Raw genomic sequence first — 72,089 nt, forward strand, 5'->3', positions numbered from 1 at the left:
CTGGCAGGAGAAAATAAACACACACACACACCCCCAAAATTTACAAGCTCAGGAGCTCCTGAAAACATCAGCTAACAATTCTTGGCATTTTCATTCAGTTAACAAAGTCTTACAATAGTAATGGGAACATACCTGAGGCTGACCGGAGAGAAAGATTGTGCGTATCTTAAGAAGTGTGATATTCAGATTCTGGAGATAATTCTCCACATCACGCATGGCATCTTTTACAGCTATAATCTTTTGAATAGTATTTGAAGGAGGTTGATCACGAATTGTAACTCTTCCAAAAGATCTACCCAGACGACCTTGCTCCTTCAGCCCTTTTACTGTTAGCATCCCAGCCGCCAAAACCATTAACAACATGGGAAATACATATGACAGCATATTTCTGAGAGGAGAAACCAACAGTTAGCTAAGATTTTAACTATACAAAAATGATAATACTATTGACAAGTCCAATCCAGTTCCAAGATTATCCTCAGTCATAGATATTATAAAATAACAACCTAGTCCACCTCATGCAGTGTCAGATCAGAAAATAATTGAGTGACTACGGCAAGAAATGCTAGCATAAAAAATGGAGTTTCGTAGCAAAAAATGGTATAGAAAGAGATCCCTAACACACATGCTTCCATAAACCATTAAAGAGCTTTTCAATTGCACACTATAATAACATAACAATTGTTGAAGCAATAGAATCAAGCAGGAATTAAATCACTCAAACAAAATTAAGTAACCAGGCTGAACATCAAAAGCTAAATGATCACTTAGACAAGAAAAAATTTGACAAAAATAAAAGGATATAAAAACTTGAAACAGAAATGTTATGATTTCAAGTAATCAAAGAATTCAAAATAAAAAATTTATCAAGTGAAAAAAAAATTTCACCATAAGTTTATCCCTACAAACGATAAACGATGACAACCGAAAAAACACATTTGGACTTTTGTCAATGTTCAAGATGTCAATAAGAAATGAGATCAAGTTAACAAGTCTTGCAACCAGCATATCTACCTGAAAATAATAGTATACGCAAACACAAGAAAGGAGACAGTCAGAGGTGGCTCCTCCCAGCGTTTCAGCTTTTCAAAATTCTTGACAGTTATACTCAAAGGAAGTAGAAGTTCCTGCAACAAGGAAATATACCAACCTTTTCAACAACCAATGACATGTAAGATTCACAATGAAGACTACTGCAACTAAAACATAATTGAACAGTATATCCGTGTAGCAGAAAGGTGTTGAAAAAGATATTTACAATTGAGTTCAATGTCGCAATCCATCATTTCCTCCAATTATTCTAGCACAAACATCATTTAAGCTGAATGTTCATTAAAAAAAAACTACATAGATTTGTCAGATTTTCTTCTCTGATTGTTATTTGGGCTTTCTAAGAAACCTTAAAATGGCCGCAAATAAGAACAGATCAATTTGTTAGAAGAGAAAAATATCATGTTTTTGTTGAGATGATAAATACTTTATTCTAATACAGAAAAAGAAATATTAGTTGCCTACTGAACATGACAAGGAGACATTGTGAAATTACCTATGATAAGAAATATCATGCATTGTCTACTGAAAAAGAAATATTTTTTCCCCCTCTTTTGATAAGAAAATATCATTTTATTACAAAGGAACTTTACAAGAGAAACCAAACCAGAGGCCCACTTACAAATCAAAGCCTCTAAAAGCAATTGAATCTTTCTTTACAATATAGCTCTAACCATACGAAAACTAAAAAAGTCATTTCACAGCTGTCAATGAAATTTTGTTGAAACTGATGTTCATAAGGATGTAAGAAATCAACTATTAATCATTAAGTCCTAGGATCTAGAAGTCTTTCATATACTCCAGCTGAACTTTGATCATTGACAATAGCATGGACATAACTTTGAGTTGAAATTTGGTCACTGAGAGAGCAAAAAGAAATTCACAAGTGAAAATAGCAGCTCAAGAAATGCCTATCATTAAATGAATTTCCAGAACATCAACTTCAGTGGAAATTCAGCAAACCAAAAGGAATCAATTTATAAGATTGATCTGAGTAGTTATAACCCAATGAATAGAAGGGCTACTCATCATATAAGGAGAAAGAGAATTTTTTTGTTCTCTCCAAAGAAAAGTAATAATTCAAGAAAGAAAGGGCAGAATTAGCCAAACCTTGAAAAGGTCAATGTTACTGGGTATCCCTTTAACCACTGCAGCATCAATTGTAGCTTGTGTTTTTTCAACTGCCTGGGACTTCTCTTTGCATGTTGCTGCTGCCCTTTCTACAAGAGTCAGACCACCTACAACAAGAGTTTTACTTAATATTACTCCATCTTTTGTTGAAGAGTTCTTCCAGAATACGATGGAAGCGCTGGAAGCCCAAGATGGAGACCTCATCCACTTTTGCAAGTAAACACTTCCATCTATGTCAAACCTGTGATTACTACTTTCATATATCTGATCTGTATGTTTGGCTCCTTCAACAGATGGTTCCACTGTCTCCGTAAATTTAGTAACCAAAGGTCCGCCCCAGTAACTTACAGCTAAAGTTTGGCAAACAACATCACCATAGGGTGCATTTTGCAAATAGGAGAACGGAACAAGTTTGATAGGATCATCCAACAACTTGCGCATAAATTGAAGGGCCTGTAGTCTAGCAATACTGTTGATGGCACTTATTACAGCCCTTTCCTTCCCTTTATGAGCACTATACACATGAAATATTGATGGATCACTCTCCCTAGGCCCGTACTCTCTTATAAATTTGTGTGAAGCAATAACTTCACTAATGAATGCTTGCCACACATCTCGTCTTAATTCACCTCCCAAGTCAACAAATTCTAGAAGCCATGTTTCCGACCTGGATTATCAAGAGTGAAAAAAGTGTAAAACAAACTGCACGTAAATGGAAAATCATAAGTGCCTCAAAACAAATAATCAAGTAACATTAGCAGCTGATAAAGCAGCCATTTTGATTTATGAATTCCAATTACAGAAAAAATTCACAGGTAAGAAAACTTTGTAAAGAAACATGACTGGATCCTACTGACATGAGCTTGCAGGTCCAATCAACAGGGAACTCATCTTGCCACTATATTATTGAAAAATTTAAATTCAACATGCACTCTGAATCAGCAAAGCATTAATTCCAGCTAGCAAGTATCAGCGACACACACAGCCCTAAGGTCATTATTTCTGTGATAATGAAGAAAAACGAAGGAATGACAGGCTTTTTGATCTAATTTCTTATCGACCTCTGTTTTGATTGGCAATGCCTGTCACTGTACAAGCAAGATGCCTGTAATTGTACAAGCACTGCTGCTCCTCAATCACAACTGAAAGAACTGAAGCAACCAACAATAATGAACAAGCATGAAATGAAGATACTCAGTCCTCATAGATGCAAGGCAAGCACATTTCTAAAAGATAAACAGAAGCTATTCTGCATTGATTTTTATTACTTGCATAACATATGCAATCAGTTGTTCACAAACCCTTCTCCAAATAAGCAACCTCAAAGGAAAAGTCTGAAGAAGCTTACTCACTCGAGGCCAGACGAAACAGAGACAGCAGAGTCAAAAAGATCAGAGCCCAAAGGTCCAACTTTTGCTTTCTCCACCCTTAAACCATATCTTGTAAGATCAAACCTCATAGCATCTTTAGGCCCGAGAAGGCCAACTGCCTACAACATAGTTGAGATGAGATAAATGATCAGGATGAAAATACTTCGAACATGATATATAAAGTGCCATAAAACTCTATTACACATTCATAAGCCTGACTGACATTTTACTTAACTATAATTGGTTTTCAAAATATTTCAAAAAGGAAAGGGCTTATGACCAGGTCCAAATCTTTCCCAACTTTACAATCACAAAAACAAGCACTATACCTGTGACGGGCACGGTAGCATTTACTAGAGGTCAAATCTTAAAAATCAACAAATAGACAAGTTGTACAAAAGCACTAAAACAATCTTATTTCACTACTCTATAATAACGCTATCAAGTAAGACAGTTTGTTGATGCAACTCATAAGAAGGTTTAATATTTCACTGATTGAAATTCGCAAGTCAGAAAATGCAACTAGCGTCCTACCAGATTTCATCATTTATAACAAAACAAAAGAAGGGTATTAATAGATATTAAATGTATACAAGAACATACATGCCAAGTTGGTATTGTGCTGCAACAGAATTTATGAATTTTATTTAGAACATTGATCTTTATCACAGGATTTTGGCCTCAAGGAGTCTGTTATAAGCTTATAGTACATTTCAAATTTAAATTATTAAAGTTACATACAATAATTGGGCAATGCAACTCGGTTTTATAGTAACAACAGTCAACCAGTTAAAGGTTGAAAACACATTTTTGGCATGAAAGCTATGATGCTTCACATATATATTGTTTAACGGAAATGCTTTGTACGGAAAAATTTCACGCCTTACAAACATATGCTATGCAATCCAGCAACCTATCAAAGATAAAAAGCACATTATTATGATAGGAATTGAGCAATGTTTTGAACTTAAGTCATTCTAGTCCTGGAAAAAATATCAGGTGTATAAAATCAAAGGAATACTTTTTCTTTTAAGAGTGTAGACTAAACATTTATTTGTGCCATCTAAACAGTAAACTTTCTGCAGAAAAAAGATTAAACACTATGTTATTTTCCTTAATAAATAAGATTATCCTCACATTTGTTGTGAAAATCTTTGGAATTGAGAGGGGAAAAATGGTCAATTGGTTGTTATTATGTACTCCCAGTTTCTTCGTGGAACAAGAGAAAGACTCCTAAGCTCCAACATTACTCAATAGCCAAGTAAACAATAGGAATACCTCGAAGTAGAGTGCTGTATCAGTTAAAGTCACTTTTCCAGGCCAGGCCATGTTGTTCTCCCATTTTATAACTGGCCTCTTCCTGCTGGAAGCGATACATAAGATTCTCTCCGTAGAAAACTGAGGATACTCACGAATCTGGTATGAATTCCGCCCTCCATGTACTCTACATGAAAACCAGCAGGAAATCAGCTACGAAGAATATAAAAGATTATTGAACATATCAAATAAAATGCATATTAACAAACAGCCGACAACAATCTTAAACCACTTGAGATAGCATTCTTAGCTATCGTTCTCATCTTGTCCCATACTATCAACCTAAATGCTTGCAGTCTTGTTCTAGTGTTGCAGTCTTGTTCTAGATAGCTTGGGCTGCAATTGGCAGTCCATCAATCGCCCTTTTACATTCAATTTTTTGTTTAACTGAAATGGATTATGGGAGACTAACTGAAGAAGACTCTTATTATTAGTAGAGTTTTCATAGTATAATAGTCTACGTGCCAAATAGCAAAAATGCACAAAGTCATATCCACAAACTCCAACCACAGTTTGTAGGATGCATTTTGACAAGCAATACAAACAGAACCAAGCCCAAAAGCTAACCAAACAAGATCAGTCAGTAACCTAGAAAACATCAAACACATACGGCATACAAGATTGCATGCAACGAGAAATACATCACTTTTGGAAGGTATCAATGTTTATAGCAAATATGTGAGAGTCGACCAACCATAACATATTCCAAGAATTTTAATTAAAACTCAAAGTTCCCTTATTTCATGAAAACTGCCTGATTGAGTCCCTCTACATTGCGAAACACAAAACGGAGAACATCACACACTAGAAAAAATGCCTGACATCACAATGAATTAGAGCCAACGAGGAAATTACAGAACAAGCAAAATAGAGATGATCATGTAATAAGCATCTTCGAGCATTCAAAAGACAGATAACAAAGTCAGTAGTATCTTTGCAGATAAGGAAAAAGATTATAGTCAAACAGTTGAACCGAGATTTTGAGGTCATAAATGGTTGGACCAAAATGTTAAGGAGAAAATTCAGATCAGATCCAACACCATATAAAAATTAAGTAAATAAAAGTTCTAAAGGAAGTTTGTGGGCTATTGGAAAAAAAAAATTGCTTAAAAAGTTGAGAATGATTGATGTCAGATTGCATTCAATTCTTCTTAAGTTACATATAGAGAAGGTTAAGACAAAATATCATGCAAAAAATGTAATAGACACTTCACTCATAACAGATTACACTACTTTTGTGAATTTAAGTCAATAAAAAAGAAGGAAATTATTTACAATTGAGACCACAAGAGCATTGCATCTCAAATAATAGTTTATCTTTCTTCTATTGACAGTAGTATCAGTACATAACATTAAATTGACTATTTGACTTCATATGAAAACTTTGAAAAGCAAACATATAAATGATATCATGAGGTGTCAAGGAGCTTACTTGAGAAGTTCATCAATATAGGTTAACCACAAGCTTAAAGAGATGCCCTGTTCATCGCCAGCAAGAGCCTCGAAAAGATTATGCACTGTTGCTCGATCAGCCAGACCAGAAATAGCTGGAGTTATACGAACAAAAGCCTCTTTTCCTACAAGCTTGCCCTGGTAACAACCAGAAATAGAAATAACACTTTTAACTGATAAATAGAGCAGCAACTGATAATAACTTTTAACTGATACATAGAGTTGCAACTGATAATAACAAGATAAAGCAACAAATCAAACGGATGATATTGTTAATGATTATACGGGAACTAACAATTGCTGACATGATGCATGACATTATCAAAAGTGAACCAACTCAAATTACATATTCGGTTCAAAGTCACTATTCTTCTTATTGTTGTTACTATAATTAACAATTTTCAGTGCTCAAGCCATTGGGCTTTGGTTTCATAGAAATTTCAGGATGCTTCTTGTTTCCTCATTCATGAAAAGTAGGGATGCTGTTTTGTGTCAAGTGTCTCTGGATTCTATGTTCCAGTGAGAAGGCGAAGAGTATGTGTTGTTCAACTCATCAAAGCTGTTCACTTTCATTACGAACTTCTTTTGATTGTTTCATTAACAAATTGTTGTATTTTTTTATAATCATCACCAACAGCAACAACAAGAATAATAACTATAAAGGATCTGAAAAAACAAACCTGAAAGAAAGCTTTGTCCGGAAAATTCTCTCTGTATTCATTTTCACCAGAGTAAGGATTCTGCCATGCCAGCATTGTGATAAATATTAATCTCTGGAAAGCAGGTTCCTGCATACATATCATCCCAAGAAAATGTCAGTACCACCCACCACTTCCAGCTATTGAAGCAAAAGTTTAAAGTGAACAAATATATTAGCGGATTTTCTTAAGCTTTATGAAGTACATAGCATATCTCGTGTAGGACATAAGAAGAAGCTGTGCCCTTAAAATTTTTATTTAACAATGAAAATTTCCATCGAAAAGGGTGAACCTAACTAAAATGGTTCAAGGATAAAAGAAATCTTTAACATAAAAGTCACGTCTACGAAGTCCACAAACCTTCAAGCATGGATGGATGTCTGAGTTATCCCTCGACAAAAACCTAAAACAGCAATATTCTACCAAATTACGGGCATCATTGTATACAGGTTCAGGAACGAGGGCTTTAAATATCTTCTGCACCTTCTGTCCAGTCAAGCCATTCATCCTGCATATCTTAATTCCAAAATTCATATCATATTTCCAGTGTTCGTCACACAGGCGGAGAAAACTCAGCCAAAATGAAATTGTTTCTCACTATCAGTCACAATGATGCTATCAAATGAAAGTTCAACATTCAAGCTAAGATATTAAAAACGTGCATGCGCACACTTTCACAAAACATACAACTACAAATGTAGATTTGTAATGCACATGGATCCAAACTGTGATAGATGGAATAATTGTTCCAAAATCTCAAGAAAAGTATTGGAGGATGCATATTTATCAAATATCCACGTTTCTTCAAAAGTCAGCAGACATGATGCCTTCTAAGAAAATTAAACCATAACTTTAGAACTACAATTCCAAAGAAATGAAAACTTGCTTCCCCTCTCTGATTCCAAACAGAACATAACTTCAACCCCAAGAATGTAGAATGTAACATCTTCTACAGTAGATCATTAATATATGCGGCCCATTACATCAATTGATATAATGAAAAACTTAATGGCTTAAAAATTTTTCAACTCTGAAGTTTATTTATCTCCTTTGCTAACTGTTGCAAGATATTAATTCAAACCAGAGGAAATTGTACCAAAAATAGAGTTATTAGAATTGATCTAGTTTCCTAGAATAGCTGCGTGTATAGTTGTCAATTAGCTAGGATAGTTTCCTAAATTAGTTCATTGTAAAGCTATATATTTGTACTATTGTATTCTGATCAAATCTACAGAAATACAAGTTATTCACCTATATGGTATCAGAGCAGGAATTCCTTTAATTCCTGGAAACCCTATTGCCGTTCTGCCCTTTGTCTTACCTGCAGAAAACCTAGCCGTTCTCCTACTTTCTTTTCTACCCTAAAATCAGTCCTACCTCTTCATCATGTCCGACGTTGTTTCCGAGTCTACAAACACCCTTGAACAGGCCCAGAATGCTTCTACAAGCCTGCCAACACCTGCTGCTGCGCCGCCTAAAACCCAGGATTCGACCACAGAATCTCACTCCATTCAGATCACTACCATTAAACTGAATGGAGAAAATTTCCTGCGTTGGTCTCAATCTGTGCGCATGTATATCCGTGGTCGGGGCAAGATCGGGTATTTGACTGGAGAGACAAAGGAGCCTGCGGCTGATGATACAACCTATCCAACATGGGATGCTGAGAACTCGATGGTAATGACTTGGTTGGTGAACTCTATGGAGGAGGACATAAGCTCCAACTATATGTGTTATCACACAGCCAAGGAGCTTTGGGACAACATTAACCAAATGTATTCTAACTTGGGAAATCAATCTCAAGTATATGAGTTAACTCTGAAACTTGAAGAAATCCGCCAAGGTGAGGATACTGTCACTAAATATTTTAATTCCTTGAAACAACTTTGGCAAGATTTAAACCTATTTAATGATTATGAGTGGAAATCTTCTGAAGATTAAACACTTTAAGAAAACAGTGGAGGATAACCGTATTTTCAAATTTCTCATTGGTCTTAACATGGAGTTTGATGAAGTTAGAGGCAGGATTATTGGAGGTAGCCGCTTCCCTCTATTGGAGAAGTGTTTTCTGAGGTACGCCGTGAGGAGAGCTAGCGTCTTGTCATGCTTGGCAAAAGGAATCTTGGTAACACTATTGAAAACCCGGCCCTCGCAGCTAGTATTAATGCTGGCTGAACTGCTACAAAGAAACCTGATGAAAAGTCTCGCGTTTGGTGTGATCACTGCAATAAGCAACGGCATACACGAGAGACTTGCTGGAAGATCCACGGAAAACCAGCAAATTGGAAGGGTTCTCATGAAGGCAGATTCACTCATACTCCTGCTGCACATGAGGCCAAGTCTGTCCCCTTTAACAAAGAGCAGATGGATCACCTTCTGAACCTGCTGAAATCTAACTCAGGATTGTTAAGTACACCTAATGCTGCCATTGCTCAAGCAGGTAGTAAATTAAATGCTCTCTCTTGTCATTTACCTGTTTCTTATACTCCTTGGATAATAGATTCAGGAGCCTCTGATCACATGACAAGTTTTTCTCATTTATTTCATACTTACACCCCTTGTTCTGGTCATAAAAAAGTCCGTATAGCAGATGGTTCATATTCCCCTATAGCTGGCAACGGTTTGATAAATCTATCTAAAACCATCTCTCTTGAAAATATTCTCCGTGTTCCTAAACTTAATTGTAATCTGCTATCAATTAGTAAATTATCTACAGACTCTAATTGTCGTGTTATTTTTTCCAAATCCCAGTGCCAAATTGATAGATGGTCTCTACTATTTTGAAGATGAAGAATCTAAGAATAAAGAAGCTCAAGGCTTTAGTAGTATCAGTTCTACTCAGGTTAAGGATCAAATTATGCTTTGGCAGTATAGGCTAGGGCATCCTAGTTTTCCTTATCTCAAAAAATTATTTCCTAGTTTATTTAACGGTTTGAATCGTTCTAAATTCCATTGTGAAAACTGCATTTTATCAAAAAGTCATAGAACTATCGATCCTTCAAGGCCTTATCAAGCCTCGAAGCCTTTTTATTTAATCCATAGTGATATTTGGGATCCTTAAAAAATTAATACTTCTTCAGGTAAAAAATGGTTTGTGACTTTTATTGATGATCATACTCGCCTATGCTGGCTTTATTTAATGAAGGAAAAATCTGAGGTTCATAACTTATTTGAAATATTTTACTTGATGATTGAAAACCACTTTCAAGCTAAAATCGGAATTATTCATACTGATAATGGAACTGAATATTTTAAGCAAAATCTTAGAACATTTTTGCAGAAAAAGGTATTCACCATCAAACTACTTGTGCTGATACACCTCAGCAAAATGGTATTGCTAAACGTAAAAATAAACATTTACTTGAAGTTTCTCGTGCTATTATGTTTTCTATGAATGTTCCTCAACATCTTTGGGGTGAAGCGGTTTTAACTGCGTCCTATCTAATTAACAGGATGCCCACCCGTGTTCTAAACTACATTACACCACTTGAATGTTTTAAAAAATATTTTCCTGAATCACGAATTCAATCTAATCTTCCTCTGAAAATTTTTGGATGTACAGTTTATGTTCATATACCTAATAAAAACCAGTCTAAACTTGATCCAAGGGCTGAAGAATGCATTTTTATTGGTTATGCACCAAATAAGAAAGATACAAGTGTTTTAATCCAAAAACTAGGAAAATTGTTGTTTCTATGGATATCACTTTTCTGAAAAATCAACCTTTTTTCCAAAAAATCTCTTCAGGGGGACAATATAGGAGAAGAACGAAATTTTTGGGACGTTATTTCCAATCCCCTGCCTAAAACCGTAGATTGCATTACTAAACCTATACCTCAAAATGAGTTTTTTAATAAAAAGGAAATTGCTATTCCTAATGCTGCTTTTGAAACTGGTGATACCAAGACTATTTTGCCAAACACCGCTGAGACCGCGATAGGGGGAGAAATACTACCTTTTGTTCTCAAGGAACAAGATAGAGAGCTTCTTACTTATTCAAGGAGGAACCATACAAGGAGTAAGAGACCTACTAGAAAGAAATATCTATCCTATGGTAAACTCTCGAAAAAATACAGGTACTCTAGAAACTTCCTCACATAATCTTGTTGTTCCTAATCCTGATGAAATATCTGAACCTACTGTCAATCCTATGCCTGATGTCAATTCTAATGATCATGATATTCCAATAGCAATCAGAAAAGGAAAACGCTCTTGTACTTCTCATTCTATGTCCAAATATCTACCCTATGGTAAACTCTCGAAAAAATACAATGCCTTTATATCTAAAATCTCTAACCTGCGTGTGCCAAGAAACATTCAAGAAGCATTTAATTATCCTGATTGGAAATCAGCAGTGATGGAAGAGATTAATACTCTGAGGAAAAGTGGGACATGGGAAGTTGTTGACCAACCCAGGGATAAAAAAACAATTGGATGCAAATGGGTGTTTACAATGAAGTGCAAGGCGGATGGAAGTATAGAGAGATTTAAAGCCAGACTTGTGGCTAAGGGGTTTACTCAAACACATGGGGTTGATTACCAAGAAACCTTTGCCCCTGTCGCCAAAATAAATTCCATTCGGGTACTATTATCCTTAGAAGCAAACTATAACTGGCCATTACACCAGTTAGATATCAAGAATACCTTTTTGAACGGGAATTTAGAAGAAGAAGTGTTTATGAGTCCACCACCAGGATTTGAGAAGGTGTTCCGTCAAAACAAGGTTTGCAGACTTAAAAAATCCCTATATGGCCTTAAACAATCTCCAAGGGCATGGTTTGAACGTTTTGGAAGGGCTGTGAAGAGTTATGGCTACAAGCAAAGCCAAGCTGATCATACAATGTTTTACAAACACTCAGAGAGTGGTAAGATATTAATACTAATTGTCTACGTGGATGATATAATTCTAACAGGTGATAATCCTAAAGAGTTGGCAGATCTTAAGGAGAAAATGGCACGAGATTTTGAGATCAAGGACTTAGGTGTGCTAAAATACTTCCTTGGTATGGAAATTACAAGATCAAAGGAAGGTATCTTTGTAAACCAAAGAAAATACATTCTTGATCTTCTCAAAGAGACAGGTTTTTTGGGTTGTAAGGCTGTTGAGACTCCCATTGAAGTCAACTTAAAACTTAATCCTACTAAAGCTGAAGATGTGATTGATAGAGAGAAATTTTACAAGAACACTTTGATGCAGCCTATAGGATACTAAGATATCTAAAGGGAACCCCTGGAAAGGGTCTTATGTTCTGGAAACGGGACAACCTTCAAATTGAAGTCTATACAGATGCAGATTGGGCTGGTAGCTCAACTGACAGGCGATCAACTTCAGGCTACTGCACCTTTATTGGAGGAAATCTCGTTACATGGCGGAGCAGAAAACAAAGCGTTGTGGTTCGGAGTAGTGCTGAGGCAGAGTTTAGGTCTCTCGCACATGGAATTTGCGAGGCAATATGGATAAAGAGACTATTTGCAGATTTAAAGATTCCAATGTCTCTTCCCATAAAGATTTAATGTGATGACAAAGCTGCCATCTCAATTGCCCACAATCTAGTTCTACATGATAGAACTAAGCATATTGAGGTTGATAAGCATTTCATCAAGGAGAAAATTAAAAGTGGGGTAATCTGTGTTCCCTATGTACCAACCGCACAACAGATAGCAGACATACTCACCAAAGGACTACACAAGGGACATTTCGAACTACTAGTCAGCAAGCTAGCTATGGAAGACATCTACAAGCCAGCTTGAGGGGGAGTGTTGCAAGTTATTAATTCAAACCAGAGGAAATTGTACCACAAATAGAGTTATTAGAATTGATCTAGTTTCCTAGAATAGCTGCGTGTATAGTTGTCAATTAGCTAGGATAGTTTCCTAAATTAGTTCATTGTAAAGCTATATATTTGTACTATTGTATTCTGATCAAATATACAGAAATACAAGTTATTCACCTATACTAACCAACAAGTTTAGTATAAAGAATGATGATTGTACTAGGTCCTTACATGGAATTTCATTATACGGGAAGAAATGACTACCCTAGACCACTACTTGTTGTATAGGTTCTATTTCTTTGAAACTTTTTGTAAAGGAAATTTGTTACAGAATTCTATAATTTCTTAAGTCGTTACAACTATCATTAATTAATAAGAATCTCAGACAAATAACGCAAGTTCATAAATCCAATTCAAACCAAGTAGTTGCACCTGCTGAATTGCTCAATTGATACAATAGCTGCTAAAGAGAGATTCCCATTTGGCGTTCTGCCATCAATGGTCTGTTCTGCCATAAATATGTCCTCCATATCCTGAGCATCAAATGCATGTTCAGGAACACGCTTTCCACTTTGACCTGTTTTCACCAGTGTCTCACTGAAAAAATTTTGGGTCTTTGATAGCCATGAGTACAATCTTTCTTGCACGGCATCTGTTGAAACAAATGAACATTAGAACCACATGCCCCACAAACAAAATACAACAAAAGGGTACTCCATAACCTTCTCAGAATCAAAAAGTTTTTTTCACTTAATATGTATCTAATGAACTCCATCAGAAATATAAACATAGGGTGTGTTTGGCAGTGCTTTTTTGGAAAGTGCTTTCCAATTAACACTTAAAAAAGCTCCTTCTTTTCAAGAAAGTCCCTACTATATGTCTCTTCCCCAACACAGTTCAAGTGCTTTTATGACCTCAGAAGTGTTTTTCAGATTAGAGCCCATGAAATGCTTCTTCAAAAGTACTTCAATTGCTTTTTCATCTCCAAAAGCACTTTTTCCTACTCGAACCAAAACACAACAAATGACAGACAGAAGCGTTTTCAACTACTCAAAAGAAAGTACTCTATGAGACTACTAGTCACTTCAAACGAAAAAAAAAAAAAAACACCCTTACATCTTCTTCGCAGCAAAACAAAATACCAGACGGTAATTAAAAAGCTCAAAAGCAAAAATTAACGTTTACAAAAGCAAAAAAAAAAAAAAAAAGCACTCACGTGTATCAATATCTTTGAGCTTCCATCTATCTCCAAGAGACTGACCCACAACTTTAAACCTTAACCCCTGCTCTGAACAAGAATTCCTCGGAAAATATGCAAACCTACACAACTCTTTATGCCTCAAAACCACAGAATTGGACACAGCTGGTGATGGTTTCAATTGGGTAACTGAAAGTCTTGATACCATCTCCAGTGATTCTGTTCTGTTTTTGCTTCTCAAGATTCAAAGTCGAAGAAGCACATTATTATTCAAATTTAAAGAAGGAAAGTTGATATACGCAAGCAAAAGTGGGACAGAGCAAAAGCGCTGTACAAGCCACAACCCACGAGGAACACGCCATCGTGGTGCTGTGCTGAGTCAGCAAAGATAACATTATTGAGTCGCCAATGAAGCACATTTTAAAATGTTACTCGAATAAGAGTGTTTAAGTAGTTTAGAATTGAGGTGAGCTACAGTTATTGTGTAAAAAAATTATTATTATAACATAAAAATTAATAATATATAATAAATATAAATTTTAAATAATAATTTTAATGAAATTATTAAAGATATAATAAATTTTTTATTATACAAGTGAAAAATTATATTAATATAACTTTTAAATTACAATAGATAGTGTTTATCGAACACTTTAGTACTGTAATTTTTAAGTTACAGCTAACAATCTACAAGTGACTTTTTTATTTGTTTGTTTGTGTTTGGTTGCTTTAGAGAAAATCTAAAATAGTTGCCCAAAAACGCGCTAAGATGGTATTACATTGGACTGGAATAAATTATAAAAAAAATTAGTACATAATCATGTTTAGTGTGATATAATTGTATTAAAACAGTTAAATTTAATCATTATTAAAGAAAATTAAATGTTGTCGACTTAAAAGTCAGAATTCACAGTAGTAAAAATTTTGGGTTGTGGAAACAAATCGAATCTTTCTATCACATGTAAAAGGAAATCTTGTGAATTTATGTCTAATGGGTAGGTTCATGGATCAATCAAATGAATTTCATTTTGTTACGATATAATCCTGCTTTGTGCAAAAAATATGCTAAACATGCACAATAGGGTGAAATTTAAATAAAAACGGTGGGATCAAAGTTTTAAAATGCAAAGAAGTTTCATTTCAAAAATTATAAGAACACAGTAGATGTTTTAACCAATTTCTGAAAATTTCGCTTTGTTGGCCCCGTTGTAAATTATTTTGTTATTGAGTTAAATGTTTTTAGGGTATGAGCAAGGTGTATTTAAATCATATTTAAAAAAAAAGTATTTTCAGAACTAGTTTTTATAAACTTTTGAAAGACTCGCTTCTTTTTTGCTCCTGTGATAGTGAAATGGGGGCATGCACAAAAATGTCGACCCAACATTTTTTTTTTAATTTTAAAGATCTTATGATAGATTAGGGGTGTTCGCAGATCGAATTTTTTTTAATTGGACATCAATTCATATCCGATTTATAATTTTGTGGATTATAAATTTTTAATCTAATATAATCCACGGATTGGTGAAATTCAATATAAATCCAATCTATACGTCTGTGGATCGTATGCGGATTTGACATAATCTATATTCAATCCACTATTTTGCAGATAAATTTGCAAACTAAAAATTTTTAATCATGTCTTATTCACGAACTAACTAAATAAAAAAATTAATATAAAAATAATTTTACTACTGATCAAGTTCAAAATTAAATAAGATTTAAATAAATTAATTGTTTAAATAAAGCTAAAAAATACATTCAAAATTTTAAAATATAAAACATAAAAAAAATCTCGTTTGTTTAGATCAGTACATGAAAATTAACTGTTTGGAAAGTTATATTGTTTATTTAATTATTTTTATTTTATATTTTTTTTGGATAAGACATGATATAGTGTTAATGTAACTATATTTTAACTTATTTATTTATTAATAAGTATAATATCATATTTATAAGTTTAATTTTTTTATTAAATAAATATTTTTTATTTTTTTACAAATTCATAAATTTTTACGAATTCACAGAAGTAAATACATATTTAATCCACCGACTGTAAATTTTTAAATTTTCGATTCAATCTAATTCATTAATATACGAATCAAATATTTATAAATCAATTTTTTATGAATCAGATGAATTAAAGAGATCGGATTAAATTTTGAACACCACACCATAGATACTCCTTGCGTGCGGGAAGCACAATGCACTCAGTTCAATTTTCTATCCAAAAAAGAATTTCTTAAAATAATAATAAAAAGACGTACATCGCACTGACCACTGTATGTGGAAAATTGTAAAAGTCAAATTTAAAACCGTTCAAATCCTGATCGCCCAACCCATACAATAATACAAATTAGTGGTAAACGTGCATTGGGCTGTGCATTAGTAGGGTTGAATGAATAGCGTCAAAAGAGAAGGGGTAATATTGGAATTGTACAGCTACCCCCAAACGGCACACAAGCACAACACGTGTACATCAAACCGATCGACCATTATTATCGGTTATTACAACAAACTGAATCTCTCCCGCTTCAAAGAGCTTACCAATTAATCATAATAATAATAATAAATGGCATTATCTTCATCATCATCAACTCTTTGTCTACACTCTGCTACTGTCGTCACTGGCTCTCAATTTTCAACCCCACAATTACTCTTCCCTTCTAGGGTTTCTTTCTCTTACTTCCCCACTAAGCTTAACAACAATTACCAAAACAACCGCAACCTCTCAAGCACTGAATATTATCATTCTTCGGCTTCTCAAAAATGGAGAGCCAGTGTTTCTTTCTTTCCTGCGTTCTTGAACAAAGGGAAAGACGCTAAGGTTCTCAAAGAAGAGCTCCTCGAGGCCATTGCCCCTCTTGATCGTGGCGCCGAGGCCACTCCTGAAGACCAGCAGAGAGTCGAACAGGTTACTATTTGCTTTACTGTGTCGTTTTCGATCAGAAAATATATGCAATGATGCTTTACTTTACAGTTTACTTACGCTATGGCTTTCATGATAATCACCTTTATCCAGTGGTGGAACTGGCGAAAATACAAACTAAAGTAGGCTGTAACATCATATCAGTAAAATTAAGGAGTCAATTGCGGGGTCCATTCCGAATAAATCATAAATAAAGCAGTTTAAAACAAAATTATGTAAATATTGGGGGGCCAAATGTAAAGACCTCCAAGACGTAGGTAATTTCAAGTTAGACCCTTATTTTTCCTCTAATTGCTTTTCAGCCTGGGGGCGGTACCTGCCTCTGCCTCTTCCTCTATCCCTGGTGAAGAAATAATTAGTTGTGGAAAGTCAGTTAAGTGTTTGATAAATTATTATCTGAAAATTGACTTTGAAAAGAGATTATATTTGTTTGGAGAACGTTGTGAAAGTATATAATGACTGAAATAAAATTCTAATATACACTATTTACATTTACAATTAAATAGTTTGTACAATAATATATTTTGGTATCAATTGCATGATTTTATTTTGTCTTATAAAATTGATGCCATGCAGCTATATATTTTTTTATTAGGGTACCTTTAGTGCCTAAGGATTGAACCAATTACCCCGTTAGTCCCTATATTTTAAAAAATTATCGAAAATATTCCCGTTTTATATTCGTTTTCAATTGAGATCTATTTAATTATTTTCCATTTTTAATTTGTTAGATGCTACATTTGTTTTTATTTTAATTTATATCAGTTAGAAATACTATTTTACCCTTGCAAACTTGGATTATGCGGCTATAAGAGTAACGATAGAAATATTTTAAGTAACAGTTAGAAATAAAGGAAATAAGTGAGTAATAGTCCAAAACTTAACAGTTAGAAATAAAGGAAATAAGTGAGTAATAGTCCAAAACTTAGGACTAAAGGAGAATTTACTGATTAATCAAATTTCAGTTTGGTAATGCTGTCATTTTTAAAATAAATATTGTCAGTCGTACTGGAAAAAAATAATAATAATCAACTACAGAGAGGAGTTCAATTAAAACAATTTATAAAATCTATAGTTTTAAAAATTATTGTATGTTCCATTTGGGGGAAAAAATTGTTGCGATTTGTAAAAGCGATTATAACTGTTTGGTGAATTTCAATATCAAACTGTTGTGACAGTAAATAAGGAGTAAAATAGACATAAAAAGATGTACTATTTGCAGTAATATTAGATAGTTTATGGAAGACTATGGAAAATTCATGAAACTAGTAAAACAGCTCATTGTCCAGCTGATAATTTGTTGTGAAAGACCGGTAATTTTGCCTAATACGACCTTGAAAATACTTAATAATATCTAAATAGAAATTTAGTTTTTTTTTTAAAAAAAAAAACACTTTTAGGCTTTAGCCATCCCAAACTGGCCCTAACTTGAATTCGTCTTTGGTCAAGATGAAAAGTAATTTGACACCGAGACTTATTGGCTTATTTTCCCTTGAGCACAGTTTGGCCGTTAATAGGAAATGAAAGGTTGCAAGTCAGTTTTAGCTCCTTTTCTTCGTTTGGTTACTGAATTAGCAGGATCTGGAGAATGAAAATCATTGTCGTTAGTGATGTTTAATTAAAATTGTCATTGGATAGTAATATGCCATTGTATCATCAGACATGGTGCAGGGAAATTTCTTGTTTTTATGCATTCTTTTCCGCTGATTCTTGATATTTATTTTTGAATAGATAGCACGGAAACTTGAAGGAGTGAATCCAACAAAGGAGCCACTCAAGTCTGACTTGCTAAATGGAAAGTGGGAGCTTATATACACAACTTCACAATCAATTTTGCAGACCCAGGTAAGCCAAACCTTTTTTTTTCATTTTGTTTACCAGTGGAAAGTATGATTTATCATCCCCCTTATATTTAGTGTAGAAGTGGCTTCATTTAGTCTTGAGGAGATAGCCTAGTTGTTTATATTTGGTCACCTTTAGGAGAGGGTAGAGAGATTCAGCAAAACGGTTCAGTTTCACTTGTGTTTGTGCTTGGGTTGTTCGTTAATACGAGGAATAGTTAGAATATCTTTCCTTTGCTTCTACAATTGAGTGACCCAAAAAGTAATGTTGTTACAGAGGCCCAGATTTTTAAGATCGGTTAGAAACTACCAAGCAATCAATGTGGACACACTGAGGGCACAAAATTTGGAATCTGGGCCTTTCTTCAACCAGGTATTCTTTTTCAAATGCATAACTGGCTTGTTGACTTCTATTTAAACTTTTTTCTTTGGTTATTTCTTCAATTGCACTATTTACTGCAGGAAGAACTAATGCTGTGTTTGAACCTGATCATTGCCTTTTAATGTTTGTTTTGATTTTAAGCCTCTACGATCTCTTTCCTCTGTCTCTAATTTTTTTGGACTTTTTAATTATCATCAGAATTGTTTGCATTTTTAACTATTTTGACAAGGTTTAGTTCTTATGGCCCAATGCAAATAAAAATTTTTGCACCAATTCTCAAAATATTGAAGATCAACTGCATATGACTTCTGATTTCCAAGCTTGAGGAAACATTATTTAATAGTCACACTGCAATGTCAGGATAGAAGCATCTACAATCCTTTAACCATTTTACTAATAGGCATGTGAATACTTCTTTGTTGCCATTATCTAATAGATTTAGGAAAGCAAGGAGTGAGAAAGTGATATATTGCATAAAATGATTTTGTATAAATCGACAGTAAATTGTCTGCTTAGGCATAAGTTTGACCTTTACATGTCTTATAGTGCCTTTGTTATCTTTTCAAATTCATTTTAACAAAAGATGATGACAAAATTTGAAATCAGGTCAGTTGCTGATCCAGCTATGCATTGGCTCCATCCCTGAGTCTTGGCTGGGAGCTATGTTTCAAGCTCCACCAGTTCCCTCTGTTAAACTAGCTTTGGACTTTTTAGTTTTTATCTTGTACAATCATCCTGTTTGCTCCCAGCCATTGTTTAGTTAAAAAAGCAAATAAAATACACTTACAAATAGTTTTTTGATTCGTAGAACCGTGCTCAATCTTCACACTGTACTTGGTTTTAGCCGAAATTATAAGTAATTGCATGTTATGTCTCTGTGACAACAATTAAAATGCATGCATCTTCTATTTGCTGTAGAGTAATGATAGACATCTCAAGTTTTAATCCCAAATTTCATCTCAAATGATGCAGCATGTGCTGTGTCATTTATAAAGTGGTTGGAAATTCTTTATGAGATGCAAGTGAATTAGTTGTATTATTTTACCACCCTATTCATGAATGGCACTTTATTTGGGATAGATTTTTGGGATTGAGATTTGTAGCTGTTGAAAGGTTGACCAAATCAAATTGATTTGGTTTTCCTTATATATTTAGGTGTATATTTGGTGTAAATATAGAGTTATTGCTTCCTAGAAATCAGTGTGTAATATTCTGCTTTAATTTTTTCTTTCCTTTCTTAGTCTCTTGTATCCCTATATAAAGACTGTGTACAGTCTCATGAATATATGAAATAGAGAATTATTCCATAAACTTTTTCTCTACCTATTTTCACATGGTATCAGAGCTAGGCTCCCTTTCTTTCTGATCTCTTCCCTACCATGTCTGACCAATCTTCTGAAACCACAGTCACCTCAAAAAGACTAGAACCAAAAATTTCCCATTCTGAATCTCATTCTGTCCAGATTACAACTATCCGGCTGAATAAAGGAAATTTTCAAAGATGGTCTCAGTCGGTTAGAATGTATATTAGGGGAAGAGGGAAGATTGGTTATCTTACCGGAGATGTTAAGGCTCCTGAAATATCTGATCCCTCTTATGGTGTTTGGGATGCCGAAAACTCCATGATTATGGCATGGTTAGTCAACTCCATGGATGAAGACATTGGTGCAAATTATATGTGCTACTCTACTGCAAAAGAACTCTGGGATAATGTGAGTCAGATGTACTCTGACTATGGAAATCAGTCCCAGATCTATGAGTTGCAGCTTGCTCTTGGAGATATCCGTCAAGGAGATTATAGTATAACAAAATACTTCAATACTCTAAAGAGATTGTGGCAAGATCTGGACTTATTCAACGACTACGAGTGGGAGAGCATGGAAGATTTTAAGCACCACAAACAAACTGTCAATAATGAGCGAATCTTCAAGTTCCTGGCTGGGCTCAATGTTGAATTTGATGAGGTAAGAGGAAGAATTATTGGGAGAAAGCCACTTCCTACTCTTGAGGATGTTTTCTCTGAAGTAAGGAGAGAAGAAAGTCGTCGAGGTGTTATGTTGGGAAAAAAGAACTCCGTTGTCTCTGTGGAAAAATCTGCCCTTGTTACAGCAGATGCTAATGCTACCCGCTCCATCACTCAACAGCAACAAAAACCTCGAGTATGGTGTGATTACTGTAATAAACCACGCCATACTCGGGAGGCTTGCTGGAAACTCCACGGAAAGCCTGCAGACTGGAAAAACAGCAAGCATAGCCGTGCGTCTGCCAATGAAGTGGAGAATCTAGAAAAAAATCTCAGCAAGGAGCAAATTGCCCATCTCATAAAGCTGCTGACTTCTAATCCTCCACCTAGTACTCCTAGTGGTTCACTAGCCCAAACAGGTAGTATTATTAATGCTCTATTTAGCCACCCAACTACTGCACCATGGATTATTGATTCGGGTGCTTCTGATCATATGACTAGCATTTCTAGTTTATTTGATTCCTATTATCCTTGCCCTGGTAACAAAAAGGTAAGAGTTGCTGATGGAAGCTTATCTTCCATAGCTGGAAAAGGATCAATAAATATCTCTGGAACCATTGAGCTTAAAAATGTGCTACATGTCCCTAAACTTTCTTGCAATCTGTTATCTGTCAGTAAATTAACCAAAGATTCTAATTGTTGTGCTGTCTTTTTTGACTCCCATTGTGAATTTCAGGATAGGGACTTGGGGACGATGATTGGCAGTGCTAGTTTGCGAGAAGTTCTTTACTATTTTGATGACTACTTATCAAGGAATAAACACGCTCAAGGTTTGAGCAGTAGTATTAGTTCAAACTCTGCTAGGGATCAAATAATGCTTTGGCACCTTAGACTAGGACACCCTAGCTTTCCTTATTTGAAATATTTGTTTCCAGATTTATTTAAAAATGTTGATTGTACTACTTTTCAGTGTGAAAGTTGTTTTTTATCTAAAAGTCATCGAGTTTCATATAAAGCACTTACTTATCGTGCCTCAAAACCTTTTTATTTAATTCATAGTGATGTTTGGGGACCCTCAAAAATCAACACTTTAACTGGAAAAAAATGGTTTGTAACATTCATAGATGATCATACTCGACTTTATTGGGTTTATTTAATGAGAGAAAAATCTGAAGTTGAGGGGTTATTCAAAGATTTTTATAACATGGTTGAAAATCAATTTCAAACAAAAATAAGTCTACTCCATACAGATAATGGTACTGAATATTTTAATAATTATCTAGAGGTGTTTTGTAAGGAAAAGGGTATAATTCACACATCCACTTGTCGTGATACTCCACAACAAAATGGAATTGCGGAACGAAAAAACCGCCATTTACTTGAAGTTAGTCGGGCTATCATGCTCTCTATGCATGTTCCTAAATATTTGTGGGGTGATGCTGTTTTAACAGCATGTTATTTGATTAATAGGATGCCTACCCGTGTTTTAAAGTATCAATCACCTTTAGAATACTTCACACTTATATATCCTTCTAGTAGGATGACCTCCAATATTCAGTTAAGAGTCTTTGGGTGCACTGTATTTGTTCATGTTCCTAACCATCTTAGATCTAAATTGGATCCTAGATCTGAAAAATGTGTTTTCTTGGGCTATGCACCTAATAAAAAAGGTTACAAATGTTTCAATCCTCAAACAAAGAAATTCCATGTCAGTATGGATGTTATATTTCTCGAAAATCAACCTTTTTTTGGCCAAAATTCTCTTCAGGGGGAGAAAGAAAATAGTGAAGATCATTTTTGGCATACTTCTACACCTATGCCTAATATGTTTTTACCTGATCTGGGCACACCAACTCAAACTCAAAAAACTGATATTTCTAATAATGAAAACCTAGGAAACCTTGAACTACAGGAACCAAGTGTTAATGTACCAGAGACAGGGGGAGAAATACTAAAAGATAAAATTCCACCACCAGAGCTTCGTGTTTATACTCGAAAGTATCATCACAGCAGTAAAGACCCTCTCATAAACTCGATACAGCCTCAATCGTTGCCTCCAAGCACTGATTCCTCAGAAAATTCAGGTAACATTTCTTCTCCTAAACATTCCAGCACTTTTTTTCCTGATCTTTACTTACCCATAGCACATAGGAAAGGAACCCGAACCTGCACTAAGCACCCCATTGCTAGATATGTTTCCTATGAAAAGTTGTCCAATAAACAAAGAGCCTTTACCACAAAAATCTCTCAAATACCAATTCCTAAAACCATAAAAGAAGCCCTAGACCACCCAGATTGGAAGTTAGCAGTTTTAGAGGATATGAATGCTCTAAAGAAGAATGGTACGTGGGAGATTGTGGATTTACCAAAAGAAAAGAAAACTGTGGGTTGTAAGTGGGTGTTTACACTTAAATGTAATGTTGATGGGTGTGTTGAGAGATATAAGGCAAGGCTTGTAGCAAAAGGGTTCACTTAAACCTATGGAATTGATTATCAAGAAACTTTTGCCCCTATTGCAAAAATAAATTCCATCCGGGTCCTTATCTCATTGGCTGTACATTCTGATTGGAATCTATACCAGTTAGATGTTAAAAATGCTTTTCTGAATGGGGAGCTAGAAGAAGTCTTTATGGATTTACCACCAGGTTTTGAGGGAAATCATGGCAGCAGTAAAGTGTGTAAACTACATAAGTCTTTGTATGGGCTCAACAGTCTCCTAGAGCATGGTTTGAACGCTTTGGTAATGTTATAAAGGGACACGGCTACTCCCAAAGTCAGGCAGATCATACAATGTTTTACAAACATTCTATTGAAGGGAAATTAGCCGTGTTAATTGTATATGTAGATGATATAATTTTGACTGGTGATGACTTAGTTGAGATTTGCAGATTAAAGAAAGTGCTTGCACGTGACTTTGAAATCAAAGACTTAGGCAACCTGAAGTATTTTTTGGGCATGGAGTTTGCTAGATCAAAAGATGGGATTGTTGTGTCTCAACGCAAGTATGTTCTTGATTTACTTGAAGAGACAGGTCTACTCGGATGTAAAGCAGCCGAGACACCCATAGATCCTAATATGAAATTACAGCCAGCTAAAATTGAAGATGTGACCAACATAGATCGGTACCAGCGCCTTGTAGGTAGATTAATCTACCTTTCACATACACGCCCGGACATAGCCTTTGCAGTGAGCTTAGTCAGCCAGTTTATGCATGCTCCAGGACCAGAACACTTTGAAACTGTATATAGAATCCTTAGATACTTAAAAGGATCTCCAGGTAAAGGTCTTTTGTTTAGAAAAAACGGGCACCTACAAGTAGAAGTCTACACTGATGCTGACTGGGCTGGTAGTGTAACCGATAGAAGATCCACTTCTGGTTACTGCACCTTTGTTGGAGGAAATTTGGTCACTTGGCGCAGCAAGAAACAAACTGTGGTAGCAAGAAGTAGTGCAGAGGCAGAATATAGAGCAGTAGCTCTAGGAATTTGTGAGGTTTTTTGGATTAAAAAAATTCTTGAAGAACTAAAGGCAAGTAATTCTCTACCTATGAAAGTATATTGTGACAACAAATCTGCCATTGCAATAGCACATAATCCAGTACTCCACGACCGAACTAAACATGTTGAAGTGGACAAACACTTCATAAAAGAAAAACTGGATAGTGGTTTGGTCTGCATGCCCTACATTCCTACAAATGAGCAGATTGCTGATATACTCACCAAGGGACTACCTAAGAAACATTTTGAGAAATTGGTTTGCAAGCTGGCCATGAAAGACATTTTTAGACCAGCTTGAGGGGGAGTGTTGAAAGGTTGACCAAATCAAATTGATTTGGTTTTCGTTATATATTTAGGTGTATATTTGGTGTAAATATAGAGTTATTGCTTCCTAGAAATCAGTGTGTAATATTCTGCTTTAATTTTTTCTTTCCTTTCTTAGTCTCTTGTATCCCTATATAAAGACTGTGTACAGTCTCATGAATATATGAAATAGAGAATTATTCCATAAACTTTTTCTCTACCTATTTTCACAGTAGCACTACTCTTTGTTGTATGATATAGCGATATTTATACTTTGTAGGTTACAGCAGATTTGACACCTCTGAATTCAAGGAAGGTGGCTGTACAATTTGACTATTTCAAAATTGGAGGTCTGGTAGGTTTTGTACTCCCATTAGTGATATTCTGCTTCTTGTTCTTTTTTGTTAAATGAGATTGTAAACACACAGTTGATCTGACCCAACATACATTCCCTCCTCTATCTTTCCTTTTCTTTGTTATTTTTAAGTAATCTGTTTCTACTCAATAGGTTCACTCCCATCATGTATTTTGTTTTATTTTATTTTCTATGCTAACCCAATTTTTCACTCTAGTCTGGATAACTGAATTGTTATACTAGTAAAAGAAAACTGGAGATAGTACTGGAGTCCTGTAGTTCTTTTAAACCAGTGTTCAGACATAAATTTAGGTGCTAGATTGTATTTTTGTATGTTATTTGTACGTAGTAATTAATTTATTCAGACCATTGAAGTGAAAGGCCATGACCCCACTACTTAGATACTAGTTGGACCCCGCTTTTATTAGATCACTGTTGAAACTAAAACTATCTGTCAACCATTACAAGCAATCAATACATAACCTTTGGGGTCATTTGAACTGTTTTTATCTTCTGTAGTATGTTTGAAACAGCACAAAAAGAATGAAATGAATCACAATAAAAATTGAAATTAATATATTTCTTCTAGAGACTGATGTGTTGCCGGTGTCAAATGGCCTAGGAAAATACTACTTTAATATTTTCCCTCTTTTCTTCTACATGTAATTGGCTTCCATAACTAAAATTTTATTAGACTATAAACAACGAACACTATAAACATTATGAACTCAATGATACCTGCTTTTTGACAGTTATTCATAGTTGGTCCAAACATTTCACTAGTTATGCTATCATGTCTGCAGATACCTGTTAAAGCTCCCAATACGGCTCGTGGTGAATTGGAAACTACATATTTGGATGAAGATTTGCGGTGAGTTGACAGGCTATGAACCATAAAGTTTACTTTAATGTTTATTTTTTCACAAATTACATTTTCTTTTATGCTTGATAGGGTACAACTTGAAGTTTCATGTCAATTCTATAACTGTGCTAAAATCTCTTGATACCCCTTGATTTCAAAATCCATTAGAAATCTTCCCTTAGATATTGATTTTTGAATATCATCGTTAACCTTTCTTGAAATTGTCAATCCCTGGTTTGACAAATTTATCAGAAACCTCCTTCTTAACTGGGAGGTTTGCTGTAATTAGGCTACCTTAAGGATGTGGATGAAATTTACATAAATATTTTTCATTATATGTTTACAAATTTTCAATTTATTCATTTTCCATGACTTCTGGAGACCACCTAATTTATATTTGAGAAGAATGGATAATTAAGTGGTGTTTTCGATTCTTTAATATAAAAGAAGATACTCTCCCACCTTACAACAAACTTAAAGAAAAAGACCAAAAAAAAAAAATATTCTGATTGTTAGTGAAATTAGATGACTGATCTCTTCTTGAAATTGAATTTGAGCTCCATGGATTGTATTCTGCATGACATTTCTTCTGACATGTTTGGTCCTATTCTATAATTTATATTCAAACAGTTGACTGGCTGCCACATATTATTTATTATTTTTGTTTTTTTCAAATTGGCTCATAATCTTTTTTTCCCCTTTTTTCCCATGGTTCCAACAATCTTCTCTGTAGTTTCCATTATTGAGACTCCTCTTGCTTACTGAAGTGAGGTGAAGTTGAAAAGATAAAGAAAGTAGAAGGAGTTGTAAGAATTTGGCCTAACTCTATAATTATGACATGGAATTGATTTTCTACATTTAAACACTAGGAATAGACAAATCCTTACATGCTGGCCCTATCATGTACTGGATTTTGAATTAGGAGATAGACAACATGGAAGCAAAATGGGGCTCAGTTATGCTGTGTCAAGTTCTATAGCCAAAAGATAGTGGATCAATTGTAGAAAATTAGTGGAACAAAAATCTTTTAAAAGCAAGAAGACCGTGTTGAATCTACAATTTAGCTTAGTGGCCAATAAGTTAACATTGGTTTATTTATGGAAGAGCAATAGCATATGGAGATAGGTAGGCTTAAGACAGGATGGTTAGATAGCTTCTAAAGTTACTGGTGGAGCTGGTGTAATTAGTGAATGGGTCATCTCAAGGTGTTTTCGGGTGCATAAGGTTTCTTAGGACTTTCAAGATCTGTTAGGAGGCTAGGTCAGCCTGTAAGAGGTATTGGCAATTCAATTTTAGTTGGCAGGTGACTTCGTGGCCTATTCAGGTTGCTTTGGCATCTTAGCCATTAAGGCGCCAAGTTAATTTCTCCTTAGGTGGTAATATTTGATTACTAATATGTTATACCCCAGAATTTTCCATTGCTGAAACCTCAAGTTTACAGTAGTGTACATAATATATCATAAGTTGGGGGATAAGAATGAAAACTTGGGGTCTCTGCAACAAAAATTTTGAAAGCTTGAAAGTTTTCAATGAAAGTCAGCACTAGATTATTTTCTCCCACTTAACTCTTCGTTGGAAAATTCCAAATTTTCGAAGTTTTTTTGTTGTTGATCCTCTAAGTTTTCGTTCATATTCCTCAACTTATGATATAATATGTGCATTACTGAAATCTTAAGGTTCCAGCAATAGAAAACTTAGGGTGTAACATAAACTAGATATGTTCAACTGGGAGAAGTGTTGTATCAATCAACGTTGTATACACACACACACACACCTTGAAAGAATTTTCTGTGAAGAAAGAGTGTTTATATATTTCAATGACTTCGGTGTAGATTATTGCACTGGAATGCATTATTCTTGTCCAATTGAGGCACATATTAAGTGAAGCTTGTATCGTGGTTCTTTTATTAGTTCCTTTTCCAGATAAGCTTAAGAACACGTGGAAAATTCTAATTCAATGTGGAGAAAATATCTTCTGAGTGTTTGTTAGCTGTCATTTGCATTTTTTGGGCACAAAAGGAAATTGCTTTACATTATTCTTATTTAGTTGAGATGACCCATATGGTAGTATATGTAAATTCACAGATTAGAATGAATAATTTCTGTGTTTTATTGATGAGAATTACTCCTCTTTAAATAGATTACAGGAGAATAAATCAAATCCCACAAAATCAGAGCTATAACAGCTAGAAATCTAATTCTAAGGAAACAAATCAGTAAACCTATTTAAGGAAATAAATCTTGCCAAATAACATAGATCCTAATATATACAATTCTAATTATGTATAATTCTGATTTCATCCACACTCCCCCTCAAGCTTGGCTATAGATGTTGATGAGACCAAGCTTGCCTTCAAGAAAGTTATGAGTCTGTTCTGAGAGTCCTTTTGTGAGGATATCAGCCAGTTGGTGAGATGTAGGCACATATTCAAGCTTGATAATGTTTCCATCAAGCTTTTCTTTAATAAAATGTCGATCAACCTCCACGTGTTTAGTCCTATCATGATGAACAGGATTGTGAGCTATACTAATTGCTGACTTATTATCACAATAGAGCAGCATAGGTTCTTCAAATCCAATCTTTAATTCCTTCAGCACCCTTCTTATCCAGATAAGCTCACACACTCCATGTGCCATAGCTCTAAACTCGGCTTCTGCACTACTTCTAGCAACCACTGACTGTTTTTTGCTACGCCAAGTCACCAGATTTCCCCATAGCAGCGTGCAATAACCAGATGTTGATTTACGATCATTAATTGATCCAGCCCAATCAGCATCTGTGAATGCTTTCACCTTTCGATCATTAGTCTTTGCAAAAAACAAGCCTTTTCCGGGTGTTTGCTTCAAGTATCTCAGGATTCTATATACTGCATTCAAATGACCTTGACATGGTGCGTGCATATGTTGACTTACTAAACTCACTGCAAAGGCAATATCCGGTCGTGTATGTGAGAGATAGATAAGCTTTCCAACTAGGCGTTGATACTGTCCTTTATCGACCAGCCCTCTTTCAAGCATTTTTCCTTTGTTGCCAAGTTCAACTGGAGTCTTACTCGGCTTGCATCCCAGCATGCCAGTTTCTTCCAACAAATCTAAAGTATATTTTCTTTGAGAGACAGAGATCCCCTTCTTACTCCTTGCAACTTCCATTCCAAGAAAGTATCTTAACGCTCCAAGGTCTTTAACTTCAAATTCCTTTGCCATCATTTGCTTGACTCTTTCCACTTCTTTGTTATCATTTCCAGTGACAATGATATCATCAACATACACTATAAGAATAGTAATTTTTTCATTTTCAGCATGCTTAACAAACAACGTGTGATCAGCTTGTCCCTGGACATAGCCAAATTCCTTGATAACTTTGGAGAATCTGTCGAACCAAGCCCGTGGAGACTGCTTCAGACCATAGAGGGACTTGTTGAGTTTACAAACAGTGTGACTCCCTAGGTTTTCTTCAAATCCTGGAGGTTGACACATAAAAACTTCCTCTGCAAGCTCACCATTTAGAAAGGCATTTTTTATATCAAGTTGATGTAGAGGCCAATCAGAGTTTACAGCCAAAGATAGAAGAATTCTGATAGTGTTGAGTTTGGCAACAGGAGCAAAGGTCTCAGTGTAGTCAATCCCGTACGTTTGAGTAAAGCCCTTGGCCACTAGACGCGCTTTGTGTCTTTCAATTGAACCATCAGCCTTATACTTGACAGTGAATACCCATTTACAACCCACTGTATTTTTTTCTTGTGGCAACTCTACCAGGCTCCATGTATTGTTCTGTCTAAGGGCGTGCATTTCTTCAAGAACAGCAGCTTTCCACTCGGGAATAGATAGGGCCTCTTCAATGGATCTAGGAATCAAAACACTAGACAAACTCGAGGTGAAAGCATGGAGTGAAGGAGACAGATTTGAGTAAGATATGAATTTAGAAATGGGGTGATGAGTGCAAGATCTAACACCTTTTCTTAATGCTATTGGCATATCTAGATCAGGAATAGGACTGAATTTACCTGACTCGTTTGGTGAATGAGACTCTACCATCGGTTCATCCTCGTGACTGTGAGTAGGATTCATGATTTCTTTATTTGCTTGAGACTTTTTCTTTCTAGAGTAGACTTGCAATTCTGGTTGTTTAGATATTGAAAGTGTTGAATCTCCTCTTGTTTCCAATACTGGTGAAATTGGATCAATTACAGGAGGACTGATTTTAGTTGACTCAGGAATAGAGACGGCTGTATCCAACTTAACATCAAGTAAGGGCAGGTCATGGATATCCCAAGAACAGCAAGCTTCATCCCATTTCTCCCCCTGAAGCGAAGTTGGAGAAAAATATGGTGTATTTTCAAAGAATGTGACATCACAAGAAATATATGTTTTTTTAGTTTTTGGACAGTAACACCTATATCCTTTTTGGGTTGGAGAATAACCAATGAAAACAGTTTTGATGGCTCGAGGGTCAAGTTTACTTCTATTATGGTCATGAATATGGACAAATGTTGTGCAACCAAAAATTCTTAATGGAAGTGTATTAGACTTAGAGACATGTGGGTAGGTTTTTGAAAGAACAGATAAAGGGGTTTCAAAATTGATAGGACGACTTGGCATACGATTTATGAGGTAGGTAGCAGTGAGGATAGCATCCCCCCACAAGTACTTTGGGATATGCATGGTAAACATGAGTGCCCGAGCTACCTCTAACAAATGACGATTTTTTCTTTCCGATACTCCATTTTGTTGTGGAGTATCAACACAAGAGCTTTGATGTTGAATTCCATTTTCTAACAAATAATCACCAAGAATGGAATTGAAATATTCTTTTCCATTGTCAGTTCTTAGAACACGAATTTGGCTTTGAAATTGAGTTTGAATCATTTTGTGAAAAACTTTGAATATGTGACTGGCTTCAGATTTGTTATGTAGGAGATAAACCCATGTAACCCGTGTGTGATCGTCTATAAATGTAAGAAACCATATTTTCCCATGGCAAGTTGTAATTTTTGAAGGTCCCCATATGTCACTGTGGATCAAAGAGAATGGAGTGGAAGGAATGTAAACCTTTGGAGAAAAGGACATGCGAGTATGTTTAGCTAATTGGCAAATTTCACACTCAAAAGAAACAGTATTTTTATTAGCAAACAAAGACGGAAATAGACGTTTTAGATATAAAAAACTAGGATGGCCAAACCTATGATGCCATAACATTATTTCATTAGTACTAGAAATAGATGTAGAAGCAACACCAAACAAAAAAATTTGTTGACTCTTTGGGTGATCATCATTAAAGTAATAAAGACCATCATGAATCCTAGCACTGCCAATCGTCTTCCCCGATGATAGGTCCTGAAATTGACAAGAAGAAGACAAGAAATTAGCAACGCAATGATTGTCACGTGTGATTTTGCTAACAGAGATTAGGTTGCATTTTAGGGCAGGGACATGGAAGACAGATTTGAGGATTAAATTTGGAGATAGTTTTATGTCACCAATTCCAACTACTAGTGTAAAAGATCCATTAGCAATTTTAACCGTGATATGTTTAGAACAAGGGACATAAGAGTGAAAACAATTAGAGCTACCTGTCATATGATCAGAGGCCCCGGAATCAATTATCCAAGGGTCTGTAGATTGAATCATTGATTGGGAATTTAGGACAGAGTAGAGTTTACCAGATTTGGCAACAGAACATGATCCACTGGTGGAGTTTGCATAGTTGGGTGGATGGGTCTGAGAGGCATTGACAGAAGATAAATTGAGAAGTTTGCATAGTTGGTCAATTTGTTCCTTGCTGAACGGAATAGATGCACCAGAGTGGTCTTGATTGGATTGGGTATGGTGTGCACGTCCGTCATTTTTTTTTCGAGGCTGCCAATTTGCTGGTTTCCCATGAATCTCCCAACACTTGTCCCGAGTATGTCCAGGTCGATTACAATGATCACACCATGGTCGCTTGTTCGAACGATGATCAGGATGCTGCTGTCCATTTGAGTGAGTTTTAGTAGTCATTAAGGCTGATACTTCTGGTGCGGATGGAGGTACAGATTTGTCATCCGAGAGCATCACCTTTCGCCTAGCTTCCTCACGTCGTACTTCTGCGAAGGCTTCGTCAGTAGAAGGGAAAGGCTTTTGAGCCATCACTCGGCCCCGTACCTCATCTAGATTTCTATTAAGACCAGCAAGGAAATCAAATACTCTTTCTTTTTCAAGGTTATGCTTTTGCTTGACACTGCACTCAGCACAAAATGAGTCATCTTCAAAAAACAGATCTAATTCTTGCCAAAGATCTTGGAGGTCAGAAAAATATTGGGTGACAGAGTTGGAACCCTGTTTCATCTCCTTCAATTTTGAACGAATCTCAAAAATCTGAGAAGCATTCCCAAGATCAGAGTACATCCGTCGAGCTGCATCCCACACATCTTTGGCTGTCTTGAACCAGAGATAACGACGACTAATTTGTGGTTCCATTGAATTGATGAGCCATGCAAGAACAATAGAATTTTCAGACAGCCATGTCTTGTACAATGGGTCAGTTGTCTTGGGAGCAGGGAGTTCACCAGTGATGTAGCCCAGTTTACCACGCCCACAAATCACAATCTTGACTGACTGTGCCCATTGTAGGTAGTTTCTACCATTTAATTTGTGGGCTGTAATATGAAGAGATGCATCGCTTCCGGAAAGAGAAGCAATTGGGATGGAACTAGGCTCAGCCATAGATTGGCTAGATGTTGAAGATCCGGTATTGTCACCAGATGAGATGTCGACTTCTTTTCCAGCCATAAGAGACAATTAGTCCTTAGGCTCTGATACCATGTAAATTCACAGATTAGAATGAATAATTTCTGTGTTTTATTGATGAGAATTACTCCTCTTTAAATAGATTACAGGAGAATAAATCAAATCCCACAAAATCAGAGCTATAACAGCTAGAAATCTAATTCTAAGGAAACAAATCAGTAAACCTATTTAAGGAAATAAATCTTGCCAAATAACATAGATCCTAATATATACAATTCTAATTATGTATAATTCTGATTTCATCCACAGTATAAGGCAAATTTTTATGGTTTAATAATCTTAGGGCGGTGCTAGTGATAATTAGTTTACTTAGTAAAACCTCTTGGGACTGGGAAGAGGATTTATTTCTTCTAGAAATGAAAGATTATTATTTATTAGTATTTTTAAGAAGCATTAGAACTAGTTGATGTTATATTGTTCTAAGAATATCAAGCATCCTGACAGAAATGGTTCATGGCCAGCTACCATTCACTTTGTTACACACTTGCACCATCTTTTTTTGAATATTTAATTTTTATGGTATGGTTAAAATATAATTATTTTTATACTAAATTATAATGATAATTAACAACAATATGATAAAAAAGGAATTAATTAATTTAAAAATTATTATTATTATTGATGAAAAATACAAAAATAATGATGAAATTTAATAGCTATTTTTTTAAAGAAAATTTTTACAAATGAATGTAAATTTCTTCATTTTCTTTATGCATTATTTACTCTTTTTTTTCATTCTCTTTCTAATTATTAACTTTTGTCGCTAAAAATACACATTTTAAAACGAAATTTAAATTTTGTTACAGAAGATCTAAAATTTTGGTGTCTTCAAACGAATATTTTGAGCTAGGGGTGGGCAAACGGTTCGGTTTTTACTAAACCGAACCGAAAAACCAATCGGTTCGGTTTGATTTAATTGAAAATATAAAAACCAATTTGTAAAATTCGTTCATTTCAATTTGCAAATCCCTAACACAGCAACTCATCACCGATATCTCTCTCACCTCTCTCCCACGCCTCTCTCCCTCGCCTCTCTGCCTCGCGTTTCTCCCTCTCCACATGGCACCGAACTTCAGCTTAGCCCCTCTCGGTTTCTTCCTCGTGTGCGTGTCTCTCCCTTGCGTCAGCTCAGCCCCTCTCTTCCTGCGTGCACGGCCTCCTAGCATAGCCCCTCAGCAACTGCACCGCCCTTCCCTTCAAGGACGGTGACACCATCGTTTGCCCCTCACACGCGGTCATCTTTGGTGCTGCAGTCTGTTTATTCATATATAGTTTATTAATATTATGTGTGTAGAGTATACTTGAAACTTGGTAGTTAATGGAAGTGTAAATTGCAAAGTTCAGTTCAAATTATATGCAAAGTATAAAATCTAATAATATTAAGGTAAAACTGTAAAATCAAAAAAATGAAAATTTTGAACCGAATCGAAATATTTTGGTTCGGTTCTTAAATTCGGTTCGAGTTTGGTTCTTAAATTCAGTTCGAGTTTGGTTCATCATCTTGAGAACCGATTGGTTTCGGTTTGGTTCGGTTCGGGACTTGAACCGAACTGAATTGACTATTGCCCACCCCTATTTTCAACGACAAGTTTATAATTTTGTTGCTAAAACTACTCATCTAGCAACAAAATTTAATTTTTATCGTAAAAAGTCTAAAATTTTGACATTATTTTAAATCATTAAACGCATATTTTCAACAAATAACTTATAGTTTTGTTGCTAAAAATACACGTTTAGCGACAGAATAGGTCTACAATTTTGCTACAAATAACTTATATTTGAATGAATATTTTTGGCGACGGATTTATAATTAATGATGGAAATGAGGCAGGTCGGGCTTAGGCTTGACTATAACTCAAAGAAAGAGCTTGAGTCTGAAGAAAGCTCAGTCGTTTGAATTTTGAGTTGGGCTTGATCTGACCTGAATGAGGTCAAGTCCAAGCATGACTATAATTTTTTAAAAAAATTTATTTTGATATTTAAATAAATTAATTTAATTATATTATTTGCCTAAAACAATGATTTATATAATAGGTATGGCAAATGCCCATTCAACAAAGGTATTACCCATATGTCGTTATGCACATATTATTTCGCCATGTCATTGTCAATATGGTGAACGCTTCACCATTTCTACAATTTCCAATCTCAATTTTTCTTTTTTCTATTTACTTTTTCTACTGAAACAATTATTATCATTTCGAAGCTATGCATTGCACCAATAATTTAAGTTTTAACCAACCATGAATTTGAAAACCAGAAAAACATCATCAATCTAAGCCGCAAGCAATCCTCTGACCAACCATCACTCTTCTTTGCCACTCTTATTTAGCCTTTATTTTCCTAGAGTTGACTCCTTCATCGTTTCTCCTCAACCTTACATATCAAGTTGGTTGGCAGTGGCATAGCATGAAGCGGTGACGAAAGTCTCTTGCGCGCGGCTGGTTGGTTGGCCGTGGCGCGGCAAGAAGCAGTGATGGAAGCCTCTCTCGTGCGCAATTGGTTGGTTGGCCTCTCTCATGTGCGGTTGGTTAGGTGGTGATGGCACAATGCCATGGCAGTGTTGCGTGACGCCATTAGTTCATGCCGCCAGTTGTTGCATTCAGTGAAGGTTGGTGAATGGTGACTGTGTTGCCAAGTTGGTGTTTGCGGCTTGGAGAAGGGGCTTCTCTTAGTTTTCTTTCAAAGCTAATAATTTATTAGGGTTTTTTTTTAGAGTATAAGAAGTGTCACGTGTGTGAATGTGTGATGTGCATGTCACTATCTTTTTTTTTAGTGTTAGAGTCAAGTTGGGTCAGGTTAGGTAGGGTCCAAACCCTGACCTGAATTTAATTCGGCCGTAATTTTTTAAGCTCGAGAGCGGTCCATGACCTTTAAGTTGGGGTTAAAGCCAAAATATTTCAGGCCAGATCAATCGGGCCAAAAATTGGGTCGTATTGTTTGCCACCCCTACGTGTATATATATATAGCGACGAATGGTTTCATCGCTAGAGAGAGACCAATGGCGACATAAGTTATTGACAAAAATATTACTTCTAGATAGTTGGTCGCTAATGGCGTGAATTCTGGTAATGGCAAAACCATTTCAATCATAGTGTCTTAAAAAACCAATGGCTTTTCCTCAATTGGAACAGGCTGCACAATATCAATCGCATCATTAGTTGCAACATAAACCTCGTCCATTAGCATCTCAAACGTGTCTTCTTTCTCAAGAATAAGTGAACTCATTGGTACATTCTTTGGGCACTATTGTAGGGACTTGCAATTTCTCGAGTGAATCTATGATTTCATCAAGTCTTTTAATTATAACATCGAAGTCTTTGGTATTGCGAGTCAGATTGTGTGGCTAAATAAACTACATGTTGTAAAGTGTAGATATTGTATATAAGCATTTTATTTTTAATAGGAAAACTTAGCCCTTTCAAAAATCTTGTAACTGTATGCACTTTAGGGTCGTAATAATATTTATGTCCCATAGAATTGTTTAAGCTTAGAAATGTAATCAGAAATTGATCTTGTACCTTGTTGCACCAAGCAATAATTAAGAGGAATAAAATAAGAGGGATAAAATTGAATTTCAAAATGTGCTTCATATGATTCTATGATCAAATTTTGCATTTCCTTTGGTCAAGTCTAAACTTTGTAACTATTCCCACCAAATTGAACCACTTATTCCTTGTTTAGGAGCAACATAGGACACTTGATTTTCTTCAAGAATCCATCCATCTATAAACCATTGCTCAATTGTGTCCAACTAGTCAAGAAATTTCTTAGGATGCCAGTATGTAGAAAGGAGCGACACATCATAAATGGGACAGTACTTAATTTTCTCAAAATGGCAAAAATGTAAATATCCTTAACTCTTGAGTTTGGGGATTATTGACGGTTGGTGGTCAAAATTGGAGCGGTGAGGTCCAAATTTGGTAGATATAGTGGTGAGGAAGTCAATAGTGGCAGCAGCAGAAAATTGGCTTCCATTGGTGGCAGCTTGTAGTGTTTTGGTGTGGTGGTTTTGGTTGATACCGACAAAATTTTAAACTAAACTTTTATTATTATCTAATAAAAGCTCACCACTCTAGAGGATTACAATAGGATACAGTACGATTCACCACCCAATGATATCCTACAAGAGATACAGGGCTTCTCAACTCGCCACTCGAAGGAATCCACCCAAGAGATACGTAGTTTAAAGAAGGAACTCTAAAAAGAGAACTCTTCGAGGCTATATTATCAAAATCACTCACTCTTTTCTAAAAGTTATAACCTAATACATTTATAGGTAACTTGGAACATCCCTCCAAGCATAAGATAAGATTTCTATTATTTAGAATTCAAATCAAACCTGAATTAAAAGTCTTAGCTGTCATGAGGTGGAAGATAACAAAACAAAACTCAATTTGACTACTAGGTCGGTTTGATCAACAAATGTGAGCAATCAACACTCATTTAATCATATCTTGATGTAGAAAACTCCAAATGGAACACCATAAAATTTATTAAACTTCTGACTCAAAGAGCTTTCTAGAGATATGAAACTTGTTAGATAGAACTTGATGCATTGATGCGAGTAAATTTAGAACTTGCGGCTTTGTGTAGAATTTTTTACGGTTGTGACCTTTGCTGACTAAATCTTAAATTTTTTTAAGAAGAGATGTCCAAATTTGATTTCGTAAAATTCCTTAGAAACTAGACAAAGTTATATTTTCAACCATATATTATACATAATTTAACTATTTCCATAACAGTACAGTTAATTTGAACAATTGGGCTATTAATTTTGACTTTTGCTTCCCACTTTGACTAACCCATTCCAAATGTTCACAATGATCTTCATTGTTAACCTTCAAACATGATTAGTCTTTAATCACTCCTGTGTCAATCTCCCCTGGTTGAGAAAGACTCGTCCTTGAGTCTAAATCTTCATTTTCTTCAATATATGGGGATAAATCACAAATGTTGAAGATTTCCGAAACACCATAATTTTTAGGCAAATCAATTTTGTAGGCATTCTGGCCAATTTTTTTCAACACTTTAAATGGACTATCAGCTCTTGGTTTGAGTTTAGAAAGTTTACTTTGTGGGAACCTTTCTTTTCTGAAATGAATCCACACCAAATCTCCTTCTTGAAATTCAACATGTCTTCGGTCCTTGTTGCCACTCTTTTGATATTTCTCATTTTGCTTCATGATCTTCGTTTTAACTTCTCCATGCATCTTCTTGATGTTCTTTACTCGTACTTCAACGTCTCCAGTAAATTGATGAGTAGTTTGAAAAGGAACTAGATCTAAAGGGCTTAAAGGATTTTTACTATCTCAAAAGGACTACAACCAATTGTTTGACTTGTGCCGCAATTGTAGACAAATCCAAAATGACTGTATTGTTCTAGAAATAACTAAATTATTTATAATGTATGGTTGAAAAGATAATTTTGTCTAGTTTCTAAAGAATTTTACAGAATCAAATTTGGACTTCTCTTTTAAAGAAATTCAAGATTTAGTCAGTAAAGGTCACAGTTGTCAGAAATTTTGCACAAGGCCGCAAGTTCTGAATTTACTGGCATCAAAGTATCAAATTCTATCTAACAGACTTCATATCTCTGGAAAGCTCTTTGAGTCAGGAGTTTAATAAATTTTACGGTGTTCGATTTGAAGTTTTCTACATCAAGATATGATTAAATGAGTGTTGACTGCTCACATTTGCTTATCAAACTGACCTAGTAGTCAAATTGAGTTTTGTTTTATCCTCTTTCACCTCATGACAGCTAAGACTTTTAGTTCAGGTTTGATTTGAATTCTAGATAATAGAAATTTTATCTTAAGCTTGGAGGGATGTTCTAAGTTACCTATATAAATGTATTAAGTTGTAACTTTTAAAAGAGGGTGAGTGATTTTGATAACATAGCCTAGAAGAGTTCTCTTTTTAGAGTTCCTTCTTTAAACTCTGTATCTATTGGGCGGATTCCTTCAAGAATATAAAAGTTTAGTTTAAAATTTTGTCGATATCATTGGTGGCTAATATTTGGACTTGATAGTGGCTGAGTTGGATGGGTGCCTTGAGGGGAGTTTGATGACAAGGTCGTTCGACGGTAAAGGTGGTTGAATTTGGTGATCGAGCAAGCGGTGGCTTGCGGGTTTGGATTGCTTCGCCTGATGGTTTCATGAGGGTATTAACGGATGGTGACAGTTGGTGTTCGTGGTAAGGGATGGTGAGTTTGGTGGTGCTGTTGATTGATGATGGTGGCAGCTAGGGCTTTTCTTTTCTTTTTTTTTTCCCTCTCAGTGGTGGAAAATGATGGAGGAAGGGTGAGGTAACCAGAAAAGTTGTGGGATTGGCACATAACTTCTTTGATATCAATTGACCGAATAGGATAGTAGAAGCAGAATAACTATAAAATTATACTCACTCAACAAAAAGATGAGAATACATGGGTCTAAGCTTGATATGGGGTTTGTGAAATTAGATATCGTTTGAGGAATGGCCCAAGGCAGATTAAAACATCGCACGGTAAAATTAGATAATACTAAAATCCAAATAACTCTATAAGAGAGATTTTGAGATAATCTTGAAGGGAATTAACAAAGGGGGATAATTTTTATTAATCAAAATATTTGTATGAAAATAATGATAAGACCTCCTCGAAGTTTACTTAAATGGGAAATTTAATCACAATTAAACTAGAAATAAAAGACTATAGTCACTATACACATACCTAATATTTTGCTAATTAAAATAGAAAATAACAAAAAGACTAAAATAATAAAAGTCTAAAATCCTGTAAAAATCTTCCAACGTCAACTGTGCTTGTTGATGTTCTTCCATAGCACAAACTCTTGTCTCAGTTAGCTCCTGAGCAAAACTTTGTGGCAACACACTCTCCTTAAAACTACTCTTTTACATAATTTCAGCCGTAAGGAACTCTTTTACAATTTGTTATGTTGAATTAATCCTTTTGGGGGTACTTAGAAGGCTTGATTTTGTTAGTCTTTACAAAACAAATCTATTTCATTTTATAATCGTTAAATTGTGCTTTGAATGAACTTGCTCACACCATAAATGACAATTTCTTGATTGATAGAATCCGGAAATAACGATACTGTGATTCTCTTTATTTTGACAGGATCTCAAGAGGTGATAAAGGCAACTTATTCATCTTGAAAATGGTTGATCCATCTTACACAGTGCCTACTTGATGTATCAATTTAGAAGCTGTATTTTAATGAATGGCAATTAAACTTTCTTGACTATTAGAATGCTTCCAAAAGTCTCTGTTGAAATAAATTTGAAATTTCTTATATACTTTCTTGTATTATAAGTTTCTTTGAGTGGCCTACATTCTACAAGGTCCTCCTGTACAGAAGGTATAGAAAGCTTCTTTCAACCATTGAATTGCATGAAAATAAATGGTTGAAATTTTGTTGTGTTACCCTGCCTAAATAGGGATTAGGCCATTTGAAAGTGGGAAAGTAGATCTTATACTCACGTCTTATAGATTTTTGTTCTTCTCATGATGATCAATGCTATCTAGTGTATTTACATATTTTATGTTTGATTTGATATTTCAATTCTATTCAGTACAATAGGATGTGTAGTCCAGTCCAAATTTGTACATCTTCCCCTTGAAGGATTAGAATTTTCTTTTCATATGAATTTTTATCGATCAAAATATATGATTGATGGTTAATAAATTAAAGTATAAGAATAATTAAATCTTAACCGTATATTATCATTAAAATAACAAATAGTAAGATAGGTCAATAAAAGTTTATTTATTGCCAAAAATTAAAAAATTGATGCAATGCACATTCAATTCCAGAGGTATTGCAAAATTGAAGTGCTTCAACGAGCAGCAAGCAGACGATATAAAAATATTAAATAATACTTCAATACAAAATTAAAGGGTAACTCTAGTGACTTGCCAGTTGCCATTTATAAATCATTGATGTGTATCTTTCGTATTCACTCCTAGCATATGCAAATATCTAAAATAATGCAAACCGACGACTTAAGAAGATAAGACAGATGCTGATAAGCATCAAATAATTTTATTAAAAAAAATGCATGAATATTGAATAGTGACAATCAAGGTATGGAGAGGTGGTTGCCAATCAATTCCCCTTTATCAGCTTCTTTTATAAAAACTGAGAAGAATGTATACAAGCTTGCATTATTTTATGACTTAGAAGCATGTACTTCTCATGCACCTTCATCACTTTAAAGCAACACCATTTCCTAACTCTCATAAGTTAGTTATTGCATTATATTGAGTGCACTTTTTTTATAAGGAATTTGGTCATTTTACAATAATGAATCATCAAGAAGAACAAGAACTACTCTCTCAATCTACCTTGCCTGTTCTTTCAAGATTGGATCGCCTTGATCGTTTGGTAAGTGATTTTTTTTTTTGTGTGTGCATGTGTGAGTCGCTCCAGAAACTTGGCTCAATGGTTTTTAAGCAAAATTATTTGACTGGCTAGTTATATTCATCTTGAGTAAGATAGGGGACTAAAAAAAATCAATTTAAACTCTGCCTGATTGCCCAACCCCCCATTAACTCCCCCTGCAACCCCACTCGCCGCCCCCCCCCCCCCCCCCCCCACAAACACAACCCCCAAAAAAAAAAGTATGTGTAGATATTTATAAGTTTTTTTGATGATTGTATTTATGCAGCTGTTGTTGTTAGAAGAGAGGCATTGCTTGTCAACGAAGCATATTCCAAATTGTGCTATTGGAAGAATGAAGAGCAGTACAGAAGATCAATGCAAGACTTTGGCCTATGCACTTGAAGAAGTTAATTATAAAGGCACGCTAATGGAGCGATTAACCATGCTTGAAAATCGCGTATTAGAGGTTAGTTAAGTACCATATACTTTGCTTAATTTTACTTTAATTCTGTCTTAATATCTGTGTTCATATGAGTAAACTTTGCTCTGTATACTCAGTTGAGCCTAGTGATGGAAGAAGTAGAAAAGACATCGAGATCAAGCTCTTGTACCATTGAAAGGGCTGAAAAAATTGAACATAAACTAAGTTTTACAGCAATTACAAGTCAAGATGATGATACGATCAACAGCTCTCAAGTAAGATGAATATCCTTATTGAAAAATTACTATAGTCCATTATTAGATACCTTAATTTCTTATAAGAAGCATTTTATTTGCTAATTGCAATTAATTAGATGATTGATAACGGTGATTATTATTCAGGGGACTACCAATTTGGTTGAAGCAAGTGCATGTGAAAGAAAATCGAAGGGTGGTCACAAAGACAGAAGATGGAGAAATGTGGCATTAATAAGACATAACAAATGGCTTGGATGGTTTCCGATGGGATGTTGATGCTATTTAATTATCTATTTTATGATCTTCTATATATAATTTCTGAACTTTTAAAACTAGTTTTTGTTTGTTTTTAGTTGTCATCTAGCGTTGATGAATTTCTTGCTCTGTTATCCTCGTAACATATGACAAAATTTGATCCAATTAGTTTTACAATATTTATATTTTAGCATACTGAGATTTATGATTTCTTTATTGCTTCAACCTAACTTTGGCCCTCTAACTATTTAACTAACTTTATGTTACAACCTAGAAAATTTTATAATTTCTTCACTGCGGCTTCAATTAGACCAAAATTTTGATTTCGCCAGTAAATGACTTATGTCGTAGATGTACATCAATTAATGTGATTCCGATTTTTTTTTTTTTTTTTTATCTGCTATGCATGCAATTTTGAGATATAAGTTATGAAGCATGACTAAACAATATTTTGAAAATAACGGAAGCAACATAGTTTTATTGGATTAAAAAAAAATTAAGAAAATTAATTTTCGAAAGGGTGGTGATGTTTTTCACTGATAAATCAATACTTCCCATTAAGATATTAAAAATTATGTTATTTTATAACGAAACTCATATTTAAGAACAAAAAATATTCCTTAGAAATTTATATATATATAGGTAGGGTTTTTTGCATTACAAAAGTTACTTTGTACACTCTATTTATTTGTAAACTCATCTATTAAATTTGCAAATTTAAGTTTTACTTTTTCTACTCATTAAAATGTCCAAAATATGTTAAGTTAAATCATTAAATTAGTTTACTCAAAACAATAAAAAAAATATTAGGCATTAGAAAAAGATTAAAAATTTAGCATATGCTTACAACATGCTGATCAAGTCAAGTTATAAATAATTTCTTTAACACAATTATAATTATTATTTTCATTTAATAAAGAATATGAATATTGATTTTTGCACTTTTGTACTTACCAAATTCTTTAACATAACATCAAGAAGCATGAATTTTCTTTGCTTCCAATAACAATTGAAAAAAAAAAAGGCCAATACATCGAAGAAGAAAAAGTTAGAAGAAGTTGATGAATTGGTTTCAATTTCAGCTTCCTCTCTGTCTTCCCATCTTTTTTTTTTCTTTTGTTAAATCAAAAAGCAAAAATATGACCATCTTTACAATACTTTAATTTATTTTTTAAAAAAAAATCAAAAGGGTCTTTCCAAATCTTATAGTCAAAATATTTTAAAATATTGATTTGCTTAGGGTTAAGTTTTGTTTAAGATACTGGAAATAAATTTTTTAGAGTTTAAAACAAAGGACTTGTAGAGTTGAATAATGAACGCCCTATATGAGTGTTCAAAATAATCACATTACATTAGTCTCATAATAAATTGGTGAATAAATTATAAGATGTACAATGGACATACACATGAGTGGTTAGTTGCCGGCATGTATTGGAATGATGATCTATGCATTAGTTAAATGAAGCTCGGATAAAAATGTATTTGGATTCTTGTTATAGAAAGAAAAATTATTATTCACATGAAGCTTGCATAAAAATGTATTTGGATTCCTTTTATACAAAGAAAAATTATCTAAAATAATTTCTTTTTTTTTAAGACGAATTTCATCATTTTTAAAACTATCGAAATATAAAATATTAGAGGAAACTAAAATAAAATTATTGCACGATTATTATTTATTTGTATAACATACTGACTCCAGTTCAAAAGGAATATTAACTCAAAACTACCGTTCTAAAATTTCAATATCTGGTTTTCACAAGCAAAATCGTATAATTATAGAGATGCTGAGACAGTAAGTATTATTCTATTGATGTTGAGACAGTAAGTATCGGTGCTTATTGGCAGCAGAATAGAGATGTTCTGGATAATTATAGAGATGAGAAGGCAGAATAATGAGTTCCAAAAAATTACTGTACAATATCCTCCTAGAATCTATATTAATGCTTATGCCCATTCTTTAGACGAATTCGGTTTAGAGAAAAAAGCATATGCTGTCTGCTTAGGATCGTTTGCCAGCAGAGATTCAAAATGTACTTGATGTGTTGTGAGTAGATTAATTTAATTGTAATAAATAGATATTAAATTAATCTACTACATAACCAGTAAAACTAATATTTAAAATAAATATTAAAATATTAAAAAGAAAACAGTTATATCATGCAATGATTCATCACATCTATGGCTATCACTTCTTTTTCTTCTTGTTCTTCTTCACATCTAATTTGGTTTTCATCTGAATTCACTTCGGCTTCGCTTAATTTATTCTATTCAAAACTAAATGTTATAATTCGAACCCATTTGGTAATTTACCCCCAAACCAAAAGAGATTGATTTTTCTGTTTCCGGCGAATGGAGAAATAGAGTTTTTGTCTTTTCAGGATTCTCGACCAAAAGAGTTGAGAGACTTAAGGACGAGCTTTTTTTCATGTTGAAAAGTCAAAATAACTTTTTGACTGTGGATGGAATCATGGAAAATGAAGCCAAATGAGTTGGTGAAGCATGTGACAGTTTGACAAATTCACAACAACTTTGACAATTTGATAAATTGTTGGTGGGCACCGAATTTGTAATAGTGCAAAATACTTTTTATAAATAGAGAGAGTTTTTCATTTGTTAAGCATCCTTAAATTTGTTAAGCTTATAAGTTTATAAGCTTTTGAGAGAAGTGAGAGAAGTGTGTCTGGGAAATTTATCTTTCCTGCAGAGTGTGAGAGTACTGGGTATATTTGGGTTTCTGAAAAGTGAGGTTTCTTTACTTAAATTTATACTAAAATAATTGTTAATAATACAATTATTTTTCTCTTGCTCCCGTGGACGTAGGCATATTGCCAAATCACGTAATTCTTGTGTCCTTTATTTTTCTGTGATTATTTGGTGCACTTGTTTCCGCATTCCGCACACGACATTCCAGGCAATATAGCCTCTTGATTGTGGCGCGGATGCCTTTGCTGAGGATCGATCACGTGTTGATCAGGTGATTTTATTCGTGTAGTTCCTTTGAGCTTTAAAAATTAAAATACCTAGCTTGTTTGGAAGCCAAGAAAGTATGAGAAAGTGAGAGAAAAATAAATTATGAGAGAACTTTTTACGAACCAAGTTTGGATGACAAACAGATGAATCAAAATGTAAATTTTACTGAAACTGTTGTTTGGCAGCTGAGAAAATTGAAAGAATAATGCTTTGTAATAGATCTGATGATTCTCATTAATGAATGCATCTGAATCTTAGCTATTTATACATCCGCAAGGAATCAATACACTTTTAACTAATCTAAAATTAGCTAAATTTAAGCGCATGCAGCAGAGCATGTAAAACAGAATTTGCTAAGCTATATAACAGAATTTGCTGAGCTGTCATTATTGTTGAGCTGCAGTAGCTGACTTGGCAGTATTTGCACTTGACTTATTTGACTCGATAATTTGGCTTGATTTTCTTCTTTAACTTAAGCGAGATGAGCTACTCTCACAACAGAGAATTTTGAATGAAAAGCAATAATATTTTAATATAATAATAATAAGAAGAAATGATGCTGCAGTTTTTACTTTTTTTTTTTTTGGGTCGTTTTAATGAATTAGTGAATTAATATTCTGATATTAGTTATCTTGAACTTTCAAATATTTTGTGCCACGCATTTTTACTGTTATTATTGTGTGATTAAGATTTAGTTATTTTTATTTTTTATTTATTAACCGTAAATTATTCATGTGAATTCTGCTAAGATCATAAGGAACCCTTTTTCGTTGGCTTGCGATTAATATGTGCGTAATTTCAAGGATATGGCAGTTTATATGTAATTAGCATGTGGTAAAGTAATTATTAATGTGTATTATGGAGGTGAAAATTTTAATTCATTAACAATTAATTAATAAATAATAGTGACTAACATGATGTGAAATCCTAGCAATAGCATTAGAGCTAAATGTGGCTCTAATGTACTTAGTAACATCAGTTAACATTTGTTGTCACCTATTATACTTTGTAAAACTTGGAATTTTTTTTTTCCTTTTCTCGATAGCTACGAAGACAGAGTAGTGTTAAAAAAAAGAAATGAGCTGGTATATGTTTTAAACCTTTCCTTTTCGCCATCTAGTCCGTTTGATTCTGCCAATAAGCAAATTCTGATTAACATCATGCTACTGGTGTCCAATGTGAGTTTCAATTTGCTAGTTTCTTTGAATAGCAAAATCCACTCAAATACACATGGATTTCAATTATATTTACTATGATGCTATATATCATTTAAGATCGTGGCTGAGATCAATGTATCCACTGTGGCAGATTGGCAAATTCAACCATGCTTAGAATTTTGGGTTCAAATCCTGCTAGTGGAATTATTATGTTATAAAAAGTTTTATATTATTTTGGAAGTTCATTGTTACGGCTCAAAAAAAAAAATAACTAATTTGAATTCGAAAACGCCTAAAACACGTTAATTCGTGATTTACCAGTTCAATTTTTTTATTTGAAAAATTAAATTTTTAAAGTATTTTTGAAAATACGTAATTACAGATAAATGGAAATATAATTATTATGTAGTAAATTTTCAGAATATGTTTGAACTCCTAATTTAGGCCTCAATAGAGTAAAAGGTAGTAAGAATCAAAAAGTCGAAAGCCCCAGTAATTTATCCAAAATTTTAATTTTTTTCTATAAAATAACCAAATTTATTTTACATTAATATCATGTAATCCACGATAGCACATTGGTAAATTCTTCGACGCTTAGAGTTCTGGATTTATATCCCCGCAGTCGAATTATTATATTATAAAAATATTTTAAATTATCTTTGAAGTTCATTGTTAGGGCTCAACCAAAAAAAAAAAAAAAACAATAACAATAATAATTAATTTAAATTCCAAAACTCCTACAACACTTTAAATCTTGATTCACCAGTTCAATTTTTAAATTCTATAAATTAAAATTTCAAATTATTTTTGAAAATACAGAGTTACACATGAAAGGAAATACAATTTTTATAGAGCAAATTTTTTGAAGTCCTATTTTAGGTCTGATTAGAATAAAAGCTGAATAAATGTCAAAAGCCCACAAGCCCAAGTAACACCTCAGTGTGTGATCCGAAAATTTAATTTAATTCTTAAATTATTTTTGAAAGTTCATTGCTAGGGCTCAACCAAAAAAAGAAAATCAATTTAAATCCCAGAACCCCTAAAGCACGTTAATTATTGAATCACCGATTCAATTTTTTTATTCGATAAATTAAAATTTTAAATTACTTTTGAAAATACACAATTACACATGTAAGAAAATACAATTATTATGTAGTAAAATTTTAAAGTATTTTTATAGTCCAATTTTAGGTCTGAATGGAATAAAAGCTAAATAAATATCAAAAAGCCAAAAGCCCAAGTAACACCATAGTGTTTGATACAAAATTTGCTAGTTTATTTGAATAGCGCATATTGAGTTTGTAGGAAGAGCTCTCGGGTTCGATTCCCACTAAACATGCCATTTGGGAGGGGTAAAGAGTTTTAACTATGACTACACCCCGAATCCGGATTAGTCGGGACCTAATGTGGTTGCCGGATACCGAATGACTTACACCTAAAATAACTAAATTTATTTTACATTAATATCATGGAATCCACTATAGCACATTGGCAAATTCTTCCTGTGCAAATAGCTCATTATGCAGAAGTGAAGAAGAAGAATCAGCATGGTGTTAAGCCTTGTAACAAGAATGTCAAGTTACCAGCTGTCATTAGTGCCACGTTAGAGGATCCAAGTCAGCAGCAGTTACCAGCCTAACTAACTTCACAATGCACACTCTGTATTTGGTTATTGTTAGCTGAGTGAGCTTGTGTTTAATAATTAGTTAGTGAGCAATTAGTTAGAGTATGAAAAGCATGTGTAAATAGCTACATATTCGAGATTGTTAATGTGTACAAAATATCAGTTCATTAATGAAATAAGAATTTTTTCTCTGTTTTTCTCAGTTGCCAAACAACAGCACTTATCAATTTTTACAATTTCTTCATGGTATCAGAGCCATTCATGGCAACCTCAAGCAATCAAAATACAGTAGCTGCAAATCAAACAACTTTTTCTTTCATCACACCAATCAAATTAGATAGATCTAACTACATGCTTTGGAAAAATCAAGTCTTGGCCTCCATTAGAGGAAATCGACTTGAAGGATACATTAATGGAGAAAAGATTGCACCAAATCGATTTATAGCATCATCAAGCTTTGCTGGAGCAACTGCTAGAGCTGCTGGATCTTCTCAACAGATCGAGAATCCTGAATACATAGTTTGGAGATCTCAAGATCAAACATTACTCAGCTAGCTTCTTAGCTCAATAACTGAAGGTATTCTCAATCCAGTTCACTCATGTAATACTTCATTCGATGTATGGAAAACATTAGAGAAAAGGTTTGGTGTACAATCTAAGGCTAGAGTTCTTCAACTTAAGTATGAAATGAGTGTCTTAAGAAAAGAATCATTAAGTATTGAAGAATATTGCTTAATAATGAAACAAGTTACAGATAAATTGGTGTGTGCTGGTAGTCCTGTATCAGATAGAGATATGTTGCAACAAATTCTCAATGGTCTAGGAGCTGGCTATTTAGATTTAGCTACTTTTATCATAGCAAGCAAATTGGATTATGATGATGCTTATGCTTTATTACTCACTCATGAAGCTAGACTTGAACAAAGTCAAAGTGAAAAGCACATGTTTAATGCAAACTATGCTAATATGTCTAACTGGAATAATAATGGTATGATGAATGCATACTATGCTCAAATAAGAGGTCAAGCTAGGAGAGGAGGATATACAGGAGGTGTCCAGGGCAATTATAATGGTCATTCAGGTGGTAGAAATGGCATGTTTAATGGTAGAGGAATATTTTAAAACTTTCATCCAAGAGGTTTTCCTGTTGGAACTGGTCATTTTGGTAATCATGAAAGAAATCAAATGATGATGGGAAGTAATAGATTTGGTTCTTCTGGAAGAGGTTCATTTGGAAGTACTGGTTTCTCTAGTACTGGTAATTTGTCTTCTTTTGAATCACAAGCATCCAACAGTGATGATTCCATGAATACATGTCAAATTTGCTTCAAAGCAGGACATACAGCTGTTGAATGTTGCACAGATTTGAAGAAAATTACGTACCTCAGCCACCAAGACAATTTCAGAGAGGAAAAGGTTCAAAGTCTGCTTACATAGCTAATTATGAACCTGCATACATGCCTTACTATTCAACAAATGATGATCCATGGCCTGTCAATAGTACTAGATTACAAATGTCACATTCTGGACATTCTTGTGTATCTGACTATTCTGGTATACCCTAGGCTGGAGCTGCTTCTGCTACACATTGTGAAGGACTGTAGATGAAGGCTGGTACCTGGACAGTGGTGCCACTCATCATCTGACCAACAGCATGGGAAATTTGATTATCAGAGATGAGTTTAGAGGTAATGATAAGCTTATTATTGGTAATGGTGAAGGTTTATCAATAACTCATATTGGTGATTCTTATTTTTCATTCAAGAGTTCAAAATCTCAACCTGCAGATTCACATATTGCACTTAAAGATATTTTGCTTGTTCCCTCTATCACAAAGAACCTAATAAGCATTTCCAAACTTACCACTGACAATAACATTTCTGTTGAATTTCTTGGATCATTTTGTGTTGTGAAGGATTTACTGAAGGGACAAGTTCTAATGCAGGGCATTGCTGAGAAAGGATTGTATAAACTGCTGGTCAAACCTATGTTTTCCACCAAGAATTTTGAGTCATCATCTGTTGTGTCTCATAGTCAAGCCAATAAACCTCTGTCAATGTTATCATTCTGTCATCTTGCTTCTCATATGCCATCTGTAGAGTTCATAAATAATCCAAACATTTGTTTACAAAATGGTCTTAATGTATGCTCTGATAAGCCTAATAAAATAGCTCTTTTACACAGAAGATTTGGCCACCCAAATTCTCAAAACTTATTGCATTTACTCAAACTTCATCATGCTGATAAGTTCTCTATTAATATGGTTAAACAAGCAACACGACATTTCTGTGAAGCATGTCAGTTGGGTAAAATACACAAATTGCACTTCCCAATTATAGAAATCAAAACCAAATCAGCACTTGAGCTTATACACACTGATCTTTGGGGTCCCTCACCAGTTATTTCAAGAGAAGGCTTTAGATATTATATTAGCTTTGTTGACGATTTCACTAGATATACTTGGATTTACCCATTGAAATTGAAATCAGAAGCTTTAGAAGTTTTTAAGCTATACAAGTTGCAAGTTGAAAACCAGTTCCAAACAACCATTAAGATACTGCAATCTGACTGTGGGGGAGAATACAGATCATTCACTAAATTTTTAAATCAGTGTGGCATTTTATTTAGGCACTCTTGTCCACATACTCATCATCAGAATGGCTTAGTTGAAAGAAAGCACAGACAAGTGGTAGAATTGGGTCTTACATTGTTAGCTCAAGCCAAGCTTCCTTTGAACTTCTGGTGGGATTCTTTCCATGCTTCAGTTTATCCTATCAATAGGTTACCAACTTCAGCTCTTAAAATGTTGACACCATATGAAAAACTTTTCAAACATAAGGCTGATTATAAGATGTTGAAATGTTTTGGTTGTGCTTGCTATCCATACTTGAGAGATTACAATAAGCATAAGTTTGATTATCACACAAGTAAATGCATATTCATTGGTTATAACCCTGCTCACAAAGGATATAAATGTCTGCATCATCCTGGTCGTATATCCATAGCAAGGCATGTCATATTTGATGAAAATGCATTCCTTTCTCTTCAGATCTTAATTTCAATTCTGAAAGCAAAATACAACCAATATCCAGCTATACTTTGTCTCCTCATCAAGTTTTTCATTTGTCCACTCTTCCTGTTGTGTCAAATCCTTGTGATAGCAGTTTTGAATCCTGTCCTCGAGCATGTTCCAACAGCACAGAACTGTTCCCACCAGCAGATCACTTCCAAGCAAATAAGGCTACACAACTTCAAACACCAAATCCTAATCCTACTCTTGAACCTACTCATGATCACAACTCATCAAACACTTCAGATTTTACTCCAACTCTATTACCATCTCAATTTCAAATAACCTCAAACAGTATTCAACCTTTACAAAACAATCACCCCATGATCACAAGAGGAAAAATAGGTATTTTTAAACCAAAAATGTATATTGCAGTGTTAGTTCACAAAGAGCCAGATTCAGTTGATGAAGCTTTGCAAGATACAAACTGGTTTACATCTATGAAAAATGAGTATGATGCACTAATCGAAAACAGAACTTGGTCTTTAGTACCAAGAACAGAAAACCAGAAAATTGTTGGGAATAAGTGGGTGTATAGGATAAAGTATAATACTGATGGCAGTGTAGCTAAGTATAAGGCTCGATTGGTGGCAAAAGGGTTTCAACAGATTGAGGGTGTGAATTATTTTGATACCTTTAGTCCAGTGGTAAAGCCAGCAACAATTAGAGTAGTTCTTAGTCTTGCAGTGATGAATCAGTGGATAGTTAGACATGTGGATGTCAACAATGCATTCTTAAATGGTGAATTGTCAGAAGAGGTGTTTATGCAGCAACCTGAAGGCTTTGTTGATAAAAGCAAATCTAACTATGTTTGCAGATTACACAAAGCATTATATGGTCTTAAGCAAGCTCCTAGAGCCTGGTTTTGAAAAGCTCAGAGGATGTCTTCTGCAATGGGGTTTCAGTAATTCCAAATCTGATTCTTCTTTATTCTTAAGAACTAAATTGTCACTGATTATGGTATTGATATATGTTGATGACATATTAGTTACTGGACCTAACAGTGAAGAATTGGACAACTTCATTCAACAGTTTAATATTGTTTTTGCATTGAAAGACTTAGGAAGATTGTCTTATTTCCTTGTTATGGAAGTGTTGTATGGTCAGGATTGCATTTATTTGTCTGAGAAGAAGTATATCAGAGATTTGCTTGCTAAAGTAGATATGCTTGATTGTAAAGAAGTGATAACACCAATGTGCAGTGGCAAGGACTCAAAGCTGCAGAAGATAGTTAAAGGAGAATTGGGTTACTATGTTGAAGATGCTACTCATTATAGAAGCATTGTAGGTGGTCTCCAGTACCTGATCTTGACAAGACCAAAAATTGCTTATTTTGTTCATAAGCTGAGCCAATATGTATCTACACCAACTATGCAACATCTTATGGCTTGCAAAAGGGTTCTTAAATATCTAAAGGAGACACAGGATTACGGCTTAAAGTTTGTTAAGGATAGTGATATGAAAATTACTTCATTCACTGATGCAGATTGGGGAAGTGATTTGGATGATAGGAAATCAATTGGAGCTTACTGTGTGTATCTTGGAAATAATCTGATTTCATGGTCTTCGAAGAAGCAAACAGTAGTCACTAAGTCCTCAGCTGAAAGTGAATATAGGGCACTTGCTTCAGCTGCTTCAGAAATAGCTTGGTTAAAATCTTTGTTTCTGGAAATGGCAGTATGCTGTGTAGAGAGACCAACAATCTGGTGTGATAATATGAGTGCAACAGAACTAGCAAAGAATCTTGTGTTCCATTCAAGAACTAAACACATTGAGATTGATGTTCATTTTATTCGAGATAAAGTGTTAGCTGGTGACCTCAAAATCTGTTATGTGCCAAGTGAAGATCAGATTGCAGATATCCTAACCAAGCCCTTATCTTCTCCTCAGTTCAATTACTTAAAGGACAAACTCAATGTCTTTCCATGTCCTTTGAGTTTGAGGGGGGGTGTGAAGATAACTCATTATGCAGAAGCGAAGAAGAAGAATCAGCATGGTGTTAAGCCTTGGAACAAGAATGTCAAGTTACCAGTTGTCATTAGTGCCACGTCAAAGGATCCAAGTCAGCAGCAGTTACCAGCCTAACTAACTTCACAATGCACACTCTGTATTTGGTTATTGTTAGCTGAGTGAGCTTGTGTTTAATAATTAGTTAGTGAGCAATTAGTTAGAGTATGAAAAGCATGTGTAAATATCTACATATTCGAGATTGTTAATGTGTACAAAATATTAGTTCATTAATGAAATAAGAATTTTTCCTCTATTTTTCTCAGCTGCCAAACAACAGCACTTATCAATTTTTACAATTTCTTCACTTCTATACTTAGAATTTCGGCTTCAAATCTTTGCAGTGGAATTATTTTATTATAAAAATTTTTAAATTATTTTTGAAGTTCATTGTTAAGGGTCAACCAAAACAAAATAATTAATTTAAATTCCAAATTACCTAAAACACGTTAATTCTTGACTCACCGGTGCAATTGTTTTTCTATTTGATAAATTAAATTTATTTTAATTTTTGGCATGGGATTTGTAGCTCAGTGTTCACAACTTCTAAAATTTTAGGCAATGTGCTAATTATTTTGTAACATATTTTCCAAGTAAATAATGTTATCCAAAACAAAACAACAATCTTATCAGCCTAAAATAACATCCTCAACTTTGAATTTTAAAAGTCCTAATGTTTATCTGCGATAAATTCAAAACTAATAAGCTGTAGATTGTCAAATCTAATAAATTTGAAGTTCCATGGTTAACTAATCTTCAAATTTATGTTTTGATGCTCAATTTGTCTATTTTGGTGAGACACCCATAAACAGCTGATAAAAATAGAGGTTGATGCTGAAGAACTTCAATCTCGCTCTCTCTTACGTCTAAACCGATGACTTCTCTCTTCTAAACTTCTTAACTCAATTTTTGTTTTTGTTAGTGATAGGAGAAATGGCGTATTTTCATTGACTATTATGTCATATTCATGACATGTGAACTATTAAGGACCAATTTAGTAATGTTGTACCTTTTAAAATAATTGTTATTAGATGTGTTGTACAAATAATTAGTTATATATAAAGAGAATTAATTAAATGTTTCGTAAAATTTATTTTTAGAAGTGTCTTGAGTTTTAAAAATAGTCGTATGACTTTGGTAAATCTTATTATTAAAATGTTATAAAAATATAATTGACTTAGTTGGATATAATATTGAATAAAATTTATTTAAATATGTATATGGATTTTTTTTATATTGTGTACATATAATAATTGATAATTAAATAAATATTTTATATTATTAAATTTATTTTAATTATCTCAATATAATTGGCAATAACAATAATCTCTTTAATGCTTTTATTTCATAATTAATATGGATATTTTTGAAATTTTATAATATATGTATAGATATATATGAAATTATATTACGTATAAAAGTGATTCTCAAAATTAAATTTTGAATAACTATTCTTTTCAAAATTTACTGTAGAATAAGATAATTTTACCAAAAGTGATTTCAAAATAATTTACTAAAAATCAAAATTAACTTTTAACTTTTCAAAATCACTTTTAAACCCCTCAAAAACAATCTCATATGATGTAAATTTCATCTAATATAACTTTAAAATATTTGTGTATTACATATTTTTATAATTTTTAATAAAAACTCTTCTTCCATCAAATAAATACAAATTTTTTTAACAAAAATTCAACTCATAAAAATTTTATTTTAATAAACTGTATTTAAAAAATTATACGACGCACACGTAGCTTTAGCCAAATTATCAATCAAATCTATGCGTCAATTCCTTGGTGGGACCCGTAGAAAGGCACAGTATATCCCCACTACGAAATGGAGGACCAGTCCTTATGCAATAAGCATAAGCGTTTTCGATCACCACTCAATTTTTAATTATTATTATCATTTTTTTTTATAATAACTACGCGGCCGTTTTTTCGGTTACAAGAAACAAACCGCCGTCCATCGATTTCTCTCCTCCCGGCACAATTTAATCAAAGAAAAATAAAATATAAAAAAAATAAAACACAAGACACGCACTTCCGAAATAGAAACAAAAAAAAATAAAAAAAAAATAAAAATCGAATGAAACGTTAAAATGCTGTTCACTAAGAAATCCCACGGAGCCAAGCAACATTTTCCATTCATGGCTCCTTCGCTTTCTTCACTACTCTCAAATTCCACACACACTTTCCTTTCCGCAAACCCTAACCCTAACTCTAATCTCATCCACAGGAGGTACCTTTCAATTTCATCCTTCACCCCAAAACAAACCCCAAAGAATCATAATCTTACATCTACACCCCCACCACCTCCTCCTCCTCAGAACGAAAAACCCACTTCAGAAAAACGGTCATTTGCCGTTGTAACAGGCGAGCTTTTCCTGGGAATTGCTTCAAGGTTGTTGAATGGAAGCAACAGACTTGCTGCTAACAATTTTGAAACAATCCCATTAATAGAAAGGAGCGAGAAGCTGGGTTCTTCTGGTGAAGATTACAAGGAGAGAATTGGGGCGGTGATGGAGGATGAGATTGAGCCAGAGGTGATTTGGGAGCAGAGAGTGAGGGATATTGAAGCTGAGAAAGAGAGGAGAGTTGTTACGACTCCTGGGTTTAGCTTCTCTGCTGCTGGACTTTTGTTTCCTTATCATCTTGGGGTTGCTCAGCTTCTCATTGAAAAGGGTTACATTAAGGTTTTTTGTTACATTGTGTTTAAGCTTCATACCTTTTTTTTTTTTTTTCCAAGAATGGGTTAAGCTCAATTTTTGTTTATATTTATCCGGGGAATTGTTAAATTTTAGTGCCCTGACTGAGAATTATTGCAATTCATGTAAATAGAGCTCGATTTTGCTGTCAAAGACTTGAACTTTTTGGTCGATAATTTCTATATTTCATTGACTTTGCATTTCATAGCAATGTCTTAATTTTATGTACACATCTGAATGGTTGTCTTCATTTCAGACTTTGCTAATTTTTTGGGACGTAGATATTGCTTGTAGTTGATTTGTTGTATTAGTACTTCCAAAATCTTGATTTCAATGTGTTGCTTGAATTTGATTTGGGTAAATTTGCACTTTCATTCACTTAAAATCGTTTTTTGAAGAGATGGATTAAATGGAAACACGGTTTTGGGGAAAATATTCTAGAATTATGTATAAGATCATTCATTTTCTATGGATTTTGAGTATTCTGATCGTTTTCTTGATATTGACATAGGAAACAACACCGTTGGCTGGTTCCTCAGCTGGGGCCATAGCTTGTGCAGTTATAGCCTCTGGAGCCAGCATGCAAGAGGCCCTAAATGCTACAAAAACCCTAGCTGAAAATTGCCGGCGTAGAGGGACTGCATTTCGTCTTGGGGTATGCGTATGATGTTTTAGTTTATCAATTTTCAGCCAGAATGGGTTTGCTCACAGTACCCATCACCATTTGATTGATTAATAATGCGATTTATTTTGTTAAATAGTATATTTTTAGTGAAGCATTTTTCCATATGTGGAATGCTTACCAACAATTAGTATATATATTGACAAACAAAATTCACATCTCAATGCCTGCAGATCCCTGATTTCAAACTTTTGTGATTGTTACTTATCTAGTCCAATGCTTAAGTTAATTATTTGGTCGTATGTGTTCATGTCTCTATTTAGTTTAATGTAATATGCTCTGTTTTTCCAGAGTGTTGTGATCAGATATGTTTAATAACAAATTTTTCTCAATGTTGAGATAAGATCTTTTGCAAGAAAAAATAGGAAGATTTGTATCATTGATTTATTTTTCAGGTACAAAGAGAAAGTGCCTACTTATAAACATCACAAATGAGTTGAAAATCAGGATATTGGAATATTCTTCATTTCCTTTCTATATATATTGTAGTATGATCAGAACATTCAAATATGGACTAAATAAGGTGATAAAAATTGATGCCATACTAGCAAAGAAAGAGATGAAATCATTTTTAGTGTTAACTTATCCATTTGTTTCTATATACAGGCTGTTCTTCGAGACATTCTTCAGAAATTTTTGCCTGATGATGTTCACACTAGGTCCAGTGGAAGGGTTCGTGGTGAGAATAATTTCAATTTGCTATTTATATTTCTGTTTTCTCCTATAATCACATATGTCCTGAATCAGTAGACACTTACTAGAGGGAGAATCATCTTTCCTTACGATCATTTTTTTCCCCAATTTATTTTGGTTCCCTTATTGTCAAAGAAAAAGAATCTAGACTCTTGAGCAGGATAAACTTGATCCTTTTCTTATATAGTCTACACATGTATATTCCAGACATCAAGGTATGGCTAAACATGCTAACACCCTGTAGCTTAGAGCCATCAATTTTTTGATAAACTTCTAGAAGTAGCTGCTTATATTGCAACTCTTATGACAGTTGCTGTAACCCAGATTCTTTGGAGGCCAAGGGGGTTACTGGTGGATCAATTTGATTCAAAGGAAGATCTAATAAATGCAGTTCTTACATCATCCTTTATTCCAGGGTAAGTGTTGTAACTGGAGTTTTGATTGCAATAATTCCTAGTGAAGTTAAACTAATAGAGTGTACTGGTGCAGATATCTTGCACCACGACCAGCAACAATGTTTCGGAATCGACTTTGCATTGATGGCGGTCTGACTTTGTTTATGCCTCCAACATCCGCTTCTAACACGGTATTGCTTGTGATGATTTACTTACTTGAAATTAATAATCCTCTCAGTTACATACAATTGTTTTATAAAACCTGTTATTTGATTATCTGAGAGCCTTCTTAATTATTCTGCCTGCATTTGTTGTTGGTATCCCAAGTCTAGAGTTCTTTGATGAGAAGACATTTGTTTGATTGAAACTATTTTAAAGCCATATGCATATGACTACTTTTTAATAGACTACAGTGCATCGGGGATCCCATTGTTTCCCCTGCACAGACCGACGAATATGTGCTTCCAAATGCCTTGGAAGCAAACTTGTTTTTGTGCCAGCAGGGACAGATTTATATCTGATTATGTTATGGCTGTTTGATTGTCTTTGCAGATTCGTGTTTGTGCTTTCCCAGCTAGTGCACTGAGACTTCAGGGGATTGGGATTAGTCCAGACTGCAATCCTGAAAATAGGGCAAGTCGCAGAGAGGTATTAATTTTGGCTCTGTCGTTGAGTGATCTGTTTTCTGTAAAAATTGGCTGCTGATCTTTTTTGGCTTGCAATTACTGCAGCTTTTTAATTGGGCATTGGAGCCTGCAGAGGATCAAATTCTTGATAAACTCTTTGAGTTTGGATATCTAGATGCTGCTGTTTGGGCTGAGAATAACCCCATTGAGAAAATAGTTGAAGATGAGTCCATCAGTTAAAAATGGTTCTCCAAAATAGCTCACCAGGAAGATTATTTTTTCCCAGGTTATGCTGAAGATGGCAAACATGGGTCCTTCTTAGCAGGTTAGACGTGAACCTTTCTGTGGATTGCCAGCAGTCAATTGAAGAATTGAATAATTGAATTTACATATCTATGTATAATTGGTGTGTGGTGAAAGATCAAATTATTTTATTTGAGATAGCTGATATAGGGTAAAGAAAAAGGATCTTGAGAAAAGTGGTAGAATTTAAATTTTTGGCTGTCAAAGCTATAAATATTAGTTGAATAATAAGTCCGGTTATAAATGGCAGAAATGTTAATTTATATGACATTTGTACTTGTACTTATAATGATGAACTATGGAGTGAAACCAAGCGATATATGAAATAATTATGCCATTGAAGCCTAACATGGCTAGCAGAGCACCCAAAGCGAAAGTATGTGAAGTGGAATCATGATATTTAGCAAAGAGGTTTGCTGTTGCTCTAATGTTAAATTTTTGGTAGTTAATTTCTAAATATAACTGTGTTTAATAGCAGAAACTCCTAGAAATTTGATTATGTTTGGAGTAGGACTACATTACATATAAAACCAATCATACAAATTCACCTACACAAATTAGTGTGACACAATATATATAATTGGAAGGATGGAAGTAAAACAAGTACAGGGCCGGCTGGAACAATCAGCAATTCCCTCTTAAAAGAATGATGAAGATTCCAGTCAAATGACCTTTCCACTTTCACCCTTCCAATCATTTTATGCCATGCATATTTGTATCAATAGTTTTGTATGATTAATTTGTATGTGTAGTATATAGTCTTGCTCGGTTGTCCATTGATTATAATGTGTTTCAGATTTTCTCTTTCACTTATCCTATTTGCTGATATGGTTTCTTGATTTTAAGATGATATATATGCATATCTATGTAGTGAAATTGTACTGAATGGGTGCATGAATAATGCAATGCCCCAATCTCACCTCGGAGTTTCTTACTCTTTATGTTTTGCTTGTCTAAGGGTAAATGTGTCATCTTGCTTGCTGGATTTAAAATAGGATTAGTAGGGAATTTCTGAGTTCTGATAAAAAAATACAATAACAAAATCTTCTTAATATTTAGTGAAACGGACACTTAGAATGTTATTATTATTATTTTTTATTTTGCCAAGAATACATTAACCCTTATATCCCATTTTCATCTTGTGTTATTTCTTTGTAATTATTATGATGTAATTTATCAGTTGCTTTTGTATATGGTAATTTAGATAACAGTATGGTAGCCTTAATTACTATTTCAATCGAGGATTAGCTTTGGTATGAGATCAAAGGAATTGTGTATTTATCATACTTGTTATTTAATAATTAATAACATGGTTTCCTTCAGCAAATTATGGCCAAGAGAGTCTTTGGTATTTCTGGGCATTGCTTCTGTTCCATTCTCATTTTCTTATGTATATGTTGTTTTTCTTACAATTGTTGAGACACACACGTGGCAAAAATGGTAGTGGAATTAGTGCTACACGAGAGTATCTAAGATTTTCAAGTATTATTACTACTAATAATAATATTAAATATAATAATAAATGTAAAATATACAATTCAGGCGGCGCATCAAACGCACCCATTAGAGTCCACTCATGCAGAAGTTCAGTCTTGTTTTATTTAACATCTAGACCAGCAATTCTCTGAGTAAATAATTATTAACTGATAAAATTTTGTTCAAATAAAGAGTACGGCATCAATGCAGAAGAATTGACAGTTTTATCTTTTAGCAATTATTTGTATAAATAAGTTGTTACTCCTGCTGGGAAGACATATATGTGCCCAAAAGATACTTCTTACTAGCATATGCGAGCTATAATTGATTAAAGAGCAATGCAAGGTATTTTAACATTTAAAACATTATTTGATTCCCAATTGATGTAGCATTCATCTATTAAATATGGTAGTTAAGTAATTTTATTAGTTATAAAGTCCATCGTCCAATAGATAAGTGACACATAACATTGAGACTTAAGACTTAAGTGGGGACGTAAATGTTGTGATCCTTAACATTATAGTTCATTAAAATATACATATTTATCATTGCTTTTTGTTTGGAATCAATCTTCCAAGACTCAACTGCTTGCTTTAAACAGTAGATTTTGTAATATGATTTTCTTTTTTCTTTTTTTAATTAGAATTTATGTTCGTTTGCCAGCTGCAAAGTTGAGTCCTGTAGTCTAGGCATCTTTCTTTCTCTTCTTCGAGGGCAACAAGAGACACTAATCAATAAGAAAGCATCGTGGTCGTCAAAACAGTGTGTATTTTGATTCCAATGACGAATTATCACTGTAACTCTCAATCAATTAAGAAAATGTACTAACAGTTTAGCTGAAGGGTCTGTGTAGTATACATGAAAATACTCAAAAGGCTATTTTTCAACTAAATGACGAAAAGGAAAGAATTAGATTCAAATACTGAGTTGAGCTTCTAGGAAGATTCGATCCGTTGTTACTAATAAAGAAAATATAAGTAGTTTATTCTCAACTATACATTGCTATAAATGTATGCATTATGGAAGATTAAAAAGACGAGCATACCGCAATTCAATATTGAATTCAAATTCGAGGGAAAGAAAAAGAGAAAAAGGAAAACAATTGTAATGGTGTACCTCTGTATTAATAAATACGTACATAATTCTAAATGCTAATTACCAATTTGAAAGTCTGAAGCAAAAGAAGTGAGTTGACAAAGCGAGAACAGGTTCAGTGGGAGACAAATACAGCCAATACAATTAATCACAAATATAATTCACAAAACAACCAATTAATAGGAATAATTTTTTAAATTCAATTCCATAATCAAACTTTTAAAAACACACAATGTGATTAAATTAAAAAAACATAATTCAATTCCACAACCATTTCAACCCCACACATAAATCAATTCCAAAATCCAACATGAAAAACACACAATGCAATTAAATTAAAAACTCACAATTTAATTCAAATAGGGTCAGGTTGGCTTAAGCCCGATCTTGAAAGCCGACCCTGATCCGAATTTTGTTCGGGCCTAAATATTTTAGCCCGACCCTAACTTGAGACTCGAAAATTCGGGTCAAATCCCTAAAAATTAGGATCGAGTCAATCAGGCCAAAAACAGAGTCGGATCAAATTGCCAAGCCTAACCCTATTAATAAATATGTACATAATCCTAAATGCTAATTACCAATTTGAAAGCTTGAAGCAAAAGAAGTGAGCTGACAAAGCGAGAGCAGGTTCAGTGGGAGACAAATACAGCCAATTCCCCATAATCTTTTGCAGCAAGTCAAAAGGCATTTTGAAATCCAAGTGAAAATTGTGAGCCCCATTTACTCTTAAAACACGAAATAAATTTGCTGAGTTCTAGCATGCACGACACGGTTGTACTTAGAAGACTATTAGTAGTTTAGATCTGTGCTGTCAAATGACCAGGTCAGTACTGTCCACCATGCACAATCATGAAAGCAGGCACTTTCTTTTTTCAGCAGATTCACAAGCAACGAGGATCCTGAGTTTGTCTTGGTATAATGGCCGCATGTATTGTTACAGCTGCTGTGATGAGTCATCATGAGTGTCAATGTCAAACACGAAAAATGCAAACCAGATATGCATATAATTCAAGGAGAATTCCCTACAGTTTTTGTCTTTTTCCATTTATTTCCTTACCATTTTTGCAACATTTCGCTAAAATGTCAAAATTGCCGCAAAAAAATCTCATTCGGATCGCAAAACAAATGTGATTATTTTTGTACTTTTATTTTAGTAAGATGGTTATTAAATAATAATATACTGTACATTATTATTAATGTACACGTGTCGTTATATCATTAAAAAATTATCATAAGTTATATTTATTTAAGCACTAGATCCACATTACACCCGAAAGAGTTACTGTCTTTTCATTAAAATTTTAACATTAGGAAGGTAATGTGAATATTATGAACTCTACCGGAATAAATGATAAAACATAAAAATTATATGTGGAGTATTATAATTTACAAATAAGAATGCAGTGTTATAATTGAGTTTGTGTTGAATATTGAATCAATGATATCAGGATTCAAGTGTCCAACACTCTGTATCCTGAACGCCTATATCCTAACCAAAATCGATGTTGAAAGCAATTTAATCAGAATCATAATCCATAACTTGTAGTCAAATGCATGCGTAGACAACGAATGAACTTAAAAAACGTAAAGTAAACGCCCACCACCAACCATGTCAACTGATCGTACGACACCATGCACGCTCATACATCCTCTTTTCACAAAAGAAAAGCTATACTTTTTTATTTCAAAAGCCATGAAAGAAATTTCCATCTTTGACTTTTCACGATCTCTTATTTCGCCCTGACTATCTCTCATCAGAGTGCAAAATCTCCTTAAATTTCAGATAGTGATTATGAATCTTTGCTTCATGCTCTCTCTGTCTCTCTCTCTTTCTAGGGTTTATCAGGGGCCTTGTTGCAGAGTCATTTTGGCATTCTGTCCACCTCCGTTAATTCTTTTCTTTTTTGCCCACTTGAAATCTTAGATTTGGAGGTGGCTAGCATGCCTAACAGGCTCTGTGAATTTCTCTCTGAGAAACACTGAAAGAATTATAAAATAAATGTTTTTTTTTTATATAATTACTTTTCTTAATCAAATTTCAACCATGACAAAAAATAATAATATAAAAGTAACACAGACTTTTCAAGGATTGCTACATCTAGGCTCTAGCATTTTGCAAGCAACTGAAGTAATTAATTATGACAGTTTTGGTTCACTTCAGCGTGCAGGCAAAATACTTGTCAGTCTCTTGACTGGTTGATGGCGGCTAGCAGCTGCGACTGCAAACAACACTCTAATCATTCGTTGATCAAGATTCAGGTGACAAAACCTAAGCTTATAAATATTGCATTTACTTCACTTAGTTTGCAATTTTTTTTTTTTTGGGAAAACGGAAATAACAACACATTTGGGATCGTGGAGACATCTGCAACTTCTTCAAAAATTTGGATTCAATACTAATGACATAAATGCATTAATGTCGTTTGACAATTGAGATCTTTTTTCCTATCTGTTTTAACCTAATGATTATTAATTCCCTCCTCACTCATATAGGTGAGCTTCAAAATCAGACCTTTTGTTTTCATCCAAGAAATTTTACCAACTGAATTAAGTGGCACTTATAGTCAGTTCTAAATCATGATCCAATATTCAAATGATTCATCCGGTAAATATAGCATCAAATGTAAAAGAGCAGGGGATTTTTTTTTTGGCTTGCGGAGATTTAGGCGAGATCAGCTTAGACGTGTAAAAGGTGTATATACTTTTATCATTGTTTGGTGAAGTCAACCATCTACATTACGTTTAAAAGCCGACATTTTGCATTTTTTTGTTTGTTTGTTTGTTTTCACTTTTCTTTACTTTTTATAGTTATAATGATGTGAGATAGGCAACATCACATGTTTAAAGCTTCTTTGGTAATTGCAGTGAACAAGTGCTTTACTGCCACTGTCTGTTAGTGCCCTTGTTTTGGGTTGCCTACGCTTTGGATTCCTTGGCTCACTAACTTGATTTGAAATGCCATAAATTTGAGGCAGTGTGCAAAATATGTAATATTTCATTCCGTTCTGGGTTTTACCGAATGATTCGTAAGCAGTTTTATTTAGTTAATTACTTGAGTTCAAATTCTAAGAGAATTATAAGGGATAAAAAATAAAATTGGTCTTTATTGACCCAATTCGTTTAATGTGTATTTAAGTCGTAAATGAAATTAAATAATTAAAGGTGAAAGATTTGTTCATTTTCTTTTTCTTCTTCTCATTGTCATCAGTATGAATGGTTTAAATGCAAACTAATGCTTGTGTTGACTAATTGGAACTTATAATTTTTGTGTCTTTTCAGGTTAAATGAATGAACATCCAGTAAGCTACTGGTGATGGTCTTTTACCTTGTGGTGGGTTTAACTTGAACTCCTCTCATCGGGTGTTCATTTTAGATTGCTATGTACAATAATGTCTTCTTGTTCGTGAATTAATATTCTTCTGCGTTACTGCTTAATTTCTTTTTAGGAAAATGAAAATGAAAATAAAAATAAAAATGAGCCTATTCCCGTTCCAAAGCGTGAAAATTCTCAAGGCGGTGGCCCGGCCTCTTAGTCCAATTTTAAGGCGAAAACTTATAAAAGGAAATAAATATTGTTTTAGTTAAGAATCGTTATAAGTTCTTTTTACTGCTTGTCAAACTTATTAATAGCTCATTTTTCAGATTGAACTAATTTATTCTTCCTTATCTTAAGTTTGGTCTTTCCTTTTTGTTGAATATATAAATGAATAAGCACACTTATTCTGCAAAAAGGAAAAAGGCATGAAATTATATTTTGAAAAAAAATTGAGATGATAATATATAGACAAATAGAACCTAAAAAACTGAGATGATGATGATTACAAAGTCTGCAATTTTAGCTTAAAAAAAAGGCTTAATCAGATAATTAGAAAACGGGAACGCCTAAGTTACAATCAATGTACCTTACGTTCTTTGTCTTTTTCTTTTTGGCAAATATCATATGAGCCCTCCTAATTCTTTTTATTTTCAATTTTTACAGCTGTGGATGTATTTGTCTTCTTCCATCCCTCCTATCGATTTTTTTATTTTCTCTAAAGTTTTATTTATTTCTTTAAACATTATTAAATGATTATCAAATTCATACAAATCTATAAATTCAGAATAAACTTCTGGTCCTAAATTTATTAATCCTAGTCTTGAATTGTAGGTTTATTGCATGTAATTTAATTATATAATTAAATTAAAGAGAAATTATATAAAAAATATAAAAAATATACATGACAGACTTCAAAATTAACATGCAATAGCTTTCAGAATTACCGTTAAAATCATTCCTAAGAATTAATTCTGATTATTCTTCCATCCCTCCTATCGATTTTTTTATTTTCTCTAAAGTTTTATTTATTTCTTTAAACATTATTAAATGATTATCAAATTCATACAAATCTATAAATTCAGAATAAACTTCTGGTCCTAAATTTATTAATCCTAGTCTTGAATTGTAGGTTTATTGCATGTAATTTAATTATATAATTAAATTAAAGAGAAATTATATAAAAAATATAAAAAATATACATGACAGACTTCAAAATTAACATGCAATAGCTTTCAGAATTACCGTTAAAATCATTCCTAAGAATTAATTCTGATTAAAGGGCATTATCAACATATACTCTGATTAATTCTGATTAATAGATACCATTTGATATTTTAATTTACCATTTTAATTCAATTAATGTAGTTTCCATAAAATTCAAGGGTGCCAATAGATATTTCACTTCTTGAATGTATGTTGCGTTACACGTAACCTAGGTTTGGCCATTTGATAATCGTATGTTATTATTTAAAAAAATAAAAAGAACATTGGAAAGAATGAAAAATAGATGTATAATTGATAAAAGAAGGCAAATACATCCATAAACATAAAGAATACAAGGACTCGTGTGAAATTCGCCAGAAGAAAAAAGACAAAAAACGTAAGTTACGCTTAACGTAACTTAGAGGCGCCCTTAGAAAACTATTGATCATTTTTAGGTGAAAAAAGTTAATATGAATAATATTGATACTGTTTTTGCTTTTTTTTGTTTGTTTTATTCACGAAAAGGTGTTAATAGATAAGTGGACAAAGTTGAAGATTTTCAGAAGTTTATGGAATTCATAATATTACCTTAAACTGTATATAGAATATATAGGGACTATGATAGCTTGATTAACAGAGGATAATAACTATTTGGAAGGAAATCCGGGTACTGACTAGGGCTAATAAGCAAGTGACACGTGGCTAGAAAAAGTCATCAAGAAGAAACTCAGCTTCGTTGGCCAGATAGGAGGGTAACTCAACAAGGCTAGAGATGAACTCTCTGAAGAAAAAATGGAAGTTCTTGTCATAGTGTATTCAAAATTAAATTGATGACACACATAGATGACTAATTCAAATTAAATAAGAAAAGTAGGTGACTAATTCAAATTGAATTAGGAAAACGATTATAGAAGGTTTCTCTATACAAAGGAGACATACAAAGTCTTTAAGGCACAAAAATTACCTCTCCTTCTATCTCGTATTTTCTTCATAAAATTTCTTTTGCTTCTCTATAGTGTCGATAAAAGTCATTATATCCTGGAGATCAAACCGCCTTTGTTTGTCTTTCTTGCATCACGATCTCGAATCTTGAGGCATGGAATTTGGTCTTAAGGATGGTGCCATTGCACGACTTGACTCTTTGCTGTTTATTTTTTCTTTCCAAACTACCGAAGCAAATATTACTATGAATAGTATTGAATGAGCATTATCGATAAACAATATCTATGAATAGTAATATGAATAGTGATGTGAATAGTACCAACAACTACTATTTATATTTTGGACTTTGAAGGAAGCAATATTGACTCATATTTCCAACAGTCTTAAGGCCAAATTCAAGGGCTTGATGATTGCTTCAAATAAGGCATGCAAACCTATTACTTATGATCTTTTATTACCAAAGATCTTGCATTGCTTTATGCTAACAAAGGGTTATTTCAAATTTTGTAATAACTAATATACGTTGAGTTTGAATATGAAATTTTATATGCTATACTAGACATCCAAATGAGTCTTTTGAAACTTGTTTTAACAAAATCGGATAAGAATTTAATTTATAATGATTTTTTGAACTCAAGTCTGTTACACTGAAAATTTGTGGTTTCTTCATAACACATGAGTTGCAATGCTATTTTGCTAAACCTATTCCAAAAATTATGAAATTTGGAGAATTGTTTCCTAGAAATGTCTAGTTTCATGATTTTACAATTAAAGGCTAAATTGTTCTGAATTTTTGAATTCAGTGAGGTCAAAATAAATAACTATTTGACAAGTTTCTTAAAGTCTAAGAGAAAAATTGTTTTCAACTATTTTAAATAGAGTCAAGCTATGACAATTTTATAATTGAGAACTCTATAAGTCATCATACTCTATGTAAAACTTGAGATTTTTCTGACCAATGACTAATTTATTAAAAATTCAAAGACTTATAAACAGATGAAAATAATTATTGCTATGATCATATTCCTAGAATCTAATATGTATACATGGCAAATATAAGGAAAGAAACCATGGAATAGTGAGCCCAATCAAGAAGTGAGATAATTGACAAATAATCCTTGAGAGTTGGCTTTAATAGCCGCAAGATTGGTGTGATACCGTTGTTGTTTTACATCCCCCCCTCAAGCTAGCGTGTGGCAGAGGTTGACGGCCTAGCTTGAGGCAAAACTCAGTGAACAAATGTTTCGATAGAGCCTTAGTGAAAAAATCAGCAATTTGCAGCCGTGAATATCCCTTGTGTACATAATGACTAAACTATCCATCCCACTTAATTGCTTTCCATACCTGTCCACCAACTATAAAATCATCTTACTCAGCTGAGCGGCGTCTCCCCACTCTTATCAGACTCCTCGCATGTGACTGAAATCCGGCATTTCATATACTCCGTTGACGATCCCTCTTTCGCAGCAGTGAACACCCATGCATAACGCACATGCACTTCTCCACTTGACGACCAACGACGTCGTACAGTCATCGCCTGGTAGCTTGATAGATTCATCACCCGCCATCCGATTGGATCGATAATAATCCAACTGAACGTCAAGCTCTCTTCGAGTTTACTACACGTGTCGTCGATGAGGGGACCACCGAATAAACTAAGTCAACTCTAAACGGCTGCGAAAAGTCAAATGGTTTAATGTTCGTAACCTTGCTGTTTATATGCTTGGTCAATATCAACGGCTGAGATAGTTCTCCATTTGCAACATTGTCCGGGATAGTGAAGGAGTCGGAGAAGAAGCAGCATGGACCATTGATGACGAACGATGAGATGACGTGGAGCAGATGTGTTTTAGTGACATCAGAATGGACGGCGGAGATTGAGCCGGCGGTGGGGAATGAAGGAGAAGGCATATCTTTTTTTTTTTTTACTTTATTTGTTATTTTAAAATATGGTTTAGGATTTAGAGCTTGTAGTTTATAGACTGATTATATTGCCTTTGCGGCTCGAGGAATATAAGTCAACCTTGTACTCGTCAACGTTAATTATTTTGTCAACAATTAATTGGTTCCAAAGGCGTGCTTGGTCTACCTTGACTTCAATTGTATGTGAATAAATGGAAAAATTTAAGATTGATGTGGCCATGTGGGATTGTTTTTACGGCATCATTGAGGATGTTTTTGTTGGCTAGTTAGCTAAAAAGCGAACAAATTGGTTTTTATATAAAGAAAAATTTTTGGGGTTGATTTGTTTTTTTTACTTAATGAATTAATTGATTTAATTTCAATCAATTAAGTTATTAAATCTTTTATTTTTTTAGTTTAATAACAATTTTCAATCATTAAGTCATTAAGTTATTAAACTAATTTTTTTTAAATTTTTTACTTAATCTAAAAATTTGAATAATATCATTAAAAAATATGTTTCAAAGTATCCCTATCTAATTAATTATTTTTCACCCTTATCTAAATAAAATTTAATAATCAGTATTATTACTCATCTCTATAATTTTTCATAATGTGGTGGTAAATTATTATTATATTTTTCTTTTTATTTTCTTCAAATTAGCATTATTTATGTTCATAATTTTTTATAAATATTTTTCATATAAAAGTATCATAAACTACAGTAAAATTAATTTAATATTTATTAATACAGAATATAAAGAGTTGTATTCAATTGAACATGATTTATATTATGATAATATATTATTTTATTTAAGTTCTTTGAGATGTTTATAATTTGTTTAACATTTATAATTTGTAAAGCCACAATTATAAAAATACTAATTTTTAAAATTTTTTAAATTAAAAATATAAATAACATAATAATTATTCTTAATAATTAAAAAAAATTTATCATTTAAATTCAGATATTTAATTATACTCAAAATTCACATTAATTTAGATATATTCAGATTTTAGAAGCCCCTTAAATTCGCAAACTCCTATAAAAATTAATGAGGCTCAGCCGCACGAACCTAAGCCTATGAGAGGAGTTCGTTTCTTGAAACCTCTTGTTGGCTAGTAAACTCACGTGTAGGGGACACACTTACCACCCCTAGTCAGAAGAGGCTTCTGCTACGTGACAGTGTGCGGGCTTGAGCCAAATTAAATATGTTAACGTTAATTGGTTAAATGAATTTTAAAAAATCTTCAAATTAAGGTGACGATTTATATTATATAGGTATTATAATTTTTAAGTTGTAACTATTGTTAAAAAAATAATTATTAAATAAAAATTAAAAATATATAATAAATATAACTTTTAATTAAAAATTTTGATAAAAATAATAAAAATTTTATAATTTTTTTTCAAATCAACTTATTTTCTAAGCGACAGTAGATATAGTATCTTTTACGCTATGCTTATTAACCCTGAATATAATTCAGGGCCTAATTCAAAATTACTTTGGATATATCCACAATTTTTTTTTTAAAGGTTTTCCATTTGCAACAAAATTATCAACATTTATTGGAATTTTATAGGACATCTCTCGTTCTCTCCGTTTTCTTTCCATTTGTCAATTAAATGTTTTTAAACACGTGTATTATGGTGATGAAATCTATCTCTATTAAGAAAATGTAATATGTGGTCCATCTAATTAAAGTTATTATCTATTAATTAAAGTAATTAAGAAAATAGTTTGCCCCAAAAAAAAGTTATTAAGAAACAATATTTGGTGCATCTAAACCGATTTGAGGAGAGTTCAATTAATAGGTGGGTTTTTTTTATCTAAACCAAATATATTGGAGACCTGTTAGAATTAAGGAGTTGATGGCTGATCATAAAAGTTATATAAACTGTCATTTTGAGCAAAATTGAAGGAAAATAAAATAAAATAATCGCAAACAAACGTATCGCCCTAAGATGCTGCGAATGGGCTTCAAGTTCAGTGCTGTTGACTGTCAGGTTGGGATAGTACGTAACTCTTCCAAAACTGGCCATATTGAATAATGAAATTCAACCCATTATCAAATGGATTTTAACGTGCTGGCCCGTTAACAATATCTGACCCGATACGACTACATCCGACAAATATTTTTATCATCCACTTTCATACCATATTAATCAGTCGTATGAACTTTTCCCACGTCTAGTTGAATAATGCCAACTTATTTGAACCACAGTTCAAAAGGTTAGCAGTTGAGCTTACAGGTGGGCATGCGGTTTGATTCTTCTTTAGCCCAACCAAAATACGTTGATTCGGTTCAATAGGGAGAAATCGATTGATTTTTGTTCGGTTCAGCTCAAAATTGAATCAAGAAATCAATCGGTTCTTTAGTTTAAAATGAAAAATAATATATAGTGATTATCTAGTGCAGTCACCTTCTTTTTCTTTTTCTTTTTTTAAGATGGACACTGTACGAGTTAATAGAGTCAGATTTTAATGCTATTAAATTACACAACTTTATAGTGCATTAAAAAAATAACTTTATAAAGAGCATGTTTGCATTAAAAAAAAGAGGACATCCTCACTTGAAAATGATTATATATTCATATATATATATATATATATATATTGCAATTGAAGTGTAGCTAAGAAATCCTAGATCTCATCTCATAGCCATCTCTAAAAAAAAGGCACATCTCCTATCTAAAATGCACCACAGCCCACCAACTGCCGTCATCTTCTCTTTCACTTCCACCATTTGGCTTGCAACCATCATGTTGGCCATTAGCAACTAGTTTGTTATGACTTCACAATGTAGAACTCACTCCTAAAATTTAGTTTGTAACAAATTGTATTAGAGCAGTTTGGTCCTTTGAAGTTCGCACTTACCACAATGGTCCTGGCTTATTGAGCTTGGGTGTGTCACCTACTCAGGGTGTGTGAAATGCCTTGGAAGTTGGTTTTAACGGAGGGTGGAATGTTGTGATCACATATTGACTAGGTATAGGACTAGCTGGTAGTTTATTAACCCCAAGGCACTCTCATCTTACAAGCCAACTCTTGAGAGTGAGTTTTACATTGTGGGTTTGTAACATACTTGCTGTGTCGCAAAGATTTCATAGTCACTCATTCTCAAGTAAGTAGAGGATATTTTAAGTATTTTAACATTTAAAAAAAAACTTTTCAATCTCTAGTCTTAAAAGCCCAAAATTTAAATTTGTTGTAGTAGTGGCAAAATAACTTGTTTAGTCTTCAAAGCTCTACTAACAAAAAAAAAAAATGAAACAACAACAAAAATTTTAATAAGAGCTTATAAAATTAAATAAGCACTTATTACCACTAGATAAGCTATGCCAAACAAGCATTAAGGGCATGTTCGATATTGTTTCTGAATTTATATTTTTTGAAAATAAAAATAAGAATGAAAATAGTGTTTTGCGGTTGCTGTATTTCGAATTTAAGTATATATTTAGTATTATTTTATGTATCATGTATTCTAAAATTGAAAACAATAATATGCGTTCTGTAAACATAATTGAAAATGATAAACCAGAGAATATGTGTTCAGTAGTACTGTTTTCAAAACTAATTTTTACCAAACATTTAAGTCATACTTAGAAAATAATTGTTTAACTAATACATACACAAACATACCATAAATAATTATAAAAAATTACATGAGGATAAAGTTTTAATATTAGCATTAATA

At 33.7% G+C, this 72,089-nt stretch overlaps 4 protein-coding genes and 1 long non-coding RNA gene across 8 annotated transcripts in view; 3 read left to right on the forward strand and 2 right to left on the reverse strand.

The window, feature by feature from the left end:
* LOC18041401 overlaps window positions 1-14,285 on the reverse strand; it is a 14,952-nt gene extending 667 nt beyond the window's left edge. The window contains exons 1-10 of one of the 2 annotated variants that reach the window (XM_024184455.1): window positions 14,009-14,285; window positions 13,225-13,444; window positions 7,379-7,526; window positions 7,001-7,108; window positions 6,301-6,458; window positions 4,830-4,995; window positions 3,534-3,670; window positions 2,161-2,848; window positions 1,015-1,127; window positions 133-388 (exon numbers count right to left, since the gene is read on the reverse strand). In XM_024184455.1, the coding sequence (XP_024040223.1) occupies window positions 133-388; window positions 1,015-1,127; window positions 2,161-2,848; window positions 3,534-3,670; window positions 4,830-4,995; window positions 6,301-6,458; window positions 7,001-7,108; window positions 7,379-7,526; window positions 13,225-13,444; window positions 14,009-14,198 (2,184 nt within the window). In that variant the 5' untranslated portion in view covers window positions 14,199-14,285. Of the gene's footprint in view, window positions 1-132; window positions 389-1,014; window positions 1,128-2,160; window positions 2,849-3,533; window positions 3,671-4,829; window positions 4,996-6,300; window positions 6,459-7,000; window positions 7,109-7,378; window positions 7,535-13,224; window positions 13,445-14,008 lie in introns of those variants that run through there. The other variant, XM_024184456.1, reaches the window with a different exon arrangement.
* A 2,219-nt stretch (window positions 14,286-16,504) lies between these two features.
* LOC18041402 (probable plastid-lipid-associated protein 4, chloroplastic) lies at window positions 16,505-40,363 on the forward strand. Of its 3 annotated transcripts, none has more exons than XR_002905360.1 (6): window positions 16,505-16,901; window positions 18,648-18,761; window positions 19,035-19,130; window positions 25,183-25,252; window positions 26,061-26,128; window positions 40,023-40,039. XR_002905360.1 is itself a non-coding variant. In XM_006431847.2 (6 exons), exons 1-6 carry the CDS (start codon window positions 16,560-16,562, stop codon window positions 40,093-40,095), a joined length of 768 nt encoding a protein of 255 aa, XP_006431910.2. In that variant the 5' UTR covers window positions 16,505-16,559; the 3' UTR covers window positions 40,096-40,363. The 3 variants fall into 3 exon arrangements, 2 of the variants coding, with proteins under 2 accessions (XP_006431910.2, XP_024039904.1); XM_006431847.2 differs by having other exon boundaries at window positions 25,183-25,257; window positions 40,023-40,363; XM_024184136.1 differs by lacking the exon at window positions 19,035-19,130 and having other exon boundaries at window positions 25,183-25,257; window positions 40,023-40,363.
* Window positions 40,364-41,208: 845 nt separating this feature from the next.
* On the forward strand, window positions 41,209-42,240 carry LOC18042881. Its single transcript, XM_024183522.1, has 4 exons — window positions 41,209-41,289; window positions 41,573-41,752; window positions 41,845-41,982; window positions 42,109-42,240. The coding sequence occupies exons 1-4, from the start codon at window positions 41,209-41,211 to the stop codon at window positions 42,238-42,240; spliced, it is 531 nt and encodes a 176-aa protein (XP_024039290.1).
* A 12,847-nt stretch (window positions 42,241-55,087) lies between these two features.
* On the forward strand, window positions 55,088-58,841 carry LOC18042882 (patatin-like phospholipase domain-containing protein 2). Its single transcript, XM_006431852.2, has 7 exons — window positions 55,088-55,745; window positions 56,269-56,412; window positions 57,046-57,118; window positions 57,443-57,548; window positions 57,622-57,718; window positions 58,080-58,175; window positions 58,259-58,841. Exons 1-7 carry the CDS (start codon window positions 55,152-55,154, stop codon window positions 58,391-58,393), a joined length of 1,245 nt encoding a protein of 414 aa, XP_006431915.1. The 5' UTR covers window positions 55,088-55,151; the 3' UTR covers window positions 58,394-58,841.
* A 13,226-nt stretch (window positions 58,842-72,067) lies between these two features.
* LOC112098326 overlaps window positions 72,068-72,089 on the reverse strand; it is a 2,047-nt gene continuing 2,025 nt past the window's right edge. Inside the window, exon 3 of the long non-coding RNA XR_002905457.1 lies at window positions 72,068-72,089. This exon is cut by the window's right edge and continues 232 nt beyond it. This is a non-coding gene — a long non-coding RNA (uncharacterized LOC112098326).

This window comes from Citrus clementina, unplaced genomic scaffold (genome assembly GCF_000493195.1).
Source record: "Citrus clementina cultivar Clemenules unplaced genomic scaffold, Citrus_clementina_v1.0 scaffold_5, whole genome shotgun sequence".
Taxonomy (NCBI): Eukaryota; Viridiplantae; Streptophyta; class Magnoliopsida; order Sapindales; family Rutaceae; genus Citrus; species Citrus x clementina.

Excerpts from the sequence above, each read along its gene's own strand:
- LOC18041402 (XM_006431847.2), top strand. The coding sequence starts at position 16,560 with ATGGCATTATCTTCATCATCATCAACTCTTTGTCTACACTCTGCTACT. Across the intron at positions 19,131-25,182 it reads CTGGGCCTTTCTTCAACCAG|GTTACAGCAGATTTGACACC; the intron begins GTATTCTTTTTC and ends TATACTTTGTAG. Across the intron at positions 26,129-40,022 it reads TATTTGGATGAAGATTTGCG|GATCTCAAGAGGTGATAAAG; the intron begins GTGAGTTGACAG and ends TTATTTTGACAG.
- LOC18042882 (XM_006431852.2), top strand. The coding sequence starts at position 55,152 with ATGCTGTTCACTAAGAAATCCCACGGAGCCAAGCAACATTTTCCATTC. Across the intron at positions 57,119-57,442 it reads GTCCAGTGGAAGGGTTCGTG|TTGCTGTAACCCAGATTCTT; the intron begins GTGAGAATAATT and ends CTCTTATGACAG. Across the intron at positions 57,719-58,079 it reads CAACATCCGCTTCTAACACG|ATTCGTGTTTGTGCTTTCCC; the intron begins GTATTGCTTGTG and ends TTGTCTTTGCAG.
- LOC18042881 (XM_024183522.1), top strand. The coding sequence starts at position 41,209 with ATGAATCATCAAGAAGAACAAGAACTACTCTCTCAATCTACCTTGCCT. Across the intron at positions 41,753-41,844 it reads TTGAAAATCGCGTATTAGAG|TTGAGCCTAGTGATGGAAGA; the intron begins GTTAGTTAAGTA and ends CTGTATACTCAG. Across the intron at positions 41,983-42,108 it reads ATACGATCAACAGCTCTCAA|GGGACTACCAATTTGGTTGA; the intron begins GTAAGATGAATA and ends ATTATTATTCAG.